This window comes from Hevea brasiliensis, chromosome 18 (genome assembly GCF_030052815.1).
Source record: "Hevea brasiliensis isolate MT/VB/25A 57/8 chromosome 18, ASM3005281v1, whole genome shotgun sequence".
NCBI classification, from domain to species: Eukaryota; Viridiplantae; Streptophyta; class Magnoliopsida; order Malpighiales; family Euphorbiaceae; genus Hevea; species Hevea brasiliensis.
Window position 1 is genome coordinate 41681508 of NC_079510.1, and position 56140 is coordinate 41737647.

Sequence of the window (56140 nt, forward strand, 5' to 3'; positions counted from 1 at the left end):
TATCTCTGACTTTATGAAAGAGAATGTGTGTGACCTTATAGGTAGAGAGAATACCAGCTCATATATATATATGACTTAATCTGGTACGTCCATCTAATATCCTTATACAATTAGAATCAGGATTTACATCAATCAAAGTAATCATTGTATAATTAGGATTTGTATTAATTAAAGTAAATATCAATTAATATTGAGTCATATTAAATGAATTATTTTTGGCCTATATGATAATATTAATTACTAGATAAAATTTTATATTCTCCCACTTGGTACAATAATTAAGTAATATAAACTTTAACAACATAAACATTTGGCGCGCTTGTAATAAACAAATCATTTCCATAATGTACCTCGTAATTACCTTCCTATAATAAATTACTAAGTGTGGGTTATGGTGATTGTACGTTATTTAATCACATACTCCCTTTCATATACCACAACACTAGCAACTTATCATAGTTGGTACATAATGGATATATGTATATCACATCATGGTCCACAATAATGTATTGAAAAGACTTTTTTCATTATCATTCTCTCAAGATGTTATGTGTACACAATTATAAAAAAAAAGAAAATTCATTAATATATATCAGAAAACACATCAATAAGCTTAGAGTGTCAAAGCAAATACATCATTAATGAATACAACCAAGACCCATTCTAAGCACATGTTCTTTAAATATCTTAGGTTGTAAACCTTTAGCCACCAGATCTGCAATCATGAGATCAGTATTAACGTGCTCAATAGACACTCTTTGTTTATAAATTTCCTCCTTGCAAAATACTTTAATTCCATATGTTTGGAACCCTTTGAATATTTGTCGTTATTGGAGAAAAATACTACTGCAGAATTATCACAATAAATTCTCAGCGGCTTGCTAATGGTGTCGACTATCCCAAGTCCTGAGATAAAGTTTTGCATCCATAATGCATGAACTGTGGCTTCAAAACATGCCACAAATTCTGCATTCATAGTGGATGAAGCAATAATAGACTGTTTGGCACTTTTCCATGATACTACCCCTTCAACTAATAGGAACAGGTAGCCAAAAGTAGACTTTCTACTATCAACACATCCAGCAAAATCTAAATTTGAGTATCCAACCACTTCTAAATTATTAGATCTCCTATAAGTGAGCATGTGATCCTTAGTTCCTTGTAGGTATTGTAAAGCTTTCTTTGTAGCTTTCCAGTGATGGATTCCAAGATTGCTTTGATATCTACCAAGCATTCCAATGACAAAGCTAATGTCGGGTCTTGTGCAGGTTTAAGCATACATCAAACTGCCCACAACTGAAGCATAAGGAATTGATTCTATTTCTTTATGTTCCATATCATTCTTTAAACATTGATTGAGACTGAATTTGTCCCCTTTTTGTATGAGAACAATTCCTGCTGAACATTTATACATATTAAATCTCTCTAGAATTCTATCAATATAGACTTTTTGAGACAATCCCAACAGTCCTTGTGATCTATTACAGAACATTTCTATTCCAATCACAAAGGATGCCTCTCCCATATCTTTTATTTCAAAATTCATTAAGAGAAAATCTTTAGTCTCACGTAATATGCCCAAATCATTTACAGCAAGCAAGATATCATCAACATACAAAATTAAGAAAATAAACATACTTCCACTAATCTTTTGATATATAAATCGATCAACGACATTTTCCTTAAAATCAAAAGATTTTATGGTATCATTGAACTTAATATACTATTAGCGGGAAGCTTGCTTAAGTCCGTATATTGATTTCTTAAGTTTACACACCATATGGTCTTTTCCTTTAACTGAGAAATCTTCAGGTTGGTCCATATAAACTTCCTCTTCAAGTCCTCCATTTAGAAAGGTTGTTTTCACATCCATTTGGTGCAACTCTAAGTCATAATGAGCCACTAATACCATGATAATTCTTAATGAGTCTTTCTTTGAGACTAATAAAAATGTTTCTTTATAGTCAACACCGTCCTTCCGAGTATAACCCTTGGCAACAAGTCTTGCTTTATATCATTTGATTTTGCCATTCGAGCCGCGCTTGGTCTTAAAGACCCATTTACACCCAACTCGTTTAGATCCTTTAGGCAATTTGATGAAATCCCATACTTTGTTTTGTTCCATAGATTTTAAGTCATCTCTTATGGCATCTAACCACTTATTAGACTCATTACTTTCTATAACTTGTGAAAAGGAAACTGGATCTTTATTAATTTTTATGTCAAAATCTGACTCTTGCAAGTAAACCACGTAATCATCAGCAATTGCCGATCTCCTTTCTCTTTGAGATCTTCTTAATGATATTTCTTGTGGTTCACCTTCATTAGCTCTTTGTGGGTTAGCTTCTTCAGGATGTATTTCATCATTTTGTTGTGTAGCATTGTTAGGTCCTTCAACAACTGCTGGAACAACATGTGGAGTAGGAGTGGATATTAAAACTTTAATAGGCACATGAAAATCAATTTTATTTTATTGTATATCCACATCCTATCTCTCAACACTCCTACTAACTTCACCATTTTCAAAGAATCTTGCATTATCAGTTTCCATAATTCTTGGACTATGGTTTGGAACATAAAACCTATATACTTTAGATTTCTCTGGATAATCAATAAAGTATCCGCTTATCGTTTCAGAATCTAATTTTGTTTCATGTGGATTATAAATTCTTGCTTCCGCTTGGCAACCCCAAGCATGTAGGTGCCTTAAACTAGGTTTCCTTCCAGTTCATAATTCATAAGGTGTCCTTGAGACTGCCTTGCTAGGAACCCTATTTAACAAGTATATAGCGGTTTTAAGTAGATACATCCATAAAGATATAGGTAAAGAAGAGTTACTCATCATACTCCTAACCATATCCATTAAAGTCCGATTTCGCCTTTTCGCCACTGCATTTTGTTGAGGAGTACCTGGCATAGTATATTATGCACATATGCCACGACTTTCTAAGAACTTTGAAAATGGACCAAGACATTGTCGCACTTCAGTGTGTTTTCCATAGTATTCACCACCTCTATTTGACCTTACTATTTTCACTTTTCTATCTAATTGCCTCTCAACCTTATTTATGTACACTTCAAGTGCATTTATTGATTGAGATTTTTCATTAAGCAAATAAATATATCCATAATATGAAAAATCATTAATAAAGGTAATAAAGTACTTTTCTCTTCCAAAAGATGGAGTATCAAAAGTCCCACATATATCAGTGTGTATAATTTCAAGAAGCTGACTGCTTCTTGTGGCTCCTTTCTTATTGTGTTTGGTTTGCTTTACTTTAATGCAATCCACACACACATTAAGATCAGTAAAATCTAGACTCGGTAAAATCTCATTCTTTACCAACCTCTCTAATCTTTTTTTGGATATGTGATCCAAATGCTTATGGCACAAAAAAGCAGAATCTTCATTTAGTCTACTATACTTAATCCCAATTTTGCTATAAGTGACAAGCAAGGATTCAGCAAAATTATCATCAAGTTTTAGCCTATATAAACCATCAATAAGAATTCCAGAACCAATAATGAAATTATTATTATGATTAAATAAACTGAAACATCCATGTCCAAATTTAACATTAAACCTAGATTCATCAAGTTTTGAAATAGAAATAACATTCCTAGAAACTGAAGGTACACAAAGAGTTTGTAAAAGATCTAAGTGATAACCATTGTCCAAGATCAAACGGTAAGTCCCTATGCCTTCAATTGGGGCCTTCATCTCGTTCCCCATAAATAGAAAGTCTTTAGTTGAATTTGTGGTTTGGATCGTAAGAAATCCTTGTATCAAGTTGGATACATGAGTAGTAGCACCAGAATCAAGCTACCAAGTATTATTAGGAACTTCAATTAAGTTTGATTCAAAACATACATAAGCATAAGGATTACCTTTCTTTTCGAACCAAGCTTTACGTTTCAGGCAATCTTCCTGATAGTGTCCTACTTTCTTACAGAAGTGACACTTATCTGCCATTTGTTCCCTTTTTGCAGTTTGAGAAGCATTTGAAGATCATTTCTTTTTCTTCTTAAACTTGTTGGCTTTTGGTTTAAGTCCTTTACTAGCTCTTTGACCCATAATGTTGATAGAATGAGTCCCTTGATTCTTTAATCTCGTTTCCTCCTGAACTAGCTTACTGGCCAATTCATTAACATTCCACTTATCCTTAATAGTGTTGTAATTGATTTGAAATGGCTCATATTCAGGAGGTAGTGAGTTCAGAATGAACTGTACTAAAAAGGAATCAACCCCAGCCATCCCTAAGATCTTTAACCTTGCTGCAATATCACTCATCCCTATAATGTGCTCATGCATATTCTTCGACCCATTATACTTCATGGTCGTGAGTTGTGCCATTAGAGTACCAGCAAGTGACTTGTCTGCAGATCGAAACCGTTCTTCCATAAAATTAAGGTATTCTTTTGCATTTTCAGTTTATGGAATTATTGTCTTAATATTGTTGGCAATAGTCATTCGCAGAAACATAAGGCTTAATCTATTTGACCGTTCGCATTGCTTATGGTACAACTTCTCTTTTTCATGAAGGAGCGGAAGCATGAAAAATATAAGTTTAGATTATTGAATTCAAAAATTTTTCTTCTAAGGTCACATGCATCATGCAAGATTCATTTTTATCTATTTGATTTCAATGATAAATAGCATATTAAAGCACTTTTAATATATTTTTTTATCTACATTTGCCATTTAAGATTTTAAAATTAACAGATTAATTCTTTAGAATCCTAGATTAAATCAAGAACAAGTGCACTAACCTTTTGATGCACTGCCATTGTGTTTGGCACCTTCGAGATGCACCTAGGACACCAAATGTTATCCCTCTAGCTTGTCCACGCCAAGATCACCAATGGCAGCCCCTTGAACAGCTTCTTAAGCCTTTCCAATTAATTAGAAAATCAGGTTTTGCCTTTAGAAATGTTATAGATGTCTACAGGACACTAGAAACGATTTCTAGTATTTTTAATTCAAGAGAATGTTGGCAATTCTCTTTGAATTGATGAGAGATGAAGAAGAAGAGAGGAAGTGCACTCCAAGGGTAGCTGCACATATAAAAGAAGTGGCAGCTTGTATTTTGTTCTTTCATCCTTTCCCTTATATAGTCACCCTGTGAAATGACCAAAATACCCTTGTGTCTTAATTTTGAGTTCTCAACCCAAAATAATTATTTTTCTTCTTCTAATCAATTTATATCAAATATAAATTAAATAATTAATCTCTATTAATTAATTTCTCATAATTAAATTTATATTTAAACACTTTAAATATAAATTTAACTTATACTATACATCCAATAACCTATATTTAGTTTCAAGCCATGCTAGGGACTTTGCAATCTAATTGCAAACCAAACCTATTTAATTAATCAATTAAACTCTTAATTAATTAATTAAATCACATTTAACTTGGTGATTACTTGTGTATGTGTGTGACTCACTAGACTCATCACTAATTGACAATGAGATATGATATTAACTCTTAATATCATTAGAACTCTTTCGTACCATAAATAATTTCTCTAAATTATTTTATGCACTTCATAGACCATGGTTAACACCTAGTATAGCATGCCATGGCCACCCAATTAGTAATAAGGAATACCTTAAATGAACCTATAATCATATGTTACTGTGCACTAGAATCTCTCTGTTACAAGATCCCAATTCAAGCTGGAGTCATGGTTTATGTCAAACCCCATTTGCTATGAATATTATGTTCTCTTTTAATTCCAGTTCTTGATTAAAAGATTTTCTCATCAGAAATTCTTTTCTGATTAAATCTATCTGTCCTCACCAGGAACTTGAAACATCAAGAACAATTAAATGAACATAGGATTTTATCCCTGTTTACTTAGGGTAACAGATTCCATCTTGATCAACACCTACCTCCATATATAACTAGTAGGAGCCAACACATGCCCATATACCCATACACAGTACAAGTATGAAAGCAGTATCAAACTCAAACTACCTATATACAAGATAACTGTGCTATCTCAGGTCTAAAGATTATATGCATTGATATGATTTATGACAATATATTGACAAGAGTAAACTCCATGTGCTTGTCATAAATGTCACTGGTTCGACCTACTTATCATATATAAGTGCCTATCATGTTTGTTATATGGTATGAGACTCACCATTTCATCTTATTTATATCTCATATAAATACATTGGGAACAATCATGAATATAATCTTTCCGGATAAGTCATGTCCTGTGTGAAGTATCCTCGATTGTGAATCAATTTATGATACTTTGTGCTAGAAATATTGTCACTCATATTCTTAATAACTTAAGAATAGAATTTCTAACAAAATATCAATGGACCTTTTCTATTACACATAAATATATTATGTAAACGGAAAAGTGAAAAGGACTTTTATTAATAAAATATGTACAAGATACATATTAAATGATATACTCTAGGGCATACTACTAACAATCTCCCACTAGCACTAGAGTCATTCATTATAATACCTCAGACCCATTTTCTCAAGATGTCGGTCTAACTGAGCTTGTGACATAGGCTTAGTGAATGGATCAGTTGGACTTTCAGCTGATGCTATTTTCTGCATGGCTACATCGCCTTACCCAACTATCTATTTGATAATATGGTAGCGCCTTTCAATGTGTTTGGATTTTTGGTGAGACCGAGGTTCCTTATATCCAAACAGCTTTTTTTGCAGCATTTGATGCAGCAATATACTCAGCCTCTATAGTGGAATCTGCAGTCGTACTCTGTTTGGAACTCTTCCAACTGACTGCACTTCCATTACAAATGAACACAAACCCAGAGGTAGACTTTCTATCATAGATATCTGATTGGAAATCAGAATCAATATAACCATCCAATTGCAAGTCACCACCTCCATATATCAGGAATAAATCCTTAGTTCTTCTCAAGTACTTAAGGATATTCCTGACAGCTATCCAGTGTTCCATACTTGGATTGGATTGGATTGATACCTGCTAGTCAAACTAATAGCATATGCGATATCCGGCCTAGTACACAATATTGCATACATCAAACTTCCAATAGCCGAAGCATTTGGAATCCTGGTCATTTTATCTCTTTTTTCAGGTGTCTTTGGAGACATCTATTTAGAAAGGTGGATACCATGTCTCACTGGTAACAATCCTCTCTTAGAATCAAGCATGTTAAACCTCTTTTAACACCTTCTCCAAGTATAGACTTTGGGATAAACCAATTATTATTTTCGCTCTATCTCTATAGATGCGAATCTTAAGAATATAGGTTGTCTCCCCTAAGTCTTTCATGGAGAATGGATTTGACAACCATACCTTTATAGTTGTCAACATACCTGTGTCATTACCTATCAACAGAATGTCATCCACATATAAGACAAGGAAAGTGATAGCACTGTCACTAACTTTCTTATATACACGTGGCTCATCCTCATTTTTGATAAAACCAAATGACTTAATGGCTTCATCAAAATGGATGTTCTAACTCTTCAAAGCTTGTTTCAACCCATAAATGGATCGCTTTAGCTTGCGCACTTTGGAACCATCTTGGGATTTAAAACCCCTAGGTTGTTCCATGAAAATGTTTTCTTCAATGTATCCATTGAGAAAAGCTGTTTTGACATCCATCTACCAAATCTCATAATCATAGTATGCAGCTATTGCTAATAGAATCCTAATTGATTTAAGTATGGCAACAGGCGAGAAAGTCTCCTCATAGTCAATTTCTTGCCTTTGGCGAAACCCTTTCGCTACTAGCCTTGCTTTATAGGTCTCTACCTTTCCATCAGAATCAATTTTCTTCTTGAAAATCCATTTGTTCCCTATAGGTACAATACCTTCAGGTGGGTCAACAGGATCCCAAACTTGATTCTTATACATGGAATCAATTTCAGATTTCATAGCATCAATCTATTTTGAAGAGTTTATATCTGATATAGCTTCTTCATAGGTAAGTGGATCATCTCCATGATCTACTTCTTCATGAATAGACAACTCTTATTCTTCTTTATGAAGGAAACCATATCTCACTGGTGGGTGAGATACCCTGGTTGATCTACGAGGAACAACTGTAGATGTTTCATCAATAAGTGTAGGTTGACTAGATGGATCTATATCCATCTGATCTGTTGGTTGGTCAGAATTCTCCAATTCTAACTCTATTTGCCTTCCTTTGCCTCCTTCTTAAACAAACTGTTGTTCAAGAAATGTGGCATCTCTACTTACCACAACTTTTTGTGATGTAGGCAAATAAAAATAATATCCAAAACTATCTTTTAGATATCCAATAAATCGACCCTTTTCTGATCTGGTTTCCAATTTATCAGTGTTTAGCTTTTTGATAAAAGCTGGACAACCCCAAATCTTAACATGCTTAAGACTTGATTTTCTTCCATGCCATATCTCATAAGGTGTGGAAAATACTAATTTTGACGGAATCCTGTTCAGAATATACAAAGCTGATTCTAATGCAAATCCCCAAAAGGAGATTGGCATATCAGTATAGCTCATCATACTACGTACCATATCCAATAGGGTACGATTTCTCATTTCAGATACACTATTCAGTTGTGGTGTTCCTGGAGGAGTCAACTGGGAAACAATGTCGTGCTCTCTCAAGTATTCATCAAAGTCAGTACTCAAGTATTCACCTCCACGATCTGATCGAAGAGCTTTAATACTTTTCCCGTTTGATTTTTTACTTCAGATTTAAATTCTTTAAACTTTTCAAAGGATTCATATTTGTATTTCATCAAATACAAATACCAAAACCTTGATTTATCATCAGTAAAGGTAATAAAATAATGAAAACCGCCTCTAGCCATTTCTTTAAATGGACCACATACATCACTATGTATTAGCTCAAAAATATTTTCAACTCTTAACCCTTGTCCAACAAAGGCTGATTTAGTCATTTTGCCTTGAAAGCAGAATTTACAAGTTGGAGTAGGTCCAAAACCTAATGAAGATAAAATTCTCATTTTCTCTAGCTTTGCAATCCTATCTTCTGCAACATGACCTAATCTTAAGTGTCAAATATATTTTGAACTTGAGTTGATTTTCATCATAGTATTGCATTCTTTTAGATTGCTATACTCTGGGCTGTTCCCTTTCTAGTGCCCATCCTACTGGCAGTGGAAACACTTTCCTTTGCCTTGATCAGCTTTAGTCTTTCCTTTCTGTTTAGCTATTTTTTTTGGAAGGACTAGGAATCTGAGGTTTCTTTTTCTTATTGCCCTTCTTCTTGTTGGACTTTTCAGCAGAAGAAGATGCAATCAAAGTTACCTCTTTTCCTTTATTGCTCGGTATATTCTTTTGGGCAATAACCAGCATGTTGAGTAAACCAGCCAAGGTGCATTCCTGCTTAGTCATATGAAAATTTGTCATAAAATTCCCAAATGACTCAGGAAGGGACTGAATGATCAAATCTGTTTGCAGTTGGAAATCCATGTTAAAGTCAAGATGTTCCAACTGCTCAATCAGCCGAATCATCTTGTGGACATGATCCCCAATATTCTGTCCCTCAGACATCCTCATGTAGAACAGATGTCTAGATATCTCATACCTAGCACTCCTGCTATATCTTCAACTTTCCTCCATGCTTAAAGAATCCCAAATTTCTTCAATTCACTTCCTATTGCACTCATTGATCTTCGATTTGCCACAAAATCCTATCAAAAACAACAAAATTACAAAAATCACATATAAAGTATCTAAAGTTAACAAATAAACTAAAATAAAGCTAAAAACATAAAATATACTAAAATATAAGGGCAAAATGGATGCAAAACTACCCTAAAATGCCTATATGAAATGAGTGTAACATTATACTCACCGTACAACTCTTGTAGGTGAAGGAGGATCTCACTCGCACTCTGCATGTTCTCATGCTGCTTCTGTAACTCATTACTCATAGAAGTAAGCATGTAATATTTGGCTCTCATATCATGCTCCTTCCACTTGTCCAAAGTTTCATGTTCCTCTTGAGTGGCCTTTGGAGGTAAGGGACCAGGAACATTTGAGTCTAGAACATGTCCTATTTATTCAAGGTTTAGGACAAGTTTCAAATTTCTTAGCCAATTAGAGAGATTAGGTCCTGTCAACCTATTGCGATCAAGTATGCTTGCAAGGATATTGGATGGTGGTGGCTGTGGTGTGCTCATTATTATCAGAAAATTAACTGCAGAAAATAACCAGATTAATTAGTAAATGTACCGTATAATTACCAAAATGATTATGGTCTTTTAATCAAATTGGTCCTCCCACTAACTTAGCGAATCCTACACTTCCAAAGTAGAAAACGAAAATCCTAGTTAGATGGATTTTTAGTGGGTGATTGAATTCTTATAATCCTATTGATCATCCTCAGGTACATCCATTATTGGAATTACAATAAACTATAAGTGAACAACTCCTTGCCCATCATATCTCATGTGAGGTTCAATCCTTTACCTAGCCCCTAATGCTCAAAATCTTAGGTACATATATTATTGACTTATCTTGCATTAGTTAAGTTGATCCCATTGAGCCAGTAAACATGCAAATAATTTTAATGTCCTCAGGTTCATCCAATATTGACCACCAAACCATTTACATATTTACAATATCTAATGCTTAACAATTATTCTTAAGAAAATCTCTTAAATTAATTGCATCTTATGCAAGTATTTAAAATTTCTTAAAATAATTGCCTCAATGGAGGGCCCATGTTATAATTACTTTAATTATAGCATTTCCAACTTAATCTTTTATTTGGAAGATTTTGTTGTCGTCCTAATTACTATTAAGGTCTCATTTTGCACATTATCCAATTAGCATGTATATATCATATACTTGCATATATTCCCATACATTTCATGCATTCATGGATAATAAATAAATATGGTATGATCATGGACTTTCTAAGGGATTCAATTCTGAGCCACCAAGAATTGAATTAGGGCATTCCTAGGTGCATTTCATTCATTCATATTACAAGAGTCGCTGAAGGAGTACATAATCAACACTTAATCTTGAATTCCTCCCACTGGTCCCACCAATGATCTTAACCTCCTTGATCTTCTTGCAATCCAATTACATAGTAATCCTTAGCATACCAAGACGAATTTACAAGAGCCAAATAAATGAAATTACAACCCAAAAAATATTACAACCTTTATAATACATGACACCAAAATAAATTAAAATAAATTAATTAATTTATAACCCAAAGAAACTTAAAAGAAATAAATCCAATCACATTGGTCTTTTATTGTCCATGATCATCCATCATGCATATCACTATTTAACAATTAAATAAAACATACATACTTAAATTAAATTGAATATCTTATATTCAACTTAAAAATCCAGATTTGAATATGATTCAAACAAATTTAAAAATTCAGATTTGAATTACATGCAAACAAATTTAAAAAATTCAGATTTGAATCACATTCAAACAAACTTAAAAAATTCAGATTTGAATCTCATTCAACCAAATTTAAAAATTCAGATTTGAATCTCATTCAACCAAATTTAAAAATTCAGATTTGAATCTCATTCAATCAAATTTAAAAAATTCATATTTGAATCTTATTCAAACAATTTTAAAAATTCATATTTGAATCTCATTCAAACAAATTTAATTGCGTGATTATAATTCTAATTAAACAATTTAATTAGACATAAAATGGACCTTAGATTATACAACAATTGCACATTCAATATCTATCATACCTTGCGCACCATAGTGGTGCCACAACCATGCGCACCATAGGCACAACCAACCATGCCGCCACCTTTGCTTTGCAACCAGCAATGAATCAACCATCTCATGATCAAATCACACAATTAAATCATATAATCAACAATCTAAATGGCAAATATAGTGGCTCTTATACCAATTGAAGGAGCGGAAGCATGAAAAACATAAGTTTAGATCATTGAATTCAAAAATTTTTCTTCTAGGGTCACATGCATCATGCAAGATTCATTTTTATCTATTTGATTTCAATAATAAACAGCATATTAAAACACTTTTAATATATTTTTGAATCTACATGTGCCATTTAAGATTTTAGAATTAACAGATTAATTCTTTAGAACCCTAGATTAGATCAAGAATAAGTGTACTAACCTTTTGATGCACTGCAGTTGTGTTTGGCACCTTCAGGATGCACTTAGGACACCAGATATTGTCCCTCTAGCTTGTCCACACCAAGATCACCGATGGCAGCCCCTTGAACAACTTCTCAAGCCTTTCCAATTAATTAGAAAATCAGGTTTTGCCTTTAGAGATGTTATAGATGCATACAGGACACTAGAAACGATTTCTAGTATTTTTAATTCAAGAGAATGTTGGCAATTCTCTTTGAATTGATGAGAGATGAAGAAGAAGAGAGGAAGTGCACTCCAAGGGTGGCGGCACACATGAAAGAAATGGTAGCTTGTATTTTGTTCTTTCATCCTTTCCCTTATATAGCTAGGTCATCACTTAAAACCCTTGCCACATGTCACTTTCTGATTGACTCTTAGTTTAATTGACCCAATCATATTGTGCCAAGTGTCAAACTTAGATTTAATCTTCACTTTGATCATCTTACATGATTAAAAGACAATTGGCAAGCTTATGTGTAGTGCCATGTGTCACCATCTCATGGTGCTACATGTCACCTTGTGAAATGACTAAAATACCCATGTGTCTTAATTTTGAGTTCTCAACCCAAAATAATTATTTCTCTTCTTCTAATCAATTTATATCAAATATAAATTAATTAATTAATCTCTATTAATTAATTTCTCATAATTAAATTCATATTTAAATACTTTAAATATAAATTTAACTTATACTATACATCCAATAACCTATATTTGGTTTCAAGCCATGCTAGGGATTTTACAATCTAATTGCAAACTAAACCTATTTAATTAATCAATTAAACTCTTTAATTAATTAATTAAATCACATTTAACTTGGTGATTACTTGTGTATGTATATGACTCACTAGGCTCATCACTAATTGGCAATGAGATATGATATTAACTCTTAATATCATCAGAACTCTTTCTTACCATAAATGATTTCTCTAAATTATTTTATGCACCTCATAGACCATGGTTAACACCTAGCATAGCATGTCATGGCCACCCAATTAGTAATAAGGAATACCTTAAATGAACCTATAATCATATGTTACCATGCACTATAATATCTCTGTTACAAGATCCCAATTCGAGCTGGAGTCATGGTTTATGTCAAACCCCATTTGCTATGAATATTATGTTCTCTTTTAATTCCAGTTCTTGAGTAAAAGATTTTCTCATCAGAAAATCTTTTCTGATTAAATCTATCTGTCATGGTTAGGAACTTGAAACATCAAGAACAATTAAATGAACATAGGATTTTATCCCTATTTACTTAGGGTAACAGATTCCATCTTGATCAACACCTACCTCCATATATAATTAGTATGAGCCAACACATGCCCATATACCCATACACAGTACAAGTATGAAAGCAGTATCAAACTCAAATCACTTATATACAAGATAACTGTGCTACCTCAGGTCTAAAGATTATATGCACTGATATAATTTATGACAATACATTGACAAGAGTAAACTCCATGTGCTTGTCATAAATGTCACTGGTTCGGCTTACTTATCATATATAAGTGCCTATTATGTTTGTTATATGGCATGAGACTCACCATTCCATCTTATTTATATCTCATATAAATACATTGGGAACAATCATGAATACAATCTTTCCGGATAAGTCATGTCCTGTGTGAAGTATCTCGATTGTGAACCAATTTATAATACTTTGTGCTAGAAATATTGTTACTCATATTCTTAACAACTTAAGAATAGAATTTTTAACAAAAAATCAATGGACATTTTCTATTACACATAAATATATTATGTAAACGGAAAAGTGAAAATGCCTTTTATTAATAAAACATGTACAAGATATATACTAAATGATATGCTCTAGGGCATACTACTAACACTTCACTGCTTGTATTTGTAATGGTAGTGGGCTTATTTTCCAATAATGCTAAGTCAAGTTCCAAGACACCTAAATGAAACTTGACTTGCTCACACAATTCAGAGAAGTTTAGCTCATTGAATACAATAACAGATGAAGCTTGCGAATGAAGAGTAATAGCTGTAAAATATTATACACATACTCAAATTAAAATAGATTCAGACAATTCAAACAATTAGAGTATATTACAGTTCTACTTTGGGTGGATACTATAATATACTTTCCTAAATTAAATGCCTTTAAACTTGATTGGACAATAATTAACTTACATCAAATATACATGTTATCTTTGGACATCCAATATATATTTGATAAAATATTATTGTTTTCATAATTCTCACTATCATAGAATAATTGATTTACCTTTGAGTAAAATTCTTAAGTTCTGATGATTAGTGGGTATCAATTAATCCATTTTTCATCATAGGCATCTATTAGTATAGATAATTGATAATTTTTATATGCATATAAACAACATTCATAGTTTGGTCACTTTAGTGACTAACAAGCTATTAATTTTATTTTATTTTAGTTTTGCCACTTTGATGACTAACAAACTAAAATAAATATCATAAGGCATACATATAAATTATGTATCTTAATAAACCTAATAATTATTCATTTATTAGATTTGATTACAAATTTTAATTAGACTGGGTGAAAACATAATAACTTAATTACTTCAAAAAGTAAAATATTAATTGGACAATGTAATACACAGCCATATGCCGTACTTATTACTTTAAAAATACGGTTTACATTATTTAACTTATGCAGCCAAAACTCAATTTATAGAGGTTTGGCCAAACTTTTATTGTTATTATTCTATTATTAATCTTTGCTCATGGCTCAGAATTGAACTCCTTTCCAAGTTCAACTTCCTATGGCCGAAATTCATTAATTTTAGATTTTTTTTTTATATAAACATATTTTTTAACAAGTTGATCCTCATGGCCGAATCTAATGAGTTTCGGCACAACTTAATTTTTTTAATCATTAAACATTAATTTTTAATCTTTAGACCTATAAAACTTATACTTCAATTCTACCTAAATCTAATAACAAGTAAGAACTTCAACATTATATTTGTCATCATAAATTTGATGGAAAAATTTAATTGTTTAAAACCTAGAGCTCTGATATCACATGCAAAATAAATCTTAATAGATCATAACAATCATAAACATAAAGTGAATTATAAACATAAAATTTAACCATCACCCTAATAATGGATCTTGAATAAATATATTCTCACAGATCTATAAAGTGTATCTAATACAGAGTTTAATTGAGCCATTCTGATAATTAAGAGAGACCCTTTAATTTAATAGACTGATTTCTCTCTCTTGACCATTCTTGATTCACACACAAAACTTTAGCGATTGAAGACTTTCTTGAGATGACCTTGTTATCTCTTACTTTATGAAAGAGAATGTGTGTGACCTTCTAGGTAAAGAGAGGATCAGCTCATATATATATATATATATATATAAGACTTAATTTGGTATGTCCATCAAGTATTCTTATACAATTAAAATTAGGATTTACTTTAATTAAAGTAATCTTTGTATGATTAAGATTTATATTAATTAAAGTAAATATTAATTAATATTGAGTCACATTAAAGGAATTGATTTTATCCCATATGATAATATTAATTACCGAACAAAATCTTACAATTCCCCACTGAAATTCTTAATTGTTTATTTTTAACCTTTTAGTAATGGTTAATTCTAACCTGAGTAACCTCATTTCATTCATTATGAACTCTTGTCTCAATGTTTCAATTCAATTTTGTAATAATTAAGAAATTAATAAAAGATATAAAATTGTTAAAAACTTCATTCTAATTAAATTGATCTCTAAAATTCTACATTTAGAGTTCACAGCAGCCAATGGAAGCTGTCAAGGAATATATAACTACCTAGATTAGCAACGTAAGGAAACTATAAAGGAATAATCGATGAAGAAATTGAGGAAAGAAAAAAGAAAATAAATTAAAAAAAAAAAGTGAAGAAAGAAAATAATCCACAAAGAGAATCAAGAGAATTTTAAAGAATTATATTAATTGTTGAATATGTGTACGGGTATAGATTTTTTATATAATAAACCTATTTGTAGATAAATATAATATAATCCTAACTTAACTAAAAATTCCATTTATTAAAGAAATTACAAACCCAAACTAATTATAAATTTAACTCTAATAGATGAAATATTTACAGAAATTCTAATTAATTATAAGAAAATTTATGTTGAGATCCGATTTATCATGAAATTAAAATATAAAATATTTAATAAGCGAGTATTACCGTATACATTGTCTGTGTATTAAATTCATAGTAAACAACGTTTAAGTATGAAAAATCTTATATGAGCTTTGTTAAGAGCCCATAAATATATGTGATGTAAAAGAAAAGTATAAATTAATTAATTTTATGTTTTTTTTAAATGGATTTAATAATTTATAAATCTACAGGGATAATAACCATGAACTGATGAACACTGCACAGCACCGAAAAACAATAAATTAAATTCTTCCGTCAATAATTCCTGAATTAATAAAATTCAGACGAAGACTAGGTGAAGAACCACAAATCTTTATAACAAAAATAGAGGCAAATAAAGAAAGACGAAAATTAAAACTGTTAGATTTCCACAAAACATGAACTCATGACTAATTTACTTATCATTAAGAGACTCCATTGCCCTTTTCTTTGATTTCCTTCTTCTTGTCTGCCCTCTGCAAAAACTCATTCTTCAAATTACTTGGCTCAAAATCGGATTTAAAGGGAAAAACTTCTGTACCCAGCATATTAATGTTCTTGTCCAGTCTCACTATATCGGCGCTGTTTCCATTCTTAAACTTGAAAAATATGACTTTGTAGAATCCTCTCATCAGTGCAATATCAGCATTGTAAAAGACATCAGGATTTGTGTATTTCTCTATTTCTCTTAAACATTCAATACTGATTCTCTGCCTTTTACACCATTCTTTTTTTTCATAACTTTCCATTACCCACAAGTCCATGAAACTATTATCTGTTCCCTTGCAGATTAGACCAAGCTTCCCTTCATACTCAGTGAGCTTTTTGTATTCGTAAGTATTACTCTCATAAACTGGAGAAGGGAGTGAATAGATGCTATACTTCTCTATGTCTTCATGGAATGCTAAAATATTGTTTTTAGTGGTAAGCCAGTGAAGGGAACCACAAGCTGATACTGTTGGCTCGAAACTTTTAAGGAACTCACCGTACGAAAATTTTACTTCTTGCAGCTGCTTCCATGCCCTGGTCATTGAATCAAAAAGCTCGCATCTAAGGTGATACCTTTTATGGCTACCCCGAGGCCTTGAGAATCTCACTATCCTGTAGTGCAAAGGATTTGATTTCAACACAATCATGGCAAAACCTTCGGTGAAATATCGAGTCTTAGGATTTGGAATGATTTGCCATTCTTTAGTACTAGGCTTGCACACATAATAGCGAGGAATTCTCTCCCTATTATAACTACAAAGCAAAATACCTTGGCTTGTGGATGCCTCAATCTTTACAGGAACACATAAGAAATCAACGGACAATTTATAATCTGAACAAATATTATCAACAAAGGCAGAAGAATACTTGTTATACCTCAAGCTTTGCACAAAATACCCAGATATGGTTTTGGTTCTCGGGCAATGGAGATTCATGAAAGCTGACTGATAAGTGAGACTATTAATTTCCTTGGAAAGAAGCCTGCATCTAGCCAGAGTTTTCAAGGAAGAACGTGATAAAATTTCGAAGATGATATCTAAGTTAAAATCACGAGACTCCATTGATATGATTTTGAAAGAAAAGAATAATTGATTCAACAAAACAAACGATGATGTACGCAATTGGAGAAAGTTAAGGGACTATATATAGAAAAAAGAAAGCCCAGTTTATATGTATACTGACTAACTTGGGAAGAAAGGAAGCTTGGGTGGTTATGTCTCAATAGGATTAGTAGTAGTCTAATAGTTGTCCACCTCCCCCTTGGATACTGTATAATTTTTTTCCTTTACAGCCAAGTCATTGGCTACTAATAAGATACTAATGATCCAATTGAATTTAATGTCTTATTAATTTCTTGTGCAGAAAAAGAAAGCATTAATTACATTTGTTTATTTGATAAACAAATATAATTAAGAATTTATAGTTTATATCTATAATTCTATTTTAATAATAAATATAAGAATGAAAGACGAACTTATTAACGGACTAAAATATTCCTATATATTTAATGTAATTACTTAATTTAATTATTATAAAAATACTTATTAATTAATTAATATGAAAGTTTAATTAAATAAAGTTTAGAATACTAATATAATAGAAAGTCTATTAATATTAGGATTTTTTTATTTATATTTATAAAATATAATAATTAAATTATTATTTAAATACTAAAATAGATTAAGATCTTAATAAAAGCCAAACTATCAAGATGCTGCATAAGAAAAAGAAATTATATTTTCGTTGCTTGGTTAGGAAGCTTTTTTTTCTTATAATTGTTAAATAAATTATAAATTATAGTAAATAAATTTATCATAATAGGAGTTTACATCTTATTTAATTATATTAAAATTTAGAAATATTAATTAAATAAAAAATCTTTTTATCTATATTAATACATCAATAATTAAAACTAAAATTTAAATCGAATTGTTTGTATTTAATATAATAACAATAATAATCTAAAATCCATATATATATATGTGTATATATATATATATATATATAAAAGAGTAAAAATAAGGGAGTAAACTTGTGCACAAATTAAAATATTCTTAATAATAATAATAATAATAAAAATAAAAGTATTGTAAAAAATTATAATAAAAGAAGAAAAATAAAAGTCCTGTTAGCATTATATGAAAGAAAAATTTTTTTTTATAATTCTGGTTATTATAATACTAATAAACCCTAATACATTATTTTATACATTGAGAATTAAAATTTTACAATATAATAAAATTTATATTTATTTTTATTTGATAATTTTTGAAATAATTAGTGGCTATTAAAATAATTAATTTTATCCAACAGACTCTAAAAAATTGATCAATCGTTCTAATTTAATTTATTTTATTGTATTCAGTTTGTCGTAATGGAAGGGTCATTATCTATGAATTCAATCTCCATCAGGTAGTCTTCAAGCAGCCTCCTTCGCCGTCTACTGATTGGGCCTTCCTTTGTCTTCTTTCTCTGCCCGCAGATATTTCCAGACATTTTCCTCCTTGACTACATGACTACCATGCCTTTAAGATTAACTACATAACATTATTTTAATACTCCTATGCAATATTTTCCCCCTTTTGTATATTACTTCTCAATTCCATTCTAAAATTGCTTAATTACCCATTTTTATGCAATCAAGAAAATAATCGATATGGGTGATGTTTCAAGCCCTTATATTCAGCCGCCACCTGCTTCTCACAAAGCCAACCTGCCAATTCCATTCTATGGCCTTATAATAATTGGGACAGCAGCTATCCTATTAGTCATGTACAATCTTATCTTCATCAAGTGGTGCTCGAATCGTCGAAGTCAGGACCTGTCAGCCCAGAGACCTGGCCGATTTATAGAGGCAACAGCAAGTAGCCACAGTTTGAACTCGTCCACTTTCAAGTTCAGGAAGGATGATAATATGGGTTCCCAAGGCCAGGGAAGCGATTATGAATGTGCTGTTTGCTTGTCGGTTTTTGAAGAGGGAGAGGAGATCAGGCAATTGCCCGGATGCAACCACTCCTTTCATGCTCCTTGTATAGACATGTGGCTGTTTTCTCACTCTGATTGCCCACTTTGTCGTGCCCGAGTTGTCGCTGCTCCACCTCCCTTCTGCCGGCGACATCATGAGGAAGCTACGCCTGATAACTCTCAAGATAATTTGCTGGGTGCAAACCTTCATTTCATGCCTTTCGTCTAGACTTTTGGCTGTATTGCTAACCAGGTTGTCCTCTTTGTCCGCAGAGCCGGAAAATTCTTGGGATTTTTTTTCCTTCTGTATTTGTTGATTAGGTAGGAAAATTTGGAAAACTATGCGTGTCTTCTCTTGAAGACCTGAGTATGATGATTACTGTGATTGTTTGGTTTGGTCAACCATTTTCCAATAGATGCGTAGTGGGTTGTCGTGTAATATAGAATTTCTTTCTCTTTTGGTGTAAAGATGTTAGGGCTGTTTAATTCAACCCTTAAATACAGATAATAACTGTTAATCAATAATTTTTATTATTGATTAATTACTAATAATTGATAATTGATAATAATTAATTTATATCATGTATTTAGTAAAATTTTATTTAATTATTATTATTGATATAAAAATTTGACCAATTATTAATAATTGATAGTTGATAATAACTGATTTATATCATGAATTTAGTAAAATTTTATTTAATTATCACTATTGATATGAAAATTGACTGAAGACATATATCATATAATTTATATTGTTATTGAAATAAATATTAAATTATAATTTTATTATATCATTTATTTTATTATTAAAATAAATATATAATTATTAATTTGATATATTATATTATTTATTATATTATTAAAATAAATATAAAATTATTGATTTGATTATATTATTTATTTTATTATTGAAATAAATATATAATTGTTGATTTATTATATTATATTACTTATTTTATTATTAAAATAAAAAAATAATTAAATTCTTTAAAAAATAATTAAATAACTTTTAAAATGTAGTTATAAAATAATAAAGTAATTATTATTATCGATAAAGAAAAAACTTATAGCTAATTTTAAATTTTTAGAAGTAAAAAATGCATTATTTTATAATAAATAAATATTTTATATTTTATGTTATCAATAAAAAATATTTTAACAAAGTTGTAATAGGCTAATTAAGATGTTAAGATTATAAATAAAGAAAAATAAAATGATTAATAATATTAATTTTCAAATTACATGAAAAGGTTAATATAGTCTAAATAAAAAATTAAATTAAATTCGCTATCAATCGATGAAAAGCAGTTCTAAAAATAGAACTGATATAAACTGCAGCTAATAGATATCATATCAATTACTCATTAACTATCGGTTCTATTTTTTTAAGTTTACTAAATATTTTTATTCATCTGTTTGAGTGTCTATCAATTATGAGCTATATTAAAATGGTGAACTAAAAACTCTTTAATTAGATTGTAAGCTTAAGCTGAAATTATCAAATTTAGTTTTGTAAAGCGTAATAAAGTGTAATAAAAGATTTAATTATGTTTTATTATAAAAAAAGAAAAATAAAGAAAGGAAAGAGGAGAAATCAAAGGCTACATCTTTAATTCTCATTCATTCTCTAAAATAAAAGATTAGGTAGTCAAAAGTTGATTATTGACACCCATACGACCAACCGTAGGCTAAGTGATTCTCCAAAAACATGGAAGGAATCTTTTATCTGCAGCATTCTATGATCTACCACTAACTGCAACAAATTATCTGTCCACGGCTTCTGTTCTATACTCACTAATGGAAGTAGACGAGGTTTCATTGATTTTAACTACTTTTTCAGTTGCTGTAATCTGTTATCCACTACCTTTTCAGCAGACGCAATCAAAAGAACTCGCAATGACGATTGAACGTCAAACACCGGAATGGTAAAACCACAGGGAATGCATAAAAGGTACCAGCACAGACAAAACAAGGGGAAAAACAGATAATTTTTCTTATGCATTGCAGATACTTGTATAAAAAATATGGGAGTAATTTAAAATTTTATTTAATTTTTTAATAAAAAATTCTTAATACTTAAAATTTAGTTGTTTATATAATTTTAGAATTTATAAAAATTTAAATTTTTTAATCTTATTTTTATTTAAATTTTATTATAACATAATTTAAAATAAAATTTTATAAAAATATCTTCATAATTTTTATTGTTTATAAAAATATGCAAAGGTATTTTTATTTCTATGAATTCTTTTTTTAATGAATTCTAATAAATTTTTTTTTATCTTTATTTAATAATTATTTATGTAAATATATTTTTATACAATATATTTAAATTGACGTAAAAGTTTTCTTTTTATTTAATTTCTTATAAATTTATTAAAAATATTTCATATAAAATAAATTTATTATTTTTTTATTATAAATATATTTTAAAATTTTTAATATTGCATTAATATATAAATTAGTTTCAATTAAAATTGAATTTATTATTATTTTCTAAATACTATTTAAATTTAAATATGTATATATACATAATAACGAGAAAATATTATAAAAAACTTCATATATGTTTATTTATTAAACAGAAATGTAAAAACATATAATATTTTTTAATTTTTAATACTATAAATTTATTCTAATTTGATAAATAATAAATATATATAAAAAATTAAAAATTATACTTTGAATATAGAATTCTTATCTCAATTTAATAAATTTATATTTAAATATAAATATAAATTGATATTTTAATTTAAAAAGAGGTTAATTTTCTTATGAAAATAAGAATTATATCATTTAATAGAATTTTTATTTATTTGGATCCAATAACTTACTTTATTAAATTTTGAAATTTACTTTTGAAAAAATAGTTATAAAAATTTTAATTTAAAAATACATTATAAGCCAGTTTGATAAAATATTTTACTATAAATTAAATACTTATTTATACATTTTTACTATAATCATTCCAATTAAAAATAATAATATACTTACGTGAGTGTTTTTTATTCTATAATCATCAATTTTTTATTTTTTATATAAAAAATATTTTTAGTTTTTAATTTATCATTTTTAAATAATTTATTAGTTTTAATATATTTCTAATTGTATTTTTAAAATTTTTCTCTATAAGAAAATATAAAATTATGTAAAATATTACATATTAAATAAAAATTAATAATATTGATACTTATTAATATGGGTATATATAATTAATTTTATTAAATAAAATTTAAAAAAAATTAAAAAAAATAACTAAGAATTAAAAAAAATCAACATTATATAAAATTATGTTCAATTAAATTTATTTTATTATTATACATATAAACTCTTAAATAGTGTTAGAAAAAATTTAAAATTTTCACTCTAATTATATATGTTTTATAAAAAATTTAAAATATTAAAAGTTATTTGGTCTTAATAAATTCAATATTTCATTATTAAAGAAAATTAACTCAAAAATATATAAACTAACAAAATATAAATAGTTAAATTTTGTATATTTAAAAAATTTTTATAATTATAAAATTATATATACACCGTATAAACTTAGATATCATCTACAATTGCTAATGCTGCGCCAATTTTGTAGTAGTTTATACTAGGGGGATGAGCATTCAGTTCAAACTGAACCAAACTGAATTAAATTATAAAAATCGAATTTTAAATGTTAAAAATCGAATCGAACTGAAATGAATAAAAAATCTAATCGAATTGAACCATTTTATTTCAATTCGATTCAATTTATACAGATTGGTTTTGATTTTTGATTGATCTTTTTAATTTAGACTTGATTTTCAAGTTATTTGATCTAATTTTGACTTTGGTTTGAACCTAATAACCATTAATTAATGAAATTAAACAATTAATATATATATATAATTAAATATAATTCATAAATTTCCCATAAAAATAAATCAATTCAAAAATCAATTCGGTTCGATTTGAATATATAATTATTATTCGATTCGGTTCGGTTTAACTGATTTTTTTTCTCTTCAAAATCAAACCGAACCGAAATAACCGAAATTTTTATAATGTAAAATCGAATCAAACCGATTAAATTTTAAAATCTAATCGATTGAACTGAATTGACTCGATTCGATTTGATTTTTTGATTTGAATCGATTTCTGCTTAGTCTTGGTTTATACAAATCGACAAGGTATAAAGTTTGGCCCACCAGTGTTGGTGGGTATTGGGATAGGCCTTTAATTTCCTTACCATATATTCAATCCGTGGGTCTCCTAGAGTGGGATTCAAGAAGGCAGCCCACTGATAGCCCACAATATCCAAAAACATTCAGGTTACACGACAGCGGATCATAAAAAACCAATCAAATTAAAGGAATTACAGTTCGAATTTATTAATAATTTATTTATTATTTAATATTTCAATTTATTTCAAATCGAAATATTATCACTGGCATTCTATTAGAATCTAATAATTAAAGAGCTTTAGAGGAAGACATATAAAGAGGGTAATCATACATGAATTGAAAGACAAAAGAAAAGAGGTTTATAACCTTGCTAACCAATAAGTTCAAAAAGTAGGTATCCAATTTTAAATTGAAAATCAAAATAACTATTATTTCATAAATTAAATATATTTCAAATTTGATTAAAAATTACTTAAATATACATCAATAATATTCGATCAGATTGAGTACTCGAAAGAATTCACTCAGCTGCTAAACTTAGTCATACAACCCCATGAGACTCAAAATGGATATATAGAGGAGAAAGAAAAAACTAAGCAAAATCCCATTTCCATGTGAGAGTAGAGATAGTGTTAAATAAGAGCTTCCATTTAGGGTTCATGTTGTGCTTCATAATTGACACATTAAAGCAGCAGTGATTTTATAAATTGTTGTGAAATCTTGTTAATGCTTTTCTGTGCTTATAAGTAGAAGTTTATTACTATGCCTTATTGGTTGTTTTTTCTGGCTTGGTACTATCTCAATTGTGCTTTGGCTATTTCTTGTCCATAGTACTTGTTGGCATTCATCACCATCTAAAACTCTAATCATTATGTACTACAAAGCATAAAATCATTCTCACTTGGGTTTTTATTACAACATCCCAATCTTGAAAATTTAATTTTTAGTCAAAATTGAATTCATTCCCTTTTATTATCACCTGTAATTTTATATCTCTCTTGAAATTACTATTTAAAATAAATAATTTCACATAATATTAGAGATTAAACGCAATCAAAAGGGTGTAATCCGGCTGTAAATGGGCCTGGATTTTTCAATTACATATGATTTTATTATTAGGCTTTGGGCCCAGCCCACTTTTAACAAAAGTCCATTTGATTGATCGATTTCTCAATTAATTGTTGGCACAAAACACCACAAAAACTCATCACAAACAATCTTCCTCCGCCGTCCGATAAACATCAATCAAGTTAACCACACAAACTACAATGTGTGCCAAAACACATCTAGACAAACCTTAGATTCAAACCCATTAAAAAGAAAGGTGGTGGTCCACATCATCTTCGTCTTCAAGCCTTTACACTGGGCCCCCACCAGCATGCCAAGATTTGGACCCACCACGAGGAAAATACACCCAATGAAAATAGGGAGGTGGAGATAACTGATATGACCCCACCCACCAAGGTGAAGAATGTGGAAACGGTTGGTACCCCATATAAGAAGGTAAAAGCTAAAAAGAAAGGAAAAGCTGAAATTTGAATTGTTTGTACCAAGCATGTATCTTTGTTCCTATTCTCTTTCTTTCTTTTTTTTCTTTCTTCTTCACCAAATTCCAATTTTTTTTTTTTAATTTTATTTTTCCTTTGCATGCACCAAACAACAACAGCAGGGAATCATAACCTTTGCAATGATTTGGCCCCCCACATCATAACCCTTCCATATACAAACCTATGAAAAAATATTAAAGGTTTCCTGTGACCCCATTTTTCCATATCCCAAGACACAGACACCCTTTAATTATTGTTTTTTATTTTATTTATTGTTTTTTCTTTACTTGCCGTTGACTGGCTACTTCTTCTCCTTCTTCTAAAAATCATGTATTTCTCGACCATTTTTTCCACAACTACTCCATATATGGCAATTGCCCCCAACATTTTAATATATGGGTCATCAAGATTTTAATCTCTGAGCTTCTTGATCACTGCTTCATGGCCTATTCTTCTTCTACCTACCTTCATGGGTCTTCTTCCCTAGGTGGTTGCTGGGATCTTCAAAACCTTGGACTTCTCAACGCAGACACCATGTCTTTAGGTTGCTTTAATCTTCTTTTTTCCTCCTTTACATCGTCTTTACACTGTTCTTGTCTGTTAAGCGTTCTTGTTCCTTGGTGGATAAATTTCGAAAACCTTATTGGTGTGAATTTATTTGCAGTTATGGATGGAGCTTCACCTTTTTTCTCGTCTCTGGAGTCTGATTTCTCTACTGGGTATTTAGAAGATGCTTTGCTAGAATTTAGCGAACGTTCTAAACGGCGACGCTTGCTGTTGTACCCTGATGATCAAACCAAAATATCAGATGACCATCATCTTGCAAAGGTACGTAATTCAGAAGTTCTGAATTCTAAATAATTAAGGGTTTTAATTTTTTTTTTCTAGTGAATGATTGGTTCTGATGTTGTACAGAGCTACTGGAATGAAAACTGTGAGTGGGAAATGTCTGAGAATTTTAGTTGCATGAGTCACATTACCAGTAGTATTCATGGAGTTTCAGGTGATTTTCTAGATGATATTTAAAATTTCCCAAACTGAATTAATAAACAGCATAACCTATTTCCTGCTTTTATTCGATAATTCAATGTTTTTTTCCTCTCTTCTTAATACATGGATGCTCTTCTCTCTGTGTGTGTTTTGATGAATCATATGGATTTCAAATGTAGATGAACCCATAAGTACGCCCATGAGCAATATGAGCGAAGAGGAAGCAAATGTTATTGCAGAGGTGAAAACCCCAGAAGAGGAAATATCAGCAGCTCCTGAAACTCTCGATTCTTCATCTTCTTCCTACAAAGACTCAGCTAAAATGAAATCCATATTTGACAAGGACAGCCTGCATCAACTTCCTGGTATACCTGCTCCCATAATTATCGCTAATTAGTTCATAAAGTTTGATTACATTATATTTTAGTAGTTAACAATGAGTGGGTGTTTTCATTTTCAGTTGAGGATAAGAGAAAAAAGAGGGTGATAACTAGGGTGGTGTATCCATTTGCACTAGTGAAACCAGGAGGCGTTGAAGGTGACATGACCATAAACGATATCAATGAGAGGATCTTAATGCCACCGACAAGGCCGGTAAGGCATCCGGTGGGTGATTTTGCTTGTAGGCCATGCGTGTCAACTGACGGACCAGGCCTTTCAGGGAAAGCCGTGGTGGCCCTTACAAGAATCCACACGCAAGGAAGAGGCACAATCACCATTATCAGAACCAAAAGTTAAACCTAGCTAGATGATGATCCATATATATATATATATATATATATGCATGTGTACTCATTTGTAATCTGCTTAGTTCATGCTTTGTCTGTTTGAATTGTATAGAGAGAAAGAAAAAGATTTCATGCTTGTAAAATGGTTACCTTTTTTTTTTTACAGAGTTCTAGTCAGTGTTTATTGAAGCTATAGCTGCTTAAAGATTGCTGAACCCAACAATATCATTTTTCATTATCTGAACTCAAATGGAAGTGTGTAGGAGAAAAAAGAAAAAAGAAAAAAGAAAAAAGACAGAATGGAAAAAGAGAGCTGAGAGAGAGAGCGAAGGAGGAAAAAAAAGGACAAAGTTTAGAGAGAATATACAAAATCATAAGTAGCAATGTTTCTGTGACAGAGACATCATTCTTGCTGCCATGCCAATGTTTTGCTCTTCCTATTTGGCATGCTTACTGTTGTACAATGGTCCTGATAAGGTTAGAGCTCGGCTAAAAAGAAAAAGGTTAGCTTGAGGTGGTTGGTTCTTCAGGTATACATATGTATATTCAGTTTAAAAAGATCACATCCTGACCTCCTGTAAACTTAATTAACAATTAATATCATGGGTTAATTACATTAACTCTCTTGTCAAATGCTCATTCTAAATCCATCTTCCACTCCCTTAATTTACTTAACTAATCCATCTCTAATTAATGTTATTCTGAAATCATTAAAAATACTAATTTGTCTTGATAATGCCATTCATTAAAGGCAATAAAGCCTCAACAAGATGAATCCAAGTTTGTAGATTCCCTACATTGATAATTGGTTTTCTTCTGACTACTCAAAATAGAACACGCCACAATGATATAGATTTTGCCTCTTTCTTTTTGTATGCATATGGAAGCACAATATACTCATATAGTGACATAATTACAGGGTAGAAAAGAAGTTCACCATGCACGTTCATGGCGAATTCTCTGTACTATATATGATTCTGGCACATGTACAGTACCTGACTTCTGTGTCTAATCCTCCACACCCATTAAGAGTTCAAATTCCATCTAACATAATAGTAGATTATAGGTTGCAGAAACATAGAGTTAGAGAGATATAGCTCCTAAAATTCATAGATTGTTTCAATCATTTATCAAATATGAATATATATTATTATTGTGGTGGTTAGCTAAATTCTTCAAGTGTTATAGTGTCCTCTTCTGCATAGGTCAACACCCACCATGTTCAAAAGTCACTTACTCCAAGACAATATCAAACATCTGGGGCCCCATATCAGACCTAACCTGCCCCAGCAATATGTGATCAGTCATTGCATCCTACATCACCACCCTGAATACCCTTTGACTGAAGAAATCAAGAATCTTGTCAGGAAAGTTGATGGTGTTGATTTGAGGCAGAGCAACACCAGCTTGGAAGAAAGAAAATACCAACACCAGCTGGAAGGCAAAAGTTGAGTGAGCAGAGCATGTGCCGAGTGCACCTACATCTACGTGGTTGAAAACTTGGGTGTGGTGTGACAAAAGATTATGGGGAAGGTTTTGTACTTTTGTCTCTTTCTTGAGACAATGATTATTGTTGTTTAGGTGAAGAAGCTTTTGACCTTTTACTGCATGTTGGTTTTCATTGCAAAAATCTGATCAGGTAGGCCACTCATTTGATAATTGCTAATTGTCTGCTTAATTTAAATTTCAAACTTTTCTTTATTGTGCCTGATAAAATATTTATTATTTTATAGAAAAATTTTTCATAAAATTTAAAATATAAAAAAAATATATATATTATATTTTAAATTTATGATAGTATATTTACATTAATTTATTTATCTGCATAAATTTTTTTTTAATTCAACAAGCCTAATTTATTTAGCAAAGGCCTAAATAAATGGTAATAAATAAATAAAATTATTTATTTAAGAACAAGAAGAATTTTATTTTATTGAAGAATGTCCAATTAGTTTCCTGTTGGACCTGCCATCACTTTGTCTTTTGGCCTGGTGAATGATATTATTTATTAAGTCTACTAGCCACAATAACATATGCACTTTTTTTCTTTGTTATATTATGAAAAAAGAGAAATAGAATAAAAATTTTTTAAAGTTAAAAAAGAAAAGGAAAATCCTAGATATGCGTGAGAAAAACATCTCTCTGCTTTCGGCTTTTCCAAATCCCAAACAGTCTCGAGTTGGATTCTCTTGTGATTTTCATTTTGGATGTTACGATTTCCATCAATGATTTAATTACATATATTTTTTGTAGACAAAAAAATATTATAAATTTTTTTAGTAAAAAATTAGAAAAGTGTGAATTTAAATTAATTTAAAACTTTAATTAATTTAAATCTGGTACATGAGTAATATGTTTTTATTTTTCGGATAATTTAGATTAGATAAAAGTATTTAAGTTAATACTTGCCAAATAAGTTAAAAGGATGAATATTTAATGTGAAAGTTTTATTAGGTATTCTAGGAGCATATACTCTTTCTCTTATGATGAAATGGGGTTCACATCTCATAATTCGTATGATAACTAAATTCTTATTAATATATAGTGTGCTAAAAATTAATCCAACAAGAGCATCTTATAATTTTCTATGTGATGTGAGGAGGAGACCATTAATTTTTGTGTTGTTGGGCTAAACTCCGTACCAACTTAGAGGCCTCTGTCAGGGGCCTAGCCCTACTATACATAATTGTCACTTACAGTTTAATTCTGAAAACGAAAAGAGGTTATTAAGGTTCAATCGGCCCACTTGGTCCTAACCAACCTACAACGATATCCATAACCTTGATTTAAATTAATATATATATATATATATATATATTAATATAAAAACTCTTGAAAACTTTTTTTATTTTCCTTAAATTATTTTTAACATAACATAATTAAAAATATAATGAAATCATAATTATATTACATGTGTCATTATTTTATTTAATTATATAAAAAAATCTTGATATACAATCACTACTGATCAATAGCGGAGAGGAAGGACAAGCAGGAGCTTGATAAACGCTTACAAAAAAACATTTCATTGGTGTATAAAAATGAAGGAAAGAAGGACAATAAAGAATTTTGACCTCTCCAAACACTTATAAAAAATTGTAAATAGGTGTAGTAAATTTTTATTATTTTTTTTTAATTATCAACTCAAATTTTAGATTTTCTTTATTGAATAAAATTTTATTTTTAATTTATTTCATTTATTCTGTCACTGTAATGGACCATAAATAAATTTAAGTACCATATAAGATTATTTATTTTGATATATTTATAGATTAGATAGGATTACTCTTATTAAACTCAGCCTGGAGTGATTTAGTGAAAGGAGAGTTGATAGGTTGATGGTTTAACTAGTGGGGTTAATGATTTAATCAATAAATTATTAAAAATTAATTAAATACATAAAATTAATTAATAATAACAACTATTAATATAAATATAATTAATTAAAAATTGAATCAAAATTTTAATACTTATTAAGTTATATTCACATAAATTTGAAATTTAATTCACAAATCTGACCGACTAATTTGTTCTGAGTTTTCACTATTGATTATACATGACGCTGGCTAGCATATAAGCATCCCTTTCAAACGTTGTCATTTCTTGTTTAGTGCAACAGATTTGGCAATCCGTTGTCTATTTTATGTAATTGCAGCAGTTTGAGTGCCATCTAAATAAAATTTAATAATTTTTTCTTAATTTGCATGCAATCATTTTGAGCCGCTGTAAAAGTGTTGCTAACAATCTGTGATCTGATTTCCATTATGCAGTAGTGTATGCTTTGATCAGTCATCGCTCAGATTCTTGATTTCAGCCTGTCCACGAACAAAAAAGAAAATCTTGAATTGATTAATCACAAAAACTCTCAAACCATATTCTGAAAAGTAGTCTTCGTAGAAGCATTTTTTTTTAATACCTTTTTAACCCCCAATGAATCTAAAGTTATATAATTGATGATAGTATAACTTAGACTCTGTTCAGTAATATCTTTTAAGATAATATTTAATATTTTAATTTTAATTAAAATATTATTTTATTTATTTATTTATATTATTTAATAATATAATATTTATATTAATATTTATAAATTAAGAGGTGATTTATGAAAAGTTATCACTTTCAATTTTTAGAGATTCATGAAACTTTTTCATCAAAGTTAATAAAATAATATAATTATTTTTATATTTAACCTTTAATTAATAATTATTTTTAACAAATATATTTATTTTAAATTATTATATAAATAATTAATATTTCATAATTAATATTTAATAACTAAATTATTAGCTAATGAGATAGTTAGAATTATTAAAATAATTAATATTATTAAACAAAAAAGTAATACTTTAATGAAATTTGGCATAGAATCCAACCACGTCAACAAAAACTTAATAATAATAGTAATAACAAAAATGCAAAAAATTTTAATACAGTTCTTTTCAATAATATTAGTTATTTTAATAATATTAGTTATTTTAATAATTATTAATTATTTTATTAATTATTAATTGTTAGGTATTATTTATTAATAATTAAATATTTATATAGTTATTAAAATATAATTATTAAATAAAAATAATTATTGAATTAGCTATTAAATATAAAAATAATAATAAAATCTTATTTACTTTAATAAAAAAAATTTTCTCAACCTCTAAAAGCTAAGAATAGTATTTTTATAAATAACTCTCTTAACCTCTAAATATTATGCTACCGAATAATATAAATAAGAAAGATAATATTTTGACCATAGTTAAAATATTAAATGCTGCCTTAAAAATTATTGCTGAGCAAGGCTATAATATGAACAAAATCCTGTTCGATAATAACTTTTATAGTAGCGTTTAGTGTTTTGACTCATTTCTTATTTATACTATTAAGTGATATAATATCTATAATAATATTTAAAAATTGAGGGAGTAATTTATGAAAAACTACCATTTTAGCTTTTAAAGGTTGAGTAAGCATTTTGACTAGATTTACTACTATTTTACATTTAACAGCTAATCTAATAATTATTTTTACTGAACATTTCTACTTTAAATCACTATATAAATAACTACTTACTAATAGCTAATATTTAATAACTAACCGTTAGTAAAATAGTTGACAACTATTAAAACAGATAGTGATTACTAAAATAGCTTGCCAAACAGGCCTAAATGAAAGAATCATAATTGTAGTTCAAATTAAAGGCCAAAACCATTTATTGACAATTGGCTTGTAGGGTAAGTGCTGGTTAGCTAGAAAAGAAATGGCTAGTTGAAAATAAGAACAATGAGAAGGCTTCAACAAGGAAAAACTTTTGAATAACTTCTTGGATGAGGGAACACCAAAAACATGAAGAGAACACCTTCTTAAGGCTTCTTTTTAGGACTCCACCTCTTTCTGGAATTGCCCTAGCTGCATTCCCAACAGGAATTCCTCCAAGCCTAGCCATTTTGATCTTTGCTCATAAAGATGGTTAAAAGAAATACTTCTCGTCGCAGGTGGCAGAGAAAATGGCAAAAGCATGGCACATTTATAAGGTGACATAGCCGCTGCGACATTGTATATGGCCGCACATGCAAAAAAATAATTTACGCGCACGCGCTCCAGTGTTTAGGCTTCGGGATTTATTTCACAGAAAGTTCCTAACCAAGCTTACTTTTAATCTTTGTTGTTTTTCTTATCAAGGGATTTTTACTAAAAGAGTGTAATAAAAAAAATACAAAAAAAGATATTTTGAGAGTAATTATAAAAAATGGATGAATTATGCTGAAGTGGATGAATTATGCTGAAGTGGATGAGGTGAGAGTTGGACGCTAATTATAATAATTTTTTTAAGGTCTAGACGCTATTTATAATAGCGTGTAAATTAAAAATTTTAAAGGAAAGATAGACGCTATTCATAATAGCGTTCAACTTTCCTTTAAATTTTTAATTATTTTATTTTATATTTTAAATAAAATATAAATATTATTTTAATAAATAAAGTCATAATAATTAATATTATATATTATAATATTTTTATTATAAATATTATTTTTTTATTTAAAATTAAATTAAAATTTAATAAAATAAAAAGTTAAAATTTTAAAAAATAAATAATTAAAAAAATTTAAGAAAAGTTGGACGACTATAAGTAGAGTTCTACTTTTTTTTTTAATTTTTAATTATTTTATTTTATATTTTAAATAAAATATAAATATTATTTTAATAAATAAAATTATAATAATTAATATAAATAAATAGTGAAAAAAATTAAGAAAAGTTGGATGTTAAGTCTAATTTTTTTTTAATTATTTTATTTTATATTTTAAATAAAATATAAATTAAAATAATTAAAAATTTTTAAAACAATGGACACTACTTCCAACTTTATAAAAATATTATAATATAAAATATTAATTATTATGATTTTATTAATTAAAATAATATTTATATTTTATTTAAAATATAAAATAAAATAATTAAAATTTAAAAAAAAAAGTTTAGCGCTTTTATAAGTAGTGTCAAACTTTTTTTAAATTTTTTTAATTATTTATTATTTTTTAATTTATTAAATTTTAATTTAATTATAAATAAATAATAATAATATTTATAATAAAAATATTATAATACATAATATTAATTATTATAATTTTATTTATTAAAATAATATTTATATTTTATTTAAAATATAAAATAAAATAATTAAAAATTTAAATAAAAACCGGACGCTATTATAAATAACGTCTAGCTTTCATTTAAAATTTTTAATACGCATGTTATTATAAATAGCGTTTAGACCTTAAAAATATTATTATAATTAGCATCTCGCTCTTACCTCGTCCATCTCAATATAATTCATCATTTTTTTTATAATTATTCTTAAATTTATTTTTTTTAATATAATTTTTTTTATTACACCCTTTTTAATAAAAATCCCTCTTATTAACATATGTCTAAATGAATCTACCCATATTTCATTCTTGTGGAATTTGCACGAGGGTGACAAGAAATAGGAGCGAATGACTTTGCAGAAAGAATGTGAGAGAGAGAGAGAGAGAGAGAGGGTGAAGCATCCATCCAGTGCTTTTTAGAGATGGGATACACCGTGCCCTTTCTGCCCCACTATGACCACCACTCCTTATAATAAAGCTGATTTTTATTGATTTGATTGCAAGAAGGTTGCTTGTTAGAATAATAATGTACTACGAAGACCTTAAGGAGTCAAGAGTGTGACTTGTGTTTTCTGATATTTCTTTTGTAAAGCTTTGTTATTTTTATTTATACTTAATATAGATATTAATAAAATTTTGTGTTGTTTTCCTTAACCTTTAATTAAAAAATAAATCATAAATAGCAATAAAATTGAAAGTGTTACTCTAGTAACAAAATTTAAACAAAAATCCAATAAAAAAAAATTATGATAACATTTCAGTTGCTCAATACCAACACAAAGTACCGCATTTGACCATTTCAACTGCAGCAATATGCAGTAGCAAATTCCAATTTTGCTATGACAAAAATAAAATTCCAGTTTTGCTCAAGCTCCACGACAATGAAAGGGTTTGGTAATTTGGTCACCCTAATTTTTTAGGGTTTGTTTTTTTTTTAGTTTAATTTAATTTATAGTTTTGTTGAGTTTGATTTTCTTGTTTTGCTGAACTTGAACTTTGTTAAGTCTATTTTTCTTTGAGCAGGACTCCTTGTATCTTGCTCATTAGGGACTTATTAATACAATACTGCATATTAAAAAAAAAAAAAAAGCATACAATGGAAGTAAAAATAAATAAATAAATAAAGCATACAGTATTCCGAAAAAAAAAAAAAGTAGAGCATACAGTGCAATCAAGAGACAGGTTGCCAGACTCGATCACTGCAAATTGTACAATGTTCTGCTTTACTCATTTCATTAGTGGGTTTTTAAATTTAATTTTTAAATTATTTAATTTAATTTTATTTTTAATTTATATATATATAAAATTACATATAATTTATAAATTTTTTATAAAAATAAATTAATAAAATAATTTAATTTAGTTCGATTCAATTGATTTTTTCTTCAAAATCGAATCAAATCAAAATAATTAAAATTCTTAAAATATAAAATTGAATCAAATTAAATTAAATTATTTTAAAAATCAGACTGAATTATCAAATTAAAGTAGTTCAGCTGGTTTTATCTTGTTCAAACCGAACCACTAATTCCAGAGGTTGATTTCTTTCAAACTGTGAAGCGTAAACCCACGAAACAGAAGAAGATGCAAATTTGCGGCTTTTTTTTTTTTTTTTGATAAGTCAGAAGAAAACAGTTTACTTCATTATTAAACTGTCATTGTTCCGAAATCTACATTGTTGAAACCAACAAATGAGAAGGAGACTGAAGTAAGATAGCTAAAACAAGTTCTAATATATCAAGTTCTTTTGGCTTTGAGAACTCGAAAGTGAGGGGAAAGAGAGCCTCCTCTCCTTCTAAAAATTTGTTAGGTGACAATTCAATCGTCATTGAATTATAATCATGAACCAAATCAATAGGTGTTAAATTGAAGAAATGGGCCTGCTAAAAATTTGAAGAAATGAGCCAAGGCGAGGGATGTCATGCGATTAATTATGTCAACAAGGAAAAACCATTGAAGAGCTCGCAGAATAATGGGTACTCCGTTTGCCAAAACAGAGACCAATTGAAGATATCAATAGTTTTATAGACTTCTTGAGAACTTGGCCTCGTTTAGGAATCCAGCGAGGAGCTATCCCTGGCGAAGGAGGTGGGTTTCCATGTTGGAACGGTGCAGCAGCCATGTGAAAGAAAACAATAGAGTTTGAAGAATTGATTGTTGTGTTGTGGTGTTGGCAGCCAAGGGAACGCCGACGTGTTATATAAATGCAGGAGTGTGAGTACCGCGTGACCACCGAGTAAAATTAAAACCCAAAAGCCGTGTGGTGTAGATGCTTGTGAGAGACTCGTTCTTGGCATCCATCGGCCCCATCCGCTCCAAGAACTGCTTCAATATGAGAGTCTCCTCTCCTGCTCCTATGTAACTTGTAATTTTAAGTCTCACGGTGCCCCTTGTTCTTTTGTTAGTTTTGAATGGGTCTTTGTTTTTGCACACGCTTTGGCCTTCACCTCGACCAGCTTTTCCGCATTTACTACTCTTCTTTTCGGGTGGCGTTAGTGCCTTGTCAACGAGTTGGAAAATTCTCCAAAATTGGAGGCACGAGGCTTGAACGGCAAATTCTAGCATACAATCAGAGCATTAAAAAAATAATACTTTCATAAATAAATTTTTATTTAATAAAATTAATATATATATAAAATAATTTACTTTAATAATTATTTATAATGAAATTCATTACAACGAAACTGTTATACTTTTATAGATTTTATTGTATAATTTTTTTCATATAAATATATAATTACGGTTATTTTTTTTAATTAAAGAATAATGGGTCCTGTATCTTGTGAGGGAGAGAAGGTGTGCTTCAAGAAGCACAATGATCCCTCAACTTTAACGATATTACTTAAAGGTGTGCAAACGGTTGATTTAGTTTCGAATAGATAAAATTAAAAATTGAAAAATAAAAATTTTAAAAATCGAATTAAATTGATTAATAAGAAAAAATTAAACCAAACCGATAAATATATATTCAGTTTTAAACTGATCAAATCAAATATTATAAAATTTTATATTTTTAACATTAAATTTAAATAATAAAAACATAAAAATAAAAAAAAATTATAAATCAAAACTCAAAAATCTTAATTTTGATTTTTTTATGAAAATAACCGAACCGATTAATTGAAATTATAAAAAATTATAAATCGAATCGAACCGATTGAATCTTAAAATCGAACCGATTAAACTGAATTAATTTGATTCGATTCGATTTTTCAATTTAAACTCTCCCCTAATATTACCATTTTCTCTCATGTTCAAATCTTAAAATGCGGCCAACGTGCTTGATTTAATGATTGAAACATATAACTTATAAACTCAGGTTTCAACATTATTCCTCGTTTACTTCTAAAAAAATACCTTAAAATGTGAAAAATTAATTTTGGTCTTTATAAAATATTTTAAGATTATTAAAAAATACTTTTCATAAAAATAAAATTTCAGTTATTTCCATATTAAAAAGTGTAAATCTCATAGAGAATAAATATATATTTGAAAAATACTGAATAATCACTTGTAATAAACATATATATATAAATATTTATATTGTCTCTTTTTATGAAGCCATTTGTTTACTCAATAATAAAAGGGTTTAAATTCAAAATTATTCAATTCGATTTGTGTAATGTATCAAGAACAGTATAAAGTACATGTTAATTTTTTTAGCATATCAAAATATATATTTAAGATAAATCATTTTCCAGCCAACCGTTTACAGTTATTTATGTAACATTATTATAGTATTTTTTTCTCTACACGTGTAATATTTTGATTGCATGATAGCATGTTGATAAAAGTAAAAATAATTTTGTAAATTGATTATTTTATGCTTGGATGGCAATTTGCTCAGTTTCTATAGGGAAGGGAACCATCCGCCCATCCCAATTGGGCTCCATTTTCTTTTCAATTATTCTTTACTGAGCGTGAAAAATAAAAAAATATATATACTTAAATACATAAAATAAAGTAATTTTAAATAAAAATAATAATATATTATTATTGGGACATTGTTTGGAGATTCAAGATGAAAAAGGCCTTATCCCCACTCGTGTTTCATCTAATATTGAGATCTGAACGCGGTCTAAAAAATTTAATTAGATGGACAATGAATTGAATTAGAGCTAAAAACAATTGCATCCTTAATTTTGGCCTCTCATGTCTAATCCTGCATCTGCTATTGTATCCCATTTTTTCTAAATTAAAGACTCAAATATTTTTTTTTTAAGGGTATGACTATATAATAAAGTTTAAACTCATATATGACGATAAAATTAAATTAAATTAAATTATTTATTTTTATTGTATTTATTTTATATATTTTAATTAATTTTAAATAAATTTCAATATAAATATTTAATTTAATGATAATTAAATTTATGTTTATATAAAATTAAATTTATATTAAAATATATTTTTTTCCATTTGTGGTAAGACTTAAATAAAATAACATTTTAACTTCTTTATAATATAGTTTTTAAATTTCTCTCCTTCTCATTTCACTAATTTTTAATGCTCAAAATATCTATGTATTCTATAATCAGTAGCACATTTACCACACTAAAAGAATGATCAATTGACCCTTTTTTTTTCCCTTAAATTATTTATGTCACGACCCAACCTATGGGCCGGACCGGCACTAGGACCTGGGCCAGCCTAAAGTCCCTGAGGCCCGTAGTAAGCCTAACTATTCATTAACTCAATTCTAAGGCCCATTTGGGCCCAATTTCAAGAAACCAACCGGATAGAGTCCGGCCATAAAGTGGACCTTTCAACGGGGAGTTTTTGACTCACCTGACTTGTAAACACAATAAACAATCCATTGGGGAGCTCAGCTCACCCTCCACATACTCATATCATCATAAAGATAAATGGAAGCTCAGCTCCCTCATCCAGTCCATCAAACATGCATATAATAATTTTACAGGTCCACATGACAATTTATATTACAGACCCGAATCATTTAAATATATCTAACACATGCGGAAATTCTAGGAGTAAATAAAATTACACAAATATTGATAAAACAACCTGCGAAGGAGAAAAGCAGGTTAACCACAATAAAATCCTCCTGTAGCCTGAAAAAAATATTGAACAGGAGTGAGCGTTCGACTCAGAGAGTAAAATATCAATTTTAACCATAATCTCTATAACTATCTAAAACTAATGCACCCTGTAGAGTGAAATGCAATATCAACAATATTTTTACATCATAACATCAAAAAGGTAATTTGGAGCACTCACGCACCCAGCAATATCAATCATATATATATGGGAACTGATCCCCTATACAGCTCTCTTAATTCCAACTGTGCCAGTGAAGAACTTAGCTCGGACTTCCACTTAATAACCAAATCGGGGTCCCAGCGAAGAACTCAAGCCGTGTCTACCCCGAAGGACCGGGTCCCAGCGAAGATCTCAAGCCGTGCCTACCCGTCCTATCCATAGTCCACACCACATCACACGCACGCCAACGCACGCACACTGCTCCAAATTACCACAACAACATACATGGCACGCTAACAGTTATGAATGCAACATAAATCGTGCCTAGGGTTTAACTACATAAATATATGCATATAAGTGATGCATGGGCATGCTTAAACATATAATAATATCGAAATTACAATTAAAATTAATATTTTACTCACAGACTTAACGATGAAGAAGCTCACCTGACAATTTTATTACAATCATTTAATAAATTTGACTCAATACAAACAAAGAAAAAAAGACAAATACTTCCTAAGTCGTGCCGAAAATCCGGCAGAGTCTCCCCTATACCTAGGACCTACCCAACCTGCAAAAGGGTTCAAAACACACATCTATATTCACAATCCATATATCTACAACTCAATCACATCACACAGCCCCTCCTGGGCCCATCAAATCAGTCATCCATTACAATATGTAAAATTTCAATTTAGTCCTTATAATTGATTATTTTTACAAAAACTGCCCAAACAAGTTTTAAAAATTCTAAAACTTTGCCCCGCGGTCCTTAGCAATATTACTAGGCTATTGCAAAAAGAATCATAATTTTCTAAGCTACCATGAATATTTTATGGATTTTTAATCCTATTTAAGCACTAGAAAATTACGAAAAAGCAAGGTTCGGGTTTACCTTTGCAGATTCTGACTTTGGGAACGCGCTCGGAACGTCTGACAATGGGGGGATAGCCAAAACCTTGATCCAATTTGGAGACTTTTCCGGTAACGGGTCTGTCTGGCCGGAAATTCACAGACCCAGTCAACTGTCAAATTTCCGCGAATTGAGGATACCTACACGAAACCCACAACACGGGGGTTAGTACATAAATTTTTCAGAATTTTCTAAGCTCATTTAATGCTCGGAAAAATACTGCGAAGTTCCGTGGGACCCACCGAAAAATGGTGTCAGAAAAATTCGAAATTTATGTCGCCGCGAAGCTCTCGACGAATGGAGCGTGCTGGTACCCTCGGTTTTCTCGTGGAATTCACGGTTTTCGAGAAATTTAGCCCAAAAGTCGAAATGGGCTAAAAACTTCCCGAGCAAAAATCGGACAAACCGCTCGATGGATTTCGATGTTCTTGGTGTCTATGGAAAGCTCTCGTCGAGTAGATGATTTTAGACATAAGACCCGGTCCAATTGGTGGCCGGATCGGCCGGATTTTGGCCGGGGAAGTCGAGGAGGGAGTTCGCGTGCATTTTGGGAGGCTGGGAGGTGGCGCCGGTCGGCTGGAGTGGCAGGGGGAGGTGGCTGGCCTGCGGCAAGGGCAGGAGGAGAGAGAAAAGAGAGAGAGAAGGGAGAGAGGTCGACGCGCGCGGGGAAGGGAAGAAGAAAAAGAAAAAGGCCGGTCCGATTCGATCGGTCCGATCAGGTCCGGTTCGATTTGGCCGGTCCGATTGTCTGCATATACAATATGAGTAGAGTCGTGTTTCTCATTTTTCTCTTTTTCTTTAATTGCCAACAAAACAAGCAAACATTACGTGGCACACCTTCTACTTATAATCTTTTGTTTTCTTCTTTTGTCTTTCTTTCTTCAAAATCATCATTAAAAAAACACTTACATAATACTAGCTACATGAGTTTAATAATAAAAAAAATAATAAACCCAGCAATTTAAAAATCCAAAACTACATTGAAAGATGAAGAATAATTTTTATATTTTTTTATTAAAACTTAAGTATTTATTACTAATTAATATTGGTTACAGTGATAAAAGTGATAATACTCGTTACGCTCTTAAAAAGAAAATTTAAATTTTTTATAAAAAAAATATAGAATAAGGTTCAATTTATCCCCAAACTTTGGGTCAATTTAACCCATAAGTTTTGATTTATACTCAAATTAGTTCAATTAACAAAAATGTTTAATTATTTAATTATTTTTTAAATATTAAAATATTATTTTTATATTGTATAATTAATTAATAAAAATAAAAATATTATTTTTATTATTCAATATTATTAACCAAACTGAAAATATAAATTTTTTTTATATTTTCATTTAGTTATTTAAAATTAAAAATTATTACTATTCCAATTAATAATATTGAATAATAAAAATAATATTTTATTTAATTAATTATATAATATAAAAAATAATACTTTATATTAAAAAATAATTAAATATTAAATAATTTATTTAAATAAATTATTTGATATATAAACAAATTAATTAATTAATTAATTATACAATATAAAAATAATATTTTAATATTAACAAAAGTCATTTTTTAATATTATTTAAAAAAAAATTAAATATTTTAAAAATGATATTAAAATATTATTTTTATATTGTATAATTTGTATAATTAAAATATTAAATAAATTCTTTTTATATTATATTTTAATATTAAAAAATGATATTTTTGTTAATTGGGATAATTTGAGCATAAATAAAAACTTATGGGTTAAATTGGATCAAAAATTAAAAATGAACTAAATTGAACCTCCCCAACAAATACAGGGGGCAAATTGAACCTTATTTCAAAAAAATATTATTGAGAGAAACAGTCATAAACTATAAAAGATTTTGTGAACCGTAAAATAAATATAAAGAGTATATTGATATATGAAAAAAATTAAACATTTATTTATAAGATTTTCATACTATGTCATCCATTGAAAACTCATATAAGGGCTAAATGGCTAATTGAAGGAGGTAGTTTCCTATTAAACTTTATTTTGATGAGCAAAGCCTAATCCAAGTTCCAAATTCAAATCAATATGATCTTTCATTCTATGTTGTTATAGCATAGTGTGTTGGTGCACTCACATTTTTCTAAATTTAAGTAAATAGATATTAATTAGTGTTTTTTCCCCAATTGAACTCTCTATTTAGGCTTTATCTATTAAATTAGCTATAATTATTATTAATATTAAAATTAAAGATCGCTGAATTAAAAAAAAATTGAAAAAAAATGTAGAAGTCCTAATGATTAAAAAAATCTAAATATTTCCATTTATTTTAATTAATTTTAAATAAAATTTTATTTTATTAATTTAATTTTTAATTTTTGAAAATTTTTCAGTTTTAATAATCAAATTAATTGCCGTCTGACAATACATGAATTCACTACATAGCTTGTTAATTAGGAAAAAAAATTATGTTGCATTAATGAATTCTATATTTCTTATTAAAAAAATATATTTTTTTGAACTAAAAGACTCAATTTAATTTAAATAATTTTGTTGCATATAATTTAATTATTAAAATTAAAACTAATGTTAAAATTTAAGTATCAAACTTATAAACTAAAATATTTGATTAAACGTAAAAAAATCTGTCGGCCTATATAAAATTTAAGATTTCCTCTATTATAATTTGGTCAATTTGTAATCAACCTAATAGCAATCATGGTTATCGTTTAATTTAAAATAATTTACCAAATTTAATTGGGATTATTATTATCTCAAAAAGGAATAGAGAATTTTCATATAATATTCAAAGTAATTCTAATAATCTGAATTTTAAAAATATAAATTTTATATTTTTTTTATGGTATTTGAATATTATTTTAATAATATCTAACTAATTTATAATTTTTTGTAAAAACCCTCATTTTTATATTCTTAATATTATCTCTCAACATATTTTATAAATTATTTAATAGTCTAACTTAATTGAAATGATTAGTTTTAAATATTAATATTTAATCAATTAACAAGATATACTATTTTATTATTTTTAACATTGATTATAAGATTTGATGTAATTGTTAGTAATTTGATTATTATCATTATTATCAATATTATTATTGATATTATTTATTTTATATTCTTTATAATGTTAATTTTAAATTATTAAGTAAGAGTTTATTATAAACATTAATAATATTTTAATTATATTTTGATTAGAATTTAATAAAGGTGTTTAATAAATATTATGTATGTAAATGTTAAAAGTATTAGTTTTATATATTATCATATATTACAATTTAATTTAATATATATGTTTAAAAACAAAATTGAGGTGATTTTACTTATGGCAGTGGCAGTGACAGTGGAATCACTTCCACTGTCAGTTAAAAAAAAAATAATTAAGTTTTTTCAAAAGAAAATCGGGAGGAGTTTCTCCCCCCCATTTCTCTCTCATCTCCTCCTCTCTTCTTTTTCTTCCTTTCTCCGGTGATCGGCCAATGACTAGCCGGCGATCGCCCTGGCTGCTCCACACTCACTGGCGACATCACCAGTGGTAGCAGCAAACCAAAATTTGGCCAGCAGTGGAGAGAGAGAAAAAAAAAGAAGGGTCCTAAACTTTGAACACTTATATCCAGCAATCTCGACGTCCGATCGGAGTGATTCTAGCGGCTATGGATTTCTAATAGAGAGCTCTTTCAGATGAGATCAGCCTCACCAGATTTGGTGGCCATTTCCTACGCCGGCAAGGAGAGAGAAATTGACTTTTTTTTTTTTTTACTTTTCAACGAGGTTTTCGACAATTCGACAATTGGATCGACGATCTAAGACCACCTATAGACTCAGGAGGAGGAGAGGAATATTTGGTGTGACCAATTTTGGCAGATGTCACTGGCGACCAGCGGCCGGCCACCGTGCACGATGGTTCTGGGATTGGCTCCGGCGAGCTTTGGGGATGATTCAACTTCCAGAAGCTTCCTCATAAATTTTTGAAATTTTTGAGATACAGTTAAGTTTTGAGTAAGATTATTTTCATTATTTTTCAATCTATGGTGCTTAAATTCAACATTTCTTAAACAGGAAAAATTGGAGACAAATTTTAAGAAAAATATATGATGAAAATAAAATTATTTAGAGATATTCTATGGTGTTTGTTGAATTTTTGAGTGATTGTAGAATATTTTTAAAAAATATGGATGGATTTTAGTTAGATTTTTAGCATATGGACATATAAGATTATCTAGAATTATGATATTTAAATTTTATATGATTGGTTGAAACTTGAGAATAGAGGTTTAAATATGTGAATATTAAATTGGGTTGAATTAAGAATATGTTAGATGTTAAAAACTTATGAAATTGAGTAATATTCTTGAATAAAATATTCATGGGTGATTAAAAAATTGGAATTCCTTTTGCAATAGCCTTGTAATATTGTTAAGGAATGTAGGACAAAATTTTAGAATTTTTAGAGCTCATTTGGGTGGTTTTTGCAATAAGGTTAATTTCAGGGATTAAAATGTAATTTTCAAGATTATGAGTATTGATTGTTTTGGAGGGGCCATATGATTTTGATGGATGTGATTGTGAAAATTAAGATTTATAAGTATTATTTGAATCTTCTTACAGGTTGAATAGGTCCTAGGTGTAGGGAAAACTCTGCCAAATTTTTAGCATAAATTAGGATGTGTTTGCCTCTTTAAATTTATTTTTATTTGAATTAGCACTAATAAATCCACAATAAAATTATATAGGTGATCAAGGTCAATCATCTTCCTTCACCCAATCTCTACAGTCGTCTCTGGTGTATTGTGAGTAAAACATTAATTTTAATTATAATTTCAATATTATTATATGTTCAGGCATGTCCATGCATCACTTATAAATATATATCTATGTAGTTAAACACTAAGCACGTTTTATATTGCATTCTTAATTAATGAAGTACCATAGATGTTGTTTATGGTAATTTGGAGCAGTGTGCGTGCGTTGGCGTGCGTGTGGTGTGTGGTATTGGATATGGATAGGACGGGTAGACGCGGCTTGAGAGATACTCGCTGGGACCCGGTCCTTTTATTGATAAGTTGGGATAGGCACGGCTCGAGATGATCTCACTGGCCCCCGCATTTGATTTATCAAGCGAAGCGGAGGTTGGATTAAGAGTGCTGTATAGAGAATCATCTCTCATATATTTACTGTTTGAACATTATTGGGTGTGTGAGTGCTCCAAATTGCCGTTTTACTATTATGATGTGTTTTCTATGAAAATTTTGACGGTGTTACATTTCACTCTTTAGGATGCATTAGCTTTAGATAGCTATAGAAATTGTATTTAAAATTAGTATTTTACTCTCTGAGTTAAACTCTCACTCCTGTTTATCATATTTTTCCAGGCTACAAGAGGAGACCTTTTTCAGAATAACCTGCTTCTTTCCTCGCAGGTTATCAATAATTACTTAATTGTATTATTATTCTATAAATTTGTACTTTATAACTCTGCATGTACTAGCAGTAGCATTAATCTTGTTAGAGACTGTATGAATTTAAGTTTTTGTATTAATAAATGAAATTTTTTTTTATTTTTAAATAGTTTGTAAATGATGTAACAGAATTGAGCGGGGCTCCCCTAATTTTAGTTTTCAATAATTATTGAGTCAAGTTGACCCGAATTTAAATTATAATAGTTTAATTTAAATTATTTTATATGCATGTTGGGCCTAAATTGTGAGCTTGGTCATGGGTTTGAGAACAGTAAGCCTCACTACGAGCCTCGTGGGCTTTATACCGGCCCAGATCCTAGTGCCGGTGCAGCCCATAGGTTGGGCCGTGACAAATGTGGTATCAGAGCTTAGGCTTTAGATTCATGGGAAAATGTGCACCTAGAGTTGTCACATGTGGAGTATAAGATCCTATTTCGTCTTCTTCTGTAACTCCTTGTTTCTAGCTTCAGCATTATACCTCGGGTAATATAAGAGTGTTTTAGTTAGTATCTTGATTTTTGTGGAATACATAGAGACGTGAAATAGATTTAGCAAACGTATTTAGGTCTATCATGGAAATACGTACTCCAAAAAATGCTATGTTCCTATCAGTATGGGTCTAAGTGTTATACCTATCTAGTGCTAGGCATGAGCACATAAAGGTGAGTTTTGATAATACAGTTGCCTTAGATAAGGGTGAGGATACCACTGCTTGCAGTTATCAGTGGATGACCCGGTCATAGTAAGTTTATGATATTAGTAGATTCAAGAGAGATAAGAGATTGGGAGACCTAGTCTGTCAAGGCGTATCGTTGTTACTATACAATATTCTCAATGTCTGCTCTGTAAGCTGTAGATTACAATACCAATATGAGATTATTGTGTAGAGTTGTGTGCATCCTCATGGTGCTCCATAATGAGGGTGTTTGCAGATGGCCTTTGTTTTGGTACAGTTATGCCAGAACAAAGTTCTATAACTGTAGAGGAGTTGGGAACTCCTAGTTAGGGGTCTAAAGCTAGAATATCGAAAGGTCACCGTTGGGTGGTAACTAGAGTCATTGACTTGGTTACCCTAGCATGAGCTAGAGTTATATCAGGAATTGTTGAAAGACTAGAGGTTTCAGTATAGTCATAAATTAAAGGTAACACCTATAGGGTGAGGCCATTTGGTCTTTGATATGGGGTCTTAGATAGTTTTGGCACTGCAATGGGCCTTTTGCCTAAAGTTTAGTGAAAAATAGTATCTTCGTTGTGTAGCAGCAAGGCGCAGGATGTGATTTTTCTCCCCTGAAGGAAACGGGATGCTATGGATGATGTTCATAGCTTGTGAAACGACACTTTAAAAGGTTTGCAGTATAATAAAAGAGCCGGATAACCAGACGTGGTTGTGGCAAGGTGGTAAATGTAGTACCTTTTTCGTAATCATTTATGGCATAAAGTGGTCTTATTCTTTCAAGAGATATAGGAGTTTATTACTAATGATGGTGACCAATAAAACAGTGCCCCATATGGGATTGTAGAGTGTGGTAGAAAGTAGTTAGCTCGGGTATCCTGGAGAGGATACAAGTTCCATTATATGAACAAAACATGATCAGATCATGATAGATGTAAAGCCTTTGAAATGAATGACGGGTTTTGGTGCCCAGTATCTTAAGTTTTGGCTAATTGAGTAAACATGAAAAAAAAAAATTAATAATACAACTAAACTAAACTCAACTAAGCCTTTATCCCAAAAATTTGGGGTTGGCTATACGGATTCACTTTCTCCACTCTAAATGATTTTGGGTTAAATCCCCAAAAATTTGTAATGCTTCTATGTTATGTTATACTACTCTCCTTTAAGTCAATTTAGGTCTACCCCATTTTTTCTTTCTATCCTCTAACCTAATGTGCTCTACTTGTCTAACTGGAGCCTCCGTATGTCTATGTTTCACATGACCAAACCACTTCAATCTCCCTTCTCTCAACTTATTCTTAATTGGCACCACTCCTACCTTTTCTCTAATACTCTCATTACGGACTTTATTTAGTCTAGTATGGCCACTCATCCACCTTAACATTCTCATCTCTGCAACTCTTATCTTAGACGCATACAAATCCTTCAGTGTCTAACACTCACTACCATATAACATGGCCGGTAGTATGGTTGTACAGTAAAATTTTCCTTTCAACTTATTGGAAATCTTGCGATCACATAAAACTCCCGTGGAACGTCTCCACTTCAACCATCCGGCTTTAATCCTATGACTAACATCCTCCTCACATCCTCCATCTACTTGAAGGACTAAGTCGAGATATTTAAAGTAATTACTTTGGGATAGTACCACTCCATCCAAACTAACTCCTTCCCTATCACCAGTTTGGCCTTCACTGAACTTGCAATGCATGTATTCTGTCTCCGTTCTACTTAACTTAAAGCCTTTTGACTCTAGGGTACTTCTCCAAAGCTCTAGCTTTCTATTGACTCCTTCTCGCGTCTTATCTATCAGAACAATATCATTTGTAAATATTATGCACCAAGGAATACTCTCTTGTATATGTTTTGTCAATTCATCTAAAACTAATGTAAAAAGGTAAGGGCTTATAGCTGATCCTTGGTGTAATCCAACTGAGATCGGAAAATCTCTTGTGTCTCCTCCCACTATGCGCACAATAGTAGTTGCTCCTTTATACATATCATTCAACACTTGTATGTACCTAATAGATACAGTCTTTTATTCTAACACTTTCCATAAGATATCTCTTGGAACACTATCATAAGCCTTCTCTAAATCAATAAAAACTATGTGTAGATCTTTCTTCACATCTCTATATTTCTTCATCAAGCTTCTAATAAGAAAGATCGCTTCCATAGTTGAACGATCGGGCATGAAGCCAAATTGATTGAGAGAGATAGAAGTATCATGACGTAGTCGATGCTCCACAACTCTCTCCCATAACTTCATAGTATGCTACCACATTTTGCATTCTAAAGTTATTGGTATTGGTTGCCAATACCATTTCTAAGCTTAGTGCTAGTTATTCAAAATTTTCAGATTTCAAGCCTTGTGTTTACTATTCCATTGGTCAGTTTTATAGTAGGAATTTGGCAAAGTTGTCAACATAAAAGTTGTTCCTTATTGTGTCTAGTTACATTTCTTTTTTTTTTTTGAATCACTCCATTTGGATTTTCGTAGCTCAAGTTATGGCCTAAACACCGTAACTGGCTAGATTGCAAACTTTCCAGATTTTCTGGATTGACCAAATCTACAGTGTTTTGTGCAGTGATTGCAGGTCACTTTTTGAACATGTTATGGTCAAAATTTGGGTTAGGTTTCTTCACGAAAGTTGTAGGTCTATATCTCAGCTTTCTGATGGTAAAATTTCAGGTCAATTAGACCTTTCTACACTGTGTTATTACTAAATGAATAGACACTATTCATTTAGTCAATTTGCCTAGGCAGAATGCAAGTCACCCAGATTTGGGCAATTTTTAGGTCAACTTGGTTTGGTTTTCTAAGAAGGGTTTCTGTACCAAAGTTGTGACATTATGTGTTTAGTTTCATGTCTAATTAGCCTTGCACTAATTGAACCTCTACAACTCCATTTATAACTGCCCAAACCTGCTGGACTCATGCTCAGTCCTACAGGTCAGCCAAGGCAGCTCACCCACACTCAAATGCCAAGCCTCGACTCACTTTATTTCCTCATCATACACATTCAAATGGTCACTAATTGACCATTACAAAGTTAATGAACCATCACATGAGCAAACCCTAATGTTGTTCAAGTGTCCACATTTTCAAGGTTCATTCATGCATCACACTTGCATTTCACTTACTCTTACATGTTCAATCACTCATCTCATGCTATGGGCAGCTCATAAACACTTTACTTCAAGTAAATTCATCAAACCCTAACCATCCCTAGGCTGCCCAAATTGTAGGGATGAATATACATAAGTTTTATTTTATTTTTCTTACACTTTTCCACTTATCACATGCAAATAAACATGAATTAAGTAAAAGAGATAGGAGATTGGACACTAACCTCTTTGAGCAGAATTTCTAGGTAACAAAACTTCAATCTTTTCTCTTCTTTTTGCTACAACTAGCTTCTCCAAGATGTGGGAATGATTTTTAGTGAAGTGAGTTTAGGGTTTTGTAGAGAGGAAGCTTAGGAAAATTAAGCTTTAAAAGAGAAAATGGAGAGAGAGTTTCTTGACTATGGTGGACGAGAAATGAGGAAGAAGAGTGCAATTTTTTCATTTCAATTTTCTGCCCATTTAACTCATTTTAAGTGGTTTATGGACATGTGTCACAATGTGATTGGGTGAGAGCGCTTAGTGACATAAGCATGAGGTCAAAATTATAATTTTAATTCATTTTCTTTTCTTTTCTTTGCTACTCATTTTTAATTCAACTTTTAATAATATTTATTCATATTTTAGTTCATAATAATTATTTACTTAACTGGACAAGTCGGTCAAAAATCATCTCTGAAGACGAAATGATCAAAATGCCCTCCGTTTGGCTTATTGAGCCAAAATCGTCTGTACCGATTGAAAATTTTTTCTAAGCCTTTTCTTGGCATTCTAATGCCATAGAAACCTCAATGACTCTTCTTTGGAGTCTCAAAAATTATTTTATGAATTTTCTCTAGGGTTTAGGGCTTCTAGTTGCGAGGACCGTAACTTCCCACTAGGTTACCCATCGCTAGGGCATCGGCTCATTTAACTTGGTTGTATTTTATTTCTAAAATTTTTCCTAAATTTTTATTATTAATATTTGAGTTAATTATGGTTCCTCGCTTTAGTTTAAATATTTTTTCGGACGTTCTAGCTGTTCGGATCGACACTGATCATCGGAACAGTAGAATGTATGGAGTTGCTACAGGGAGGGTGTTACAACTCTTCCCCTCTAATTTAAATTTCATCCTCGAAATTTACCTTATACAAACAGTTGAGAGAACTGTTGCCTCATCGTCTTTTCACTTTCCCAAGTGGCCTCCTCGGTGTTGTGGTGCCTCTAAAGTACTTTCACCAGTGGAATCTGCTTATTCTTTAACTCCTTCACTTCCTGAGTTAGGATCCGTATGGGTTCTTCTTCATATGTCAAATCCGGTTGTACTTCAATTTCTTCCATGGAGATGACATATGAAGGATCTGAGTGGTATCTTTTTAGCATAGATACGTGGAACACATTGTAGATTATGTCCAGCTCTGGTGGTAAAGCTAGCCTATAGGCCACTGGACCCACATGTTCAATGACTTTATATGGGCCAATGAACCTAGGGCTTAACTTACATTTTCTTCCAAACCTCAGTACCTTCTTCCATGGTGACACCTTGAGGAACACTTTGTCGCCAACCGCATATTCTATTTCTTTCCTCTTCAGGTCGGTATAAGACTTCTGTCTGTCTGAGGCAACCTTCACATTGGCTTTGATTAGTTTTACTTTCTCCTCAGTCTGTTTCACCAGGTCTGGCCCTACCAGTTTATCTTCGCCCAATTCAGTCCAGCATACTGGAGTTCTACATTTCCTCCCATACAGTGCTTCATACAGGGCCATTTGGATACTAGCATGGTAGCTATTGTTGTATGCAAATTCTGCCAGTGGTAGGTATCTATCCCAACTTCCCTTAAACTCAATGACACAACTCCTCAGCATATCCTCAAGGACCTGACATATATTTCATGTTATTATTATCATTTCAGTTCAATATTTGTATTAGTTCAATTGGTTTCAATTGTTTACCTGAATTACTCTTTCTGATTGCCCATCCGTCTGAGGATGGAAAGCTGTGCTGAAGTGGAGTTGTATACTCAAGGATTCATGCAACTTCTTCCAAAATCTCAATGTAAACCTTGGGTCTCGATCAGATATAATGGAAAGTGGAATTTCATGTAGTCTAACTATCTCACTGATATGCAATTCTGCTAACTTCTCTAGTGAGTAGTCAGTCCTAACTGGCAGAAAGTGTGCTGACTTCGTCAATCTATCTATTATCACCTATACTGCATCATGCTTCTTATAGGTGAGAGGTAGACCACTTACAAAATCCATGGTGACCTGATCCCATTTCCATTCAGGTATACGTATAGGCTGTAGCAAACCCGATGGAACTTGATGTACTTGTTATATTCATAATTTCATTAAATTTATCTACTTCCATTTTTAGTTGCCCAAGTAACCTATACTGGATGACTGGACTAGATAAACGGGTAAATTGGCACTGGGTATCAAGTACCTCAGGCCGTCACACCATCAGTCACATATATATCTCCCGGTGTGCAGCAGAACAGCTAATGAGCTGTAATAAATATTAGGCACAAGGCCAAGTATCATCACAATGTCAGAATGGCTAAAAGCCATAAAATCACAGAATGGCATAATGCCATGTGCAGTGCTGCTAACTGAACCCTATTGGCATGCCAACCTATCCAAACCAATCTTGCTAGGTGTACTAGGGCATGTTACACTTTTAAATTGTACAATTCTTGAAATTTAAGTTTAGGTGTTACTATTCATTTTATTAGTAAACTAAAATGTTAACTTTTGCATAGGCAATAGGTACATTGGTTTTAATATTCCCAACATGCCACATTTTGCATTCTAAAATTGTTGGTATTGGTTGCCAATACCATTTCTAAGCTTAGTGCTAGTTGTTCAAAATTTTCAGATTTCAAGCCTTATATTTACTGTTCCATTGGTCAGTTTTATAGTAGGAATTTGGCAAAGTTGTCAACATGAAAGTTATTCCTTATTGTGTCTAGTTATATTTCTTTTTTCGAATCACTCCATTTAGAGTTTTGTAGCTCAAGTTATGGCCTAAACACCATAACTGGCCGGATTGCAAACTTTCCAGATTTTATGGACTGACCAAATCTACAGTGTTTTGTGCAGTGAATGTAGGCCACTGTTTGAACATGTTATGGTCAAAATTTGGGTTAGGTTTCTTCATAGAAGTTGTAGGTCTATATCTCATCTTTTTGCTAGTAAAATTTCATGTCAATTGGACCTTTCTACACTGAGTTATGACCAAATGAATAGACACTGTTCATTTGGTCAATTTGCCCAGGCAGAATGCAAGTCAGCCGGATTAGGACAATTTTTAGGTCAACTTGGTTTGATTTTCTAGGCCGGATTTCTATACCAAAGTTGTGACATTATGTGTCTAGTTTCATGTCCAATTGGCCTTGCACCAATTGAACCTCTACAACTCCATTTATAACTGCCCAAACCTGCTAGACTCATGCTCAGTCCTACAGGTCAGCCAAGGCAGCTCACCCACACTCAAATGCCAAGTCTTAACTCACTTCATTTCCTCATCATACACATTCAAATGGTCACTAATTGACCATTACAAGGTTAATGAACCATCACATGAGCAAACCCTAATGTTGTTCAAGTGTCCACATTTTCGAGGTTCGTTCATGCATCACACTTGCATTTCACTTACTCTTATATGTTCAATCACTCATCTCATGTTATGGGCAGCTCATAAACACTTTACTTCAAGTAAATTCATCAAACCCAAACCATCCCTAGGCTGCCCAAATTGTAGGGATGAATATACATAAGTTTTATTTTATTTTTCTTACACTTTTCCACTTATCTCATGCCAATAAACATTAATTAAGTAAAAGAGATAGGAGATTGGATACTAACCTCTTTGAGCAGAATTTCTAAGTGACAAAACTTCAATCCTTTCTCTTCTTTTTGCTACAACTAGCTTCTCCAAAATGTGGGAATGATTTTTAGTGAAGTGAGTTTAGGGTTTTGTGGAGAGGAAGCTTAGGAAAATCAAGCTTCAAAAGAGAAAATGGAGAGAGAGCTTCTTAGCTATGGTGGACGGGAAATTAAGAAGAAGAGTGCAATTTTTTCATTTCAATTTTCTGCCCATTTAACTCATTTTAAGTGGTTTATGGACATGTGTCACAATGTGATTGAGTGAGAGTGCTTAGTGACATAAGCATGAGGTCAAAATTGTAATTTTAATTCATTTTCTTTTCTTTTCTTTGCTACTCATTTTCAATTCAATTTTTAACAATATTTATTCATATTTTAGATCATAATAATTATTTACTTAACTGGACAAGTCGGTCAAAAATCATCTTTGAAGACGAAATAACCAAAATACCCTCTGTTTGGCTTATTGAGCTAAAATCCTCTGTACCGATTGAAAAAATTTTCAAAGCCTTTTCTTGGCATTCTAATGCCATAGAAACCTCAATGACTCTTCTTTAGAGTTTCACAAATTATTTTATGAATTTTCTCCCGGGTTTAGGGCTTCTAGTTGTGAGGACCGTAACTTCTCACTGGGTTACCCATCACTAGGGCACCGGCTCATTTAACTTGGTTGTATTTTATTTCTAAAATTTTTTCTAAATTTTTCTTATTAATATTTGAGTTAATTATGGTTCCTCACTTTAGTTTTAATATTTTTCCGGACGTTCTAGCTGTTCGGACCAACACTAGTCACCAGAACAGTAGAATGTACGGAGTTGCTATAGGGAGGGTGTTACAGGTTCACAGGCTTTACCCACTTTCATTCTCTTAAGTGCTTCTTTTACTTCTAAAGATTTAATCCTTCTAGTATAATTCATATTCTTTTCTATTGTTCTATAGTCTATATTCACGCTATTACTATTTTGACTATTAGAAAATACTACTACTAATAATAATAATAATAAAATAAAAAATTGCCGCAGAATCAGTTCTCGAGGTAGTAAGGGTATTATATAGGCTAAAGGATAAGAATAGAGATCACACAATAAATGTATGATTGTAATTTCCAGAGTTGCTTTCTAACTTCATATTGTTCAAAATAAAAGTCAATCTAATGGATCAAATAGATATGATGAGAAGAAAGAATAATAGATAATGACACATAGGCTTTAGGTTAGACTTTTGAGATAGTGAGAAGGTAGTTGGAGGTTCGTTATGAATGTCAGGCAAACGTCTTTACTGTGATCAACAGAATCACTTTGTAATGAAGCAATAATGATAGAACAACAGTAGGGGTAGAACAAAAAGCAACAAATATAGGTGGTTATAAATCACTAGAAAGTTCAAGGATCAAATTAATGACCATATGTAAGGGTGAAATTAGTGCTGGAAAAACCTATTAGTAAGAGAAATCTTTCAAGAGTCAATAAAAGTCAAGGGCACAAGATAAATGATGATAGGTATGAATCATAGATCGAGTATAAGTAAAGTTAATAAATTATAAAATATTATGTCAGGAAGGACAATGGTACTGTAAAGGGTTCATGCAGATGATACCTTATAGAAAGAGCATAATTGTGCTAGGAGATGATGAAATTTGAAGAGAAAGACCAAGAAACGCAGATTAAACGTTATTATATGGACAATCGGGCATAGTTGACTGTAAGAGGATATTTTTCTTTCTCTTCAATTTTAGCTCGTGCTTTTGGTTCTAGAGGATTATATAAGGAACAGAGACTAAGTCAAGGAGACCTAGTTATTTAAGAGTTTGGTAGGCACCAATTCATACACAATCTCCTGGTATGAGAATGAAGGTAAGTGCATACTTAATGTTAAATATGAAAGGACGATCAGAGTAGTGACAGGAGTTAAATCGAATCAGATACCAGGGCTTGCAATCCTTCTGAACTACAAGCTGGAGGAATTACTATTTGTGGATGAATTTCAGTGGATGAAATTGCTATTGATGGGTGAATTTGAGGCTGAAGTTTGAAAAAAAAAAATATAAGCAGTAGATATGGCTATATCAAAGAGAATGAACTAAGTATCTAGTTGGGAATTGTGGCAGAACACGCATTTACCACTACCTCGTTAGTTCATTTGGAACTTTTAGGCTCAAGGATTGTAGGGAATAATAATATTTTGATGGTCATGTTAGGAAGGAAGTATAGGGAGAATCATCTACGGTGAATATCCTGGTGGAAACTAATTGCAGAGTTAAAATTTTGGAAGTAACGGAGTTAGCAATCAAGTTAAGATTAAAAAGAAAAAAAAAAAGAGGTACCATTAATGCTAATGGGATGAATATAGTCAAGGGAAAGGCACAAGGCAAGGAAAGACAAAGAGGAATGGTATGAGAGGGACACTAAGGAATATCTAGGGCAAGTTATGGTAAAATGGTAGGTTAAGGGAGTAGTGGAACCTCGATCTAAGTACCAATGTGATAGTAAGAAGTTCAAATGGAAGTCAAGGACATCTGTTTTCAAGGAAGGACAAGGATATGATAAGTCATGTCGACTGGATAGCTTAAGAATACATAGACTCTAGTCATGTCAGAGGAGAGACCGATTCAATTGTTGATGTCGATAGATGGAGTAAGAAATGTTTAACACTCAGATGGAAGTTTATATAGCAGATGACTTATGAGATAGGAAGGAGTTAGTATAAGGACCTGGTTAGTGGCATACAGTAAGCGTGAAGTTCACAATATCATGGAAATAAGAAGAACAGGTGCTTTAGTATAGAAAAAGTCTTACTAAAGCTTCAATGGCCAACAAAATCAGTAATGATCTCAATTAAGGTACGTGCAAAAGTAGTTATTTCAGATGGAGGATGGTAGCGAGCATGCTACAATAGGGATAGTTGCCAGCAAAGTGTTTTAACCATCTCTGCATAGCTGGAGGAGTAATGCTTGCACTTGTTCTAATAATATTATTTTATCTATCTTCGGTTTATCTGAAAATTTGAAGACGAATTTTTCTTAAGGAGGGAGGATTGTAATAATTCGAATATT

The 56140-nt window shown here is 30.6% G+C and overlaps 4 protein-coding genes across 4 annotated transcripts; 2 read left to right on the forward strand and 2 right to left on the reverse strand.

Moving 5' to 3' along the window:
• Positions 1-4009: 4009 nt before the first annotated feature.
• On the reverse strand, positions 4010-4402 carry LOC131175881 (uncharacterized). The gene has a single exon (XM_058140563.1). It carries the CDS (start codon positions 4400-4402, stop codon positions 4010-4012), a length of 393 nt encoding a protein of 130 aa, XP_057996546.1.
• A 12324-nt stretch (positions 4403-16726) lies between these two features.
• Positions 16727-17851, reverse strand: LOC110645994 (F-box protein At5g49610-like). The gene has a single exon (XM_021799279.2). It carries the CDS (start codon positions 17849-17851, stop codon positions 16727-16729), a length of 1125 nt encoding a protein of 374 aa, XP_021654971.2.
• Positions 17852-19446: 1595 nt separating this feature from the next.
• LOC110645998 (RING-H2 finger protein ATL52) lies at positions 19447-19983 on the forward strand. The gene has a single exon (XM_021799283.2). It carries the CDS (start codon positions 19447-19449, stop codon positions 19981-19983), a length of 537 nt encoding a protein of 178 aa, XP_021654975.2.
• A 5569-nt stretch (positions 19984-25552) lies between these two features.
• On the forward strand, positions 25553-27365 carry LOC110645991 (uncharacterized). The gene is made up of 5 exons (XM_021799278.2): positions 25553-26002; positions 26123-26286; positions 26374-26461; positions 26628-26813; positions 26909-27365. Exons 1-5 carry the CDS (start codon positions 25900-25902, stop codon positions 27184-27186), a joined length of 819 nt encoding a protein of 272 aa, XP_021654970.1. The 5' UTR covers positions 25553-25899; the 3' UTR covers positions 27187-27365.
• The last annotated feature ends 28775 nt before the right edge of the window (positions 27366-56140 follow it).

Coding starts and splice junctions, on each gene's coding strand:
- LOC131175881 (XM_058140563.1), bottom strand. CDS start 4,402: ATGGAAGAACGGTTTCGATCTGCAGACAAGTCACTTGCTGGTACTCTA.
- LOC110645994 (XM_021799279.2), bottom strand. CDS start 17,851: ATGGAGTCTCGTGATTTTAACTTAGATATCATCTTCGAAATTTTATCA.
- LOC110645998 (XM_021799283.2), top strand. CDS start 19,447: ATGGGTGATGTTTCAAGCCCTTATATTCAGCCGCCACCTGCTTCTCAC.
- LOC110645991 (XM_021799278.2), top strand. CDS start 25,900: ATGGCCTATTCTTCTTCTACCTACCTTCATGGGTCTTCTTCCCTAGGT. Junction 26,003..26,122: donor CGCAGACACCATGTCTTTAG/GTTGCTTTAATC, acceptor ATTTATTTGCAG/TTATGGATGGAGCTTCACCT. Junction 26,462..26,627: donor TAGTATTCATGGAGTTTCAG/GTGATTTTCTAG, acceptor TTTCAAATGTAG/ATGAACCCATAAGTACGCCC.